This window comes from Juglans microcarpa x Juglans regia, chromosome 1D (assembly GCF_004785595.1).
Source record: "Juglans microcarpa x Juglans regia isolate MS1-56 chromosome 1D, Jm3101_v1.0, whole genome shotgun sequence".
NCBI classification, from domain to species: domain Eukaryota; kingdom Viridiplantae; phylum Streptophyta; class Magnoliopsida; order Fagales; family Juglandaceae; genus Juglans; species Juglans microcarpa x Juglans regia.
Window position 1 is genome coordinate 10008946 of NC_054594.1, and position 71552 is coordinate 10080497.

General features: G+C 38.2%; 5 protein-coding genes across 7 annotated transcripts; 2 read left to right on the plus strand and 3 right to left on the minus strand.

Moving 5' to 3' along the window:
* Positions 1-13477: 13477 nt before the first annotated feature.
* On the plus strand, positions 13478-19410 carry LOC121235926 (mitochondrial carrier protein MTM1-like). The gene is made up of 10 exons (XM_041132369.1): positions 13478-13959; positions 15993-16067; positions 16215-16337; positions 16782-16841; positions 16979-17149; positions 17413-17512; positions 17766-17857; positions 17947-18096; positions 18686-18744; positions 18919-19410. Exons 1-10 carry the CDS (start codon positions 13723-13725, stop codon positions 19049-19051), a joined length of 1200 nt encoding a protein of 399 aa, XP_040988303.1. The 5' UTR covers positions 13478-13722; the 3' UTR covers positions 19052-19410.
* A 2622-nt stretch (positions 19411-22032) lies between these two features.
* LOC121243210 (arabinogalactan protein 20-like) lies at positions 22033-22809 on the minus strand. Its single transcript, XM_041141292.1, has 2 exons — positions 22467-22809; positions 22033-22308 (listed from the first exon to the last, which is right to left on the minus strand). The coding sequence occupies exons 1-2, from the start codon at positions 22600-22602 to the stop codon at positions 22202-22204; spliced, it is 243 nt and encodes an 80-aa protein (XP_040997226.1). The 5' UTR covers positions 22603-22809; the 3' UTR covers positions 22033-22201.
* A 1483-nt stretch (positions 22810-24292) lies between these two features.
* LOC121266764 (tubulin gamma-1 chain) lies at positions 24293-31171 on the minus strand. Of its 3 annotated transcripts, none has more exons than XM_041170586.1 (12): positions 30749-31171; positions 29482-29682; positions 28756-28867; positions 27972-28372; positions 27645-27698; positions 27467-27571; positions 26668-26742; positions 26514-26558; positions 26168-26296; positions 25633-25737; positions 25483-25560; positions 24293-24511 (listed from the first exon to the last, which is right to left on the minus strand). In XM_041170586.1, the coding sequence occupies exons 1-11, from the start codon at positions 30875-30877 to the stop codon at positions 25501-25503; spliced, it is 1416 nt and encodes a 471-aa protein (XP_041026520.1). In that variant the 5' UTR covers positions 30878-31171; the 3' UTR covers positions 24293-24511; positions 25483-25500. The 3 variants fall into 3 exon arrangements, with proteins under 3 accessions (XP_041026520.1, XP_041026526.1, XP_041026514.1); XM_041170592.1 differs by having other exon boundaries at positions 24293-24632; XM_041170580.1 differs by having other exon boundaries at positions 24293-24670.
* A 2170-nt stretch (positions 31172-33341) lies between these two features.
* LOC121236222 (60S acidic ribosomal protein P2-like) lies at positions 33342-33818 on the plus strand. Its single transcript, XM_041132764.1, has one exon. The coding sequence runs from the start codon at positions 33351-33353 to the stop codon at positions 33816-33818; it is 468 nt and encodes a 155-aa protein (XP_040988698.1). The 5' UTR covers positions 33342-33350.
* Positions 33819-35262: 1444 nt separating this feature from the next.
* LOC121262573 (protein FAR1-RELATED SEQUENCE 5-like) lies at positions 35263-38813 on the minus strand. Its single transcript, XM_041165131.1, has 8 exons — positions 37338-38813; positions 36676-37230; positions 36502-36579; positions 36318-36389; positions 36127-36198; positions 35977-36052; positions 35731-35800; positions 35263-35621 (listed from the first exon to the last, which is right to left on the minus strand). The coding sequence occupies exons 1-8, from the start codon at positions 38811-38813 to the stop codon at positions 35543-35545; spliced, it is 2478 nt and encodes an 825-aa protein (XP_041021065.1). The 3' UTR covers positions 35263-35542.
* Positions 38814-71552: the final 32739 nt, after the last annotated feature.

The following is a 71552-nucleotide window of genomic DNA, read 5'->3' on the forward strand; positions in this document are numbered from 1 at the left end:
CAACATTCAAATACTATTCAATCACGTCATATATTTTTTAATTTCAAATTTTTAAAATTTTAACTTTTTTATTTAATTATTACAATTTTCCAAAACTTTCAAACTAAACACAAAAAATAATATAATCTTTTCAAATTTCAAAATAAAAATAATATTCTAACAATATTTTAACTTTATAATATTTTTATTCAATTTTCTCTCTTCTTTTTTAAAATCTCATAAAATATTTTAACTCAATCTATATTATTATTATTCACAATCTACCTCCTTACTATTCCTCCATCTCATCTCATTAATATGTGTAACCAAACGAGAGATTGATCTTTAAGCTTTTTCCACAAATCAAGTTTTAATAGTCATTGGTTAAACTTGCATATAAATTTTTTTTTTCTTTAAATGGAGTAATCAGTCATAAAGTACGTAAACGCCGCACAATCATTTTAAAAAAGAGTGAGGTTCACAATGAAAAAATTAATTTTTTCTATATAAATCTTATATTTATTTTTTTAAAAAAAAAATTGCACACAACTCAACATTTCGTGACTACAAATCTCTTTTAAGAGTAATTATACTCTAAGACCACTAAAGTTTCCAACACCACATACCAACTGAGCTGGTTTTGTTTATTTTTTTTTCAAAACGCATTGTTAGGCTCCTCCCCACGTTTTCCTCATTCTCCACGTTTCATTCATTCGAAAATTTGCTTCTCCTCCATTTGGATTCGCACCCTCCCGTCGTGTTGCAGTACGTCCACCTCCAATCAACTAAAGAACGAAAAATTTGGGAGGCTATTATGAACCTCTTCTCTAGAAGTCCTCTCTTTTCAGTCCTCTCTCTATGGATAACTCTCTCTCTCTAAGAAATTGTAGTAAAATACAGAACTTTCGCTATTGCTCTGTTATTGCTGGGTTAGAAGCTTTCGGCATACCACCTGGGAGGGGACAAAAGTTGGTCTTGGGTGGAAAGATGCAGTAATTTTTGGATTAGGTTGATGCAAACACCATTGGTTGGACTAAAAAAAAAAGAACCAATTTCTTAAACCCAGAAATTCTTACTCTTATTCCTGGTTTGTTGAAACACCCTTCCTTATTCCTTCAATAAAGACAACATTTTATTATATTATTTCTTCAAACAAGAAATAAATATATTTCTTCTATTAAGAATAATTATTAGAATGGTTTATTCTACCATTAGAATGATTAAGAATAATTTAGACATGCCCATTCTTTCTATGATAGTTTTATAGAAAAAAGTGCAAGAAAAAAAAAATTATATGATAGTTTTATAAAAAAATATTTTAAAAACTGAGGAATGCTTTTTTTCCTAGAATGTCGTTCTATGAATGAAAGATGAAAGGCCACCCATGCCTTCTACATCAAATTCACTGACTCAGGTTTGATACACATTGGTCATTTATAATTGTCATTGTATTGATATTACCAATTAGTTAATGTATTTTTATTTGTGTATTATAGGGGTATTATGGTCCAGAAAATATATATTATCCGCCATTTATGATGCATCCAAATGCATATCCAAATTCATATACATACACATGGGATAGCCAGGTAAATTCCTTACTAATTTTTTAAATATTTTCTTATGGGCATTTGAATTGTTCTAACTATGCCTAATTACAGCCCTCACCAATGCCACTTTTACGACCAATGTGCGTCTACCCTTCATCGAGTATTGCGGAGAGTTGAGCCGTGTTCAACATTCACCTTCTATATAACTCTTCAATTTAAACCGTTCATTTGAACCGTTCTAACACCGTGTCTAATTACAACCTCCATCAATGTCATACCATCCATCCAATATTTCAGAGGAGTTGAGAAGTTTTGAAAAGATGACAAGTAATGCGGAGACTACGCCATTTATATCTGAAAGTGAAAAGAATTTTGGAGGTACATCACTTTTAACCCGATGAGTACACATCCTTTTGAGTTGCATATAATATAAATGTTTATCCAAACTATACATTTATATTTTCAGAAACTTCATTGGACGTAGAGGCAGAGATTGAGGAGATAAATGAAGTATCATTTGCTAATGATCGAGTTGAGGAGGAGCCCAAACCCGGCATGGAATTTGCCACTGATCATGAGCTTATGGCCTATTACAAACGATATGCCAAGCAACAAGATTTCGGTGTTATAATACAAAGGATGAATAGAGAGGCAAATGGGAGTGTAAAGTATTTGACAATTGGGTATGCGAAAGGCGGCAAGTACCATCCTAGCTGTAGTAATATCTCAAGGCCATGACCAATTATTAAGACAGATTGTAAGGCAATGATAAATACTCACTTGGTGAATGGTACTTGGGTGGTGACCACTATTGAGATTGCCCATAATCATAGAACTTTCAGCCCACAAAAATCTCTTTTTTATATCGCACAATTGTTTACACGAATATAGTCAGAGGATGCTTGACTTGAATGACAGAGCAAGTATTAGAATGAACAAGAATTTCGACGCACTTGTTGTTGATGCGGGAGGGGGGTTCGAGAATCTTGATTTTCAAGAAAAAGACTGTCGTAATTTTATTGACAAAGTCCAACACTTAAGGTTGGGTAAAGGAGGTGGTGAAGCACTTACTAATTATTTTAAGAGGATGATGTTGATGAATGATGGTTTTGTCTATGTGGTTGATGTGGATGGAGAGTTAAGAATTAGAAATGTGTTTTGGGCTGACGTAAGTAGTAGAGTAGCCTATGAGTATTTCGGAGATGTTATCACCTTCGATATGATATATCTAACAAATAGATATGGTATGTCGTTTGCTCCTTTTGTTGGTGTAAATCATCTTGGGTAGTCTATACTGTTAGGCGCTAGCTTGATTTCAAGCGAGAATACAAGTACTTTTGTGTGGCTGTTTCAAGTATGGTTGGGGTGCATGGATGGTCGTGCTCCAAAAGCGATCATAACAGACCAAGACCAAGCAATGAAAAATGCTATTGCGTTAGTATTCCCAGACACTCGCCATAGATATTATCTATGGCATATAATGTAAAAACTACCAAAGAAATTGGGATCTCATGCCCAATTCAAAGTAGGGTTGAAGACTTCTATCCAGAGTGCACTATATGATTCACAGACATGTGTAGAATTTAAGGAGAAGTGGGGGCAACTTATTCAGAAGTATGACCTTGGTGATAATACATGGTTGCAAGGATTGTACAACAAGAGGTCGTTTTGGGTACTGACTTATCTTAAGGGAGTATTTTGGGCAGGTATGAGCACTACACACCGGTCTGAAAGCATGAATGCTTTATTTGATGGATTTGTGCATTCTGGTACGAGTATGAAAGAATTCGTTGATCAATTTGACAATGCACTGAGAAAGAAGGTGGAGGTTGAGATGATAGCTAATTTCAATTCCTTTAACCAAACCATCCAATGTTCATCTCCATTCTGCATATAGAAGCAGTTTCAAGCAGTGTATATGAATGCGAAATTTAAAGAAGTCTAAAGAGAGGTGTGGGAGATGATTTTATGTAACTGTATACTTATTAGCAATGAGGGTTGCATTTCCACCTTCGATGTTTTGGATGAAATCACGACTAATGATGACCACTTCAAAAGAGTCAAGTACTCAGTTTACTTTAACGAGGAGGAGTGTGATGTGAAATGCACACGTGTTGTTTGAGATGAGAGGGATTCTCTGTAGACATGCATTGAACGTTTCCCAGATGAAGAAGATTCATGCATTACCGGATAAGTACGTCTTGGATCAATGCAGGAAGGACTCAAAGAGGAGATATACAGTGGTAAAAAGTAGCTATCATGACTTGAGGCACAATGTGGACTCGCGGAGGTATGAACTTGTTGTGAAACGATGTCTAAAATTAGCAACTCGTGTATCCCCAAGTGATGACCATGTTAATGCATTCATGCGCCATTTGGATGAGTTTGAGAATCAATTTAAAAAATTAACACTTGAGTCCGGTTCAACCAAGATAAAAAAAAATGTGGTCACGGATAAGGATAAGAAAATATTAAGCCCACACGTTGTCTGCGGGAAGGGAAGGTTGCCAAGGAAAATGAAGGTTTCGCTAGTGGAGAAGATTGCGACTAAAAGAAATAAGAAATAAGTAATAAATTTTTATGTGTATTAATTCTCTATTGTTTCTCATTGCATACATATTACTTTCTAATGGACGTGTATTTTTTGGTTTGAAAATTATTTAAACTTGCAGAAAATATTTGAGGACGAATCACAACATGGTGAAGAATCGGAAGCTCAAGTTGGTGCTAAAGTTGATAGAGTTGGTGCTAGTATTGATGATTTTGTTATTCTAACACAGTATAGTAGTGCCTTACAACCAACACCATTGGGCAATGAGAAGGTGTGAGGTCGTAGTTGTAATTTGGTATTTTGTTGTATTAGAGGACACAAAACTAGTTGAACTGTCTCTCTAATTTTGAAATTTTGGGACATATGAGAAATTTTGAAATTTTGAGCCGTCTCTAATCTATATCTTTTTCTGTGGGAGGTTTTGGAATTTTGGGACATCTTTTTCTGTACGAGTTGGTACATCAAAGTACTAAGATTTAATGTGATTGGTTGAAAGTTAAATTAATTATTGAAGCTGATTACTTGCACACAGTCTTAATCTTTGCTTAACAGATTTTAGGAATCTCAATTTCTTGGTGTGAAAATCCGTGAAACAGGAATGCAATAGAATAAATATGTGAAACAGGAATGCAATAGAACAAATCTGTGAAATAGGAATGCAATAGAACAAAAGTCAAATGTTGTGTTTGCATGTTCTAGCCTTCTACTAGATTACATCATACTGGAATGGATTACATCATACTAGCCTTCTACTTTTCCCAAGATTACATAAAAAAAATTATTACAATTGATAACACCCAGTATATACACAGAAAAATATATACATATCTATTCTCTCTTGTCCAAATTTTCTCCTTTATCAGTTGAAGTATATCTACTCATATGAAGAATTGACATCTTGCTTCAATTTGCATGCAATTTGAGAATTTCAAAAGTTAAAGATGACAAAGGTGATCTAAATGAAACAGTTTTACAAATCTTACTTATATAAATCCAAACTCCAAATTGTTCTCTTAATTGCCGTGCAAGCCTAGCCTAGCTTTTGTTCACTCATCTTCCCAGGCCAAGAACATGGTCATGTGGAGATAAATTGCATGCATTAAAAGTCAAGTAGCTACTATATGTATGCAAGGTCATTTATGGTAGGACGCAAATGGAATGCATCAAATTATTGGAAATGCATGAAGTTATGAGGTGTTGAAGCAGTAACAACCTAATGGTATAATAAATTGCAATGGTGACTACAACTCTTAGTGTACGGATTAGCTTCTAACTCCAGGCCTAATTACTTGCTCAATAAAATTTTATTTTACCTATAGAAAAAAAAGCTTCTATCTCCAATGTAAGGATTGAAAAGAATCTTGGAATTTCTCTATATAAAAAGGTGAAGATGAGAGGTGAATCCAGAAACTCCTTCTATTATGTAATATGAAATGCTTAAAATCGATCATGTAGCATAAATAATCTCCTCATCAAGCATAAAAACACCAAGCTCAGAAATCCTAAATCAATTATACCTACAGATCCCAATGCAGAAATCACAAAAATCACAACGCAAAAATCACAAGTAGAGTAGAATTTCTCAATTATATTATAGTCAACGCAGAAATCACAAAAATATGAGCAATAATAAAGATCTAGGGTTCGGTTGGGGAGGATACCTCTCAGATCTTAATGGATCAGACGAACGTCATGGAGGAGAAGGATCTTGTGGTGCGGGAGGGATTTCCGTGGGGCATTCTTGAGGGCACGTGTCACAGTCCATGAATAGAATAACATGGGCCATGGGCCTAGGACCAGTTTATCTTCATTTACTTTGATGCTATCTGTTATTTGGACTACAATAGAGTTAGTGGGCCTTGGGCCTTAGTTTTATTTTCTTGTATATTTTTTAGTTTGTTAGCCTGGGCCCATGTGAGGGGTTCTCTCCTTTATGTATGAGCCAAGGGCTCTAGGGTTTGAGATTCAGAAAAGTTAATGCAAATATTACTTCTCTTTTTCTTATCATCTTTCTTTTCTTCAATGGAAGTACTCCCCTCAAAGTGAGTAATTTTCTTGTATTTTCTCATACATTTTCTAGTCAGCCAAACACCTACTATCAGGTGTGTTACAAATGGTATCCAGAGCCAATCTTTCCTTGGCATCGACTTTATCAATGAGAATGGAAAACATCATCTCATCCTTACTAAATATCAAAGAGTTAATAGAAGATAATCTTCACGCTTCGATGTTGTTCAACAACATCTGAAGGATTTGTGGGAGAGTCACAACAAAATGCACCAAGTATTTCAACAGTCCTTTGACAATTTTGCTAGCAACATTCAGGAAAACTTCAACCAATTCGAAGAAAAAGATGAAATCAAGCCCGCTCAATCTTTTCTTTCTTATATTTCCAAAAATCTCGAACCATTTCTACCATTCTTTGATCATTCCCTAAAATCTCGTGCCTGTCTCTTCATCTCAAAAATTATTATTATTATTATTATTTTTTCAGTCATATCTAGCATCATCTACTCACTAATGGTCAGATGGGAGTTTGATCCCAGTGGAATGGCTTTTCAGATTCTTAACGCCTCACCCTCAACCAAAAAGCCAAACAATATTTCCAAATCGACCGATCTGCACCCTCCCTCTCCATGCAAACCAATATTCATTTTGGCAGAAGTTTTTGGACCCAAGACACTCTAGATTTCCTTATCTTTCGACGTTTTTTGGTCCTGCAATGGCCACCGAAGAGCAATCCACTGGCAAGAGTTCGTACAAGCTCCCATCTCCGAAGCCAACTGTAATGGCAGTCGAGAAGAAGAAACCAGCGATGGCTGTGAAACTGAAGCTGAAAGCTAGGGAGGTAGGCGCAAATGGAGCTCTGGTTGCTGCTATAACTGAAGTTTTAGAGTTTCAGCAGAAACTTGGGAGGAACAAGCAAGTTGGTAATAGCAAGACAAAAGATGTTATGAGGTGGCTTGAATTCAGATTGAAAAGTGCATGTGTCGTAGGTTCGCTCGAGCGGAGGTTCACTCAGCTCGAGCGAAGTTCAAACAGAGAGCTTCGCTCAATATTCGCTCGACACTCAGCTCGAGCGAATTCAGACAGAGAGCTTCGCTCAAGTATCGCTCGACATTCAGCTCGAGCAATATCCAAGTCAGAGAGCTTCGCTCGACCCTCGCTCTACACCCAGCTCGAGCGAGTTCAGGCAGAGAGCTTCGCTCGACTCTCGCACAACTGTTGGCTTAAGCGAAGTGCAGAATATCTACATTCGCTCGACACTCGCTCGACGTTCGCTCGAGCCAATGTTCACAAAAGTGAATTCTCACTTTTCCTATAAATATCAAACGGCGCCCACTTCTTGCCTAAGGACTTCAGAATACATTTTGGTCTTGTTTTTAGTGTTTTCTTGAGAGAGAAGTCTAGAGTGAGTTTTGAGAGATAACTTCCTTGTGAAGTTTTGTTGTATTCATTTGTACTCCATCTCTGTTGATAGTGAAATCTTCGATACCGACCCCACCAGTGGACGTAGGCTCATTTTGAGTCGAACCATTTAATTCTTGGTGTTCTTTCTGTGTGATTGTCATCAATTTCTTTCGTTTAGTTCCGCTACTATACTTCGAGTTAGTCTTAGCTACAGTTATTCCCAACAAACTGGTATCAGAGCTTGGTTCAGGGTGATCTGGAGGGATGGCTATGGCTAAGTTCGAAGTGGAGAAATTTGACGGTCAGAACAGTTTCAGTCTATGGCGCATCAAGATGAAGGCTTTACTGCGACAACAAGGCTTGTCAAAAGTATTAGAAGTGTCGATATCTGACGATTCTCCGGCTCCTTCAAAAGAAGAAGAAGAAAAGGTACACAGTACTATTCTTTTGTCACTATCTGATGGAATTTTAAGAGAGGTTGCTGACGAGGAGACTGCAACTGGTCTCTGGTCGGCACTTGAGAATCTGTACATGAAGAGATCTCTCACCAACCGGTTGTATTTGAAACAACGGTTATACACTCTCAAAATGAAGGAAGGTACTCTTATTTCTGAACACCTAGATGAATTTAATAAAATCATTATGGATCTGAGGAACATAGATATTAAGCTTGAAGAAGAAGATCAAGCGTTAATTATTTTATGTTCATTACCCACATCTTTTGAGAACTTTGTGAATTCCATGTTGTATGGTAGAAATACAATTTTTTTGGTAGATATAAAGTCTGCTTTGAATTCTAAGGAGTTGAGGAATAAATTGAGTGTGAAGAACACTAATGAACAAGCTAGTGGCTTGTTTGTTAAAGGGTCCTCAAGCAGGGGTAGATCAAATGACAGGGGTTCAGAGAAGAATAAGGGGAAATCCAAGGGCAGTTCACAAACAACGGTTAGTAAGAAAAACGTCAAATGTCATTACTGCCATAAGTTTGGTCACTACAAGAACGAGTGTCCAAAACTGAAAAACAAAGAGGATGGCACTAGTTCATCTAATGCTGTTAGTGTTGCTGATGATAGGTCTAACGACCTAGATCTTGTTCTAGCAATTAGCGACTCCAATAGTCGCTTTAGTGACAAGTGGGTCATGGACTCAGCTTGCACTTTCCATATGTGTCCCAAGAGGGACTGGTTCACTAACTATGAATCGGTCAACGGAGGTTCCGTTTTGTTAGGGAATGATATGGGTTGCAAAATTGCTGGAATTGGTTCAGTCAGAATTAAGATGTTTGATGGAATTGTCCGGACATTGTCTAATGTTCGACACATTCCAGATTTGAAAAAGAATCTTATTTCTTTGGGTACTCTTGATTCTCTGGATTACAAGTACACTGGTGAAGGTGGAGCTATCAGAGTCAGTAAGGGCTCTATGGTTGTGATGAAAGGAGATAAGACAAATGGTCTTTATTTCCTTCAGGGCTCTACAGTGACAGGTGCAGCTGCAGTGTTAGTTTCAGATGATCCAGATACAGATGTCACTCATTTGTGGCATATGCGTTTGGGTCATATGAGTGAAAAGGGAATGTCAATTTTGAGTAAGCAGGGTTTGTTATGTAATCAGAAGATAGGGAAACTGGATTTCTGTGAACACTGTGTGTTTGGCAAACAGTGCAAGGTTCAGTTCTCTACAGGGGTTCACAGAACCAAAAGTTCTGTGGACTATATTCATTCTGATCTTTGGGGCCCATCTTCCGTCCCGTCAAAAGGTGGAGCTCAATATTTGCTTACGTTCATTGATGATTTCTCACGGAAGGTTTAGGTTTACTTTTTGAAGCAGAAAAGTGATGTATTTGTTAACTTCAAACAGTGGAAAGCTTTGATTGAAAATCAGAAGGGCAAGAAAATCAAGCGACTTCGCACTGACAATGGTATGGAGTTTTGCGGAGGTGAGTTTGATGAATTCTATAGAAATGAGGGTATTGCCAGACATCGTACAGTTAAACATACTCCACAGCAAAATGGGATAGCTGAACGGATGAATAGGACTCTCTTGGAGAGAGCTCGCAGCATGCTTTCTAACGCAGGTTTGGCTAAGGATTTCTGGGCTGAAGCAATCAACACGGCCTGTTACTTGGTCAATCATTCTCCAGCCACATCGATTGGTTTGAAGACTCCGAATGAGGTATGGTCTGATACTCTTGCTGATTATCCAAATTTGAAAGTTTTTGGTTGTCCTGCATATTTCCATGTTAATGATGGAAAATTTGAGCTAAGGGCAAAGAAGGGCATATTCATTGGGTATGCCAGTGGGGTGAAGGGATTCAGGTTGTGGTGTACTGATCCTAAATCACCCAAGTTTGTGATTAGTAGGGATGTCACTTTTGATGAAAAATCCATGCTTAGTCCGAGGAAGGAGAATTCTGAGTCTACAGGACAAAAACAGGATGTTAGAAAGCAGGTGGAGTTTCAGGTGGAAGCATCACAAGGGCTGCCCAGTGGCGCCTAAGATCATGCTATTGTAGATGAGCATGATTTTGATTCGAGTAGCGGCGCACAAGGTGAGCAAGACTACAGTATAGCGACTGGTAGACAGAGGAGGCAGATTAGACCACCTCAGAGATATGCTCATGCAGATATGGTGATGTATGCTCTTACTACGGCAGAGAATATTGTTGGTCAGGAACCTTCCAGTTATTCAGAAGCTGTCAAGAGCGCAGAATCTGCACAGTGGTGCGCAGCTATGACTGAAGAGATTGAGTCTCTTCACAAAAACCAAACATGGGATTTGGTTTTGTTGCCAAAGAAGGTGAAGACTGTTGGCTGCAAATGGGTTTTCAAAAGAAAAGAGGGAATCCAGGGTGATACAGATGCACGATACAAGGCACGCTTAGTTGCTAAGGGCTTTAGTCAGAGAGAAGGCATCGACTTCACTGAAGTCTTCTCTCCAGTGGTGAAACACAGTTCGATCAGATTACTACTTGCTTTAGTAGCATTGTATGACTTAGAGCTACAACAACTTGATGTTAAAACAGCGTTCCTACATAGTGAACTTGAAGAGACCATTTACATGCATCAGCCAGAGGGATTCATTGTTGAAAACAAAGAAGATCATGTGTGCAGATTGAAGAAGTCTTTATATGGTTTGAAGCATTCGCCAAGGCAATGGTATAAGCAGTTTGATTCCTTCATGATTGATCATGGTTATTTGAGAAGTAACTATGATAGTTGTGTTTATCATAAGGAATTATTTGATAAGTCTTTCATTTATTTGCTATTATATGTTGATGATATGCTTATTGCTGCTAGAAGCATATCTGACATAGGTTTGTTAAAAACCCAACTCAGAAATGAGTTTGAAATGAAAACTTAGGTGCTGCGAAGAAGATTTTGGGAATGGAAATCTTCAGAGATAGGAAAGTTGGAAAGTTGTACTTGTCCCAGGGAAAGTACATTGAGAAAGTGCTTCAGAGATTTGGGATGTTTGATTCCAAACCAGTAAGTACACCACTTGCTACGCACTTTAAGCTTTCAGCTTGCCTATCTCCTCAGATAGATGAAGAGGAACAGTTCATGGCTAGTGGTCCTTATTCAAGTGCAGTTGGCAGCATCATGTATACAATGGTTTGCACCCACCCAAACATTTCACAGGCCGTGAGTGTAGTTAGCAGATATATGGCTAATCCGGGTAAGACTCATTGGCAGGCTGTGAAATGGATACTCAGGTATCTGAGGGGAACCCTGAACTTTGGGTTAATATTTGATAGAGATGTCGATCTCAGTTCCAAAGTTACTGGTTTTGTTGATTCTGATTATGCTGGAGACTTAGATAAAAGAAGATCATTGACAGGTTATGTTTTCACTCTGTGTGGGTCAGCTATCAGTTGGAAAGCAACATTACAATCCACTGTTGCTTTATCAACTACCGAGGCAGAGTAAATGGCAGCAGCAGAGGCTGTTAAGGAGGCCATTTGGTTGAAAGGCTTGGTCAATGATTTGGGTTTACAACAAGATGGGATCTCAGTATTCTGTGACAGTCAGAGTGCAATACATTTGACCAAAAATCAAATGTATCATGAAAGAACGAAGCACATTGATGTCAGGTACCATTTTCTCAGATAGATTGTTATAGAGGGTGCTATACAGATTCTTAAGATTGCTACTACAGAGAATCCAGCAGATATGATGACTAAGCCAGTTGCAGTATACAAGTCCAAACTTTGTTTGGACTTAATTGGTGTTCGCATTTTGTTATTCCCGTAAGGGAGTTGGTGGTGGGGATTGGTTTTGTGGTCAGAGGTTTTTTGTGTTTTAGCAGAGTTCAAGCCAAGGTGGAGATTTGTTATGAGGTGGCTTGAATTCAGATTGAACAGTGCATGTGTCGTAGGTTCGCTCGAGCGGAGGTTCACTCAGCTCAAGCGAATTCAGACAGAGAGCTTCGCTCAACATTCGCTCGATACTCAGCTCGAGCGAATTCAGACAGAGAGCTTCGCTCAAGTATCGCTCGACATTCAGCTCAAGCAATATCCAAGTCAGAGAGCTTCGCTCGACCCTCGCTCGACACCCAGCTCGAGTGAGTTCAGGCAGAGAGCTTCGCTCGACTCTCGCACAACTGTTGGCTTGAGCGAAGTGCAGAATATCTACGTTCGCTCGACACTCGCTCGACGTTCGCTCGAGCCAATGTTCACAAAAGTGAATTCTCACTTTTCCTATAAATATCAAACGGCGCCAACTTCTTGCCTAAGGACTTCAGAATACATTTTGGTCTTGTTTTTAGTGTTTTCTTGAGAGAGAAGTCTAGAGTGAGTTTTGAGAGATAACTTCCTTGTGAAGTTTTGTTGTATTCATTTGTACTCCATCTCTGTTGATAGTGAAATCTTCGATACCGACCCCACCAGTGGACGTAGGCTCATTTTGAGTCGAACCACTTAATTCTTGGTGTTCTTTCTGTGTGATTATCATCAATTTCTTTCGTTTAGTTCCGCTACTATACTTCGAGTTAGTCTTAGCTACAGTTATTCCCAACAAACTGGTATCAGAGCTTGGTTCAGGGTGATCTGGAGGGATGGCTATGGCTAAGTTCGAAGTGGAGAAATTTGACGGTCAGAACAGTTTCAGTCTATGGCGCATCAAGATGAAGGTTTTACTGCGACAACAGAGCTTGTCAAAAGTATTAGAAGTGTCGGTATCTGACGATTTTCCGGCTCCTTCGAAAGAAGAAGAAGAAAAGGTACACAGTACTATTCTTTTGTCACTATCTGATGGAGTTTTAAGAGAGGTTGCTGACGAGGAGACTGCAACTGGTCTCTGGTCGGCACTTGAGAATCTGTACATGAAGAGATCTCTCACCAACCAGTTGTATTTGAAACAACGGTTATACACTCTCAAAATGAAGGAAGGTACTCTTATTTCTGAACACCTATATGAATTTAATAAAATCATTATGAATCTGAGGATCATAGATATTAAGCTTGAAGAAGAAGATCAAGCGTTAATTATTTTATGTTCATTATTCACATCTTTTGAGAACTTTGTGAATTCCATATTGTATGGTAGAAATATAATTTTTTTGATAGATATAAAGTCTACTTTGAATTCTAAAGAGTTGAGAGATAGGTCACATAAGGAGAGGGATTTGCATAGAGCAAAAGAATGAGGGATCTTATAATTGAAGCTCCAGACCGTTTTGAAAATAAACTCGATTTGTCACATCATTAACGAATGGTGTTGGAAAATAAACCGACTTAGGATAGAATTTCTCATCATTTAAACTGTTATCCTATTAAAAAACGAAGGAGAGGAGAGGTGACACGACAGAGCTGACGCGAGTGTTTTGTTCGCCGGCTGCGCAGTTGTACGCCAGGAATAACGATCTGTCCTAATGTGGCACGTCAGGGAACTTGGGAGTGTTTTGTTGGGCGAATGCGTAGTTGTACGCCACGAATCAATATCGGTCCTAACGACTCCTATTTTGCCACGCAATCCCGTGAAATGAGAAAGTCCTGGAAAAAGCACCCACCCCCGCGGCCATCCTTACATTTCTCTCGTCTCCGAGTCTTCCTCCTCCAATAACCGTCTCTGGCCTTTTCCTTTCCACGACTATCAAATCAGTCACAGTTCTCTTCCTGCTTGCTTTCCAAATTTATTCCTTCCCCTCGCGACATCAAAGCTGACAGACAACGCAAATCAATCCCGAATTCATACAAATAAATCTAGTTTTTTTTTTTTTTTTTTTGTAGGAATGGTGGCCTCAAAGCCGGGTCTGCCTTCCTGGATTAGTGCGGCAGCAGTGACAAAGCTTGATTTTGAAGGAAAGGAAGATTTGCTCAAGGAGGTTGCTTCTTCTTCTTCTTCTTCTTCTTCTTATTCTTCAAGAGAACTTGCGGATGTGGATTTGGGCTTTGGAGAGAGAGCATTCGCTGCCGCCGGTGCCGCTGCCCTCTCCGCTGTCATCGTTAACCCTCTTGATGTCGCCAAGGTTTTCAATTTCTTTTAATACCCATTTTATTAATTTCATTGTACTTCAAATGCTCACATATACTGCTGTTTTTTTTACCGAAAAAAATTATTTCTTCCCTCAATTGGCAACTTATTGTTTGAGACACCCATCATAGATTCATTGTGGATGATAATTACAGAAATTAACTGATTGGGTAGATTTGTGGGTTTTATTTGGACACCTAGTTCTCAGGGATGGAGCCAACTTATGACGTAATTTCTTAGGCCAGTGCATCTACAGTCCAGAGCTGGTGTAAACCAGTCTTTAACACCACCCAATGGGAGGCTGAAACGTGAGCATTATATTTCAAATAAACCGAATAACATAGAATCATTTTCCTCGTTTGAAAAGAAAATTGATACTCCGCGATAAATTACATAGCATAATATAACCCGCAACTTCTAACATTACAGAAACCAGAAAAACCACCTGATCAACCACAAGCTTAAAATTCAATTACGAAAGAAAAGCAAATTATAATTTTGGCAGCTGAACCCACTTTCTCGTGTATTGGTGTATATAAAGAATTCATCTGTGTAATTGGATTTACATGTGAAAAAAAAAAAAAAAAACAAAAAAAAAACTTCTAAGAATATAAAGCAAAGCAGTTAAGAATGATATAATGTACCTGATAAATTTGATAAGAAACTCAATTATTCAAGCCTATATGCTCAGCCTTGTCAGTTGTCAAGAAGCAATCCCCCGTTATCAGATCATTCTTCTTCAACTTTGAACGGTGCTATATGCTCAGCTTTGCCATGACTTAATTGTTTTTATCCTTATCAAGTCTCTGTAGTTTCTGCTGTGGTATGAGATATGTGAACAACACATTTTTAACAAACTAGTCCTATTATTTATGAATTTCACAAGAAAAGCCGATCCATGACCAACAATTTCAAGACTCAGAAAACCCATCTAAAAAATAAAATGTCTCTGATTTTCAACTATAAGCTAAACAATCACAAAAAAAAATGAGCTTTGTAACAAATACATGAAATAATTTGGAGCTTATCACTGAAACCGAAGAACTTATACTAGGGACGGATCAAAAAATCACAGGAGGTCAAATACACACCGTTTTTCATTCCTTCAAAGAGAGCATAAAAGAGAGATGCAAAGAAGAATACGGCTGGAATTGCGTCATATAGAGCTTCAGAGCGTGAGTGTATAATCAGATCTACAAGGACATGGAGGCCAATGAGATTGGGCAAAATAGCAGAGAAGATAGATAAAGAGAGAGAAGGTGAGGATACAAATGAAGGGTGGGGGTGGATCTATGGATAGCTGTTTATTGTGAGAGGGAATGGAGTGGCAGAGGGGCACTAGTAAGATTGGGCAGCGAAACAACAAAATAGATTGGTTTGGGAGATAGAGAGAGTAACAGAATAATGAAAGAAAACTTCTTTTACATTTGTGGTAGTGTTTCTGTGGTAATCAGATGCCATGCGTGTATTTTCTTGATTAAAAAAAAATCTTATGTGGCGGCATATCCTTTTGGAAGGCGTAAAACCCTTCTTTATGCCAATGCCCAATTGAAGATAAACTCTTCTTAGGCACGTAGATGCATGTGGTCTCTATATTTGTATGTATGAACATTTATGTAAAACATAAACAGATAAGTCTTAAATTTATTTTCACAGCAAGTCGTTGCTTTACATCTATAAAATACTACACCAATAACAGTTATAAAAATATTTGGGGGGCATAATAATAGTTTGAAATGTCTGTATTTTTTTGTTCTTCTTAAGTTAAGGATTAGGATATTCATATCAAACCTTAATATAATGTTGCTCCTTCTGAAATATGATTTCGTATGAGAGTTGCCAAAATCATATTCTGTCATGTCAAAACTGGTTTTGAACTATAGTTTTCTCCCACATTTTCATATAACAATTTTTTTTGTGTTTACAGTTTGTAGCCTTTTTAAGCATTTCGTTCCTTGATTTTTCTCTTCTCTGGTAATATATTCTTGGAATTATGTATCTTAAACACCTTACAATCCTTAATTACAGACAAGGTTGCAAGCGCAAGCTGCCGGAGTTCCTTATCAGGGGCTGTGCCACATGACATGTTTTGACACAAACACGGTGAGCATACGAACAGTCTATGATTCTTAACTACCAGCAGTTTGTAGGTTAGCCCACTTAGGTAATAGTTTTGACTTATTTTTGGATTGCGTGTGGTTTCTTGAATACTTGAGCCATCTTTTATATTTTATGAACTGTTTCTTCTAGATGCTTCCGGATTTGAGATGTTCATCATCTTCGCGTGCAGTTCTTGGCTCTGAATCAGGATGCCCTCCAGATTGTAGCCGGTATAAAGGAACTTTTGATGTTTTATACAAAGTCACACGTCAGGTTAGCGAACATATGGACTATGAGTATATTGTGAATTTTCCCCACAAAATATATGTTTTAAAATATCCCTGATGCCTAACTGGCCTCTTCTGGCCTCCTTATCCCTTGTAGAATGATATAAAGAGATAAGTTTGTATTTCATTGTTTTTCTGAGTAGAAAATTCTGTACCACTACCCAAAAGAAAATTTAGTTTTTCCTGTCCAGTGGCGAACTGTTATTTAAAACAAGTTCATGAGAGTCATGGATGACACTCTTACTATAAGGTTTATTATAACATAATGCTGTTAAGATATTCTGTCTTATAAAAAAAGAAGATATTCTTTGTCTGGTAGATGCACCTGTTTTGTACAGATTAAAAAGTTATTTATTATTTATACTGTCCAGTTTCTGTTTGGTGTGGAAATCACTTATCACTGGGGGCTTCAAGGAGTGAATTTGTGCAGGAAGGTTTTGCTGGGCTGTGGAGAGGCACAAATGCAAGCTTGGCATTGGCTGTGCCAACAGTAAGTCTTCTTTAGCCAGGGGTTTTGCGTTTGTGGTTTCTTCTTAGGGTTGTTCCCATGCATTGCAGATTCATGTTATCTTTTGCCTCTTTCGCATGCTCTCTTGCTTAAGTTTTTATTTTTTAACTGACAACCAGGTGGGCATCTACTTGCCTTGTTATGACATTTTCCGCAATATAATGGAAGATTTTACAACTCGAAATGCACCGACCTTGACTCCATATGTGCCATTAGTGGCAGGGTCAGTTGCACGCACATTAGCTTGTGTTTCTTGTTACCCTATTGAACTGGCAAGGACCCGCATGCAGGTAAGCTGTGTTGTATTTTGTGAGTTGTCTAATACTGGACCTACCTTCCAGTCCTAAGAGCTTGCTTTTAAGTATGTCAAGAAAACGTCTTTCTTATTGGGGAATATTAAAAAGGGAAAGAAAATAAAAGGAACAAACCATTAGATTTAGTGCTCTTTACCACAAGTGGAGAGAATTGAGGGATAACTTTCTAGATTTATGTATCTCATTCTGGTCTTTCTAGATTTATGTATCTCATTCTGGTCTTTCCTTTTTTTACATAGGCTTTTAAAGAAACCCAAACTGGCGTTAAGCCTGCTGGAGTTAGGAAGACACTGCTTGGGCTTATCAACCCTGTGAAAAGCACAAACCTACTTCAAAATTGTAAGTGTACTTCTGAAATGATGTGTCTAGAATTTTCTGAGTTCTATCTCCACTCTGAAGCTGAATTTATACATCTAGATTTTGAAATGTGCCTCTGGAGTTATTTGGCTAGATTTTCTTGAGTTGTTCGTCTTTTGTGGTGGTCTGGTAATCCTTTGAATGAAAAAATGCAATGGATGCTCAAAAGTTTTATGGTCGTAGTTTGTTCTTTGGCTTTTATTATCAGATATGTGAACTGTATTCTCTTTAACAGTGCAAAACTATCGTATCTTGTGGACTGGCCTCGGAGCACAACTTGCTCGTGATATTCCTTTCTCTGCAATCTGCTGGTCAACTCTTGAGCCTGTGAGACATTATTTCTACACTGGTATCTTATTATGTATTGCTTCTAGCACATATTTCCAACTTGGGTCACTTTCTTCTGCTTTATGAAGATTCGGAGAAGAATGCTTGGAATGATGGGTGATGAAGCAAGTGCAGCCAGTGTGCTTGGGGCAAACTTTTGTGCCAGCTTTGTTGCAGGAAGCCTTGCAGCTGCTGCTACATGTCCACTGGATGTAGCAAGAACCCGACGGCAGATAGAGGTGTTATCTCCAATTCAAGCCTCTGCGACATGCATCCGTCTTTCCAGAGTTTTTTTTACTCTCTTTTTTCCCTCTTATGCTTTTTTCCTTCTCTGTTCTTTGACCACATGCATTTTTTACCCAACCACCACGGAAAGCAAAAAGGGAAATACAATTCAAGTCATGGGCAACGGCTTTTTACATAAATGAAATGTAACCATCAGTATGGTCTTGGCAGATAAAAAAAAAATGGTGCAATTTATGGTCATGAGCTTCTAGTAACATTTTTTTCCCATGTAGGTTTCTTGAGATTATGTTCCTTTCATATCCCATATATTGAATATTAGTAGGGTTCAGGTAATGGCATGTAATAAGGTTTTGCGAAGGTGTACTTTAGATTTCCATGCCTTCCCTAGGGATTCAGGATGAAGTTGAAGGCATTATTAGAATTAGACAGTAGTTGACCTCGTGACTGGGACCTGCAAAATTACTTTGCATGAATTTACAGTTAAATTTCTTTAATTCAAATACATGGAATTTTCTTTTTCCCCTTTTATGTTCTTTTGTACTTGCTTTGGTTGTTGACGTAGTTTTCTTTCCTGAATTTTAGAAGGACCCAGTAAAGGCATTAAGGATGACAACAACAAAAACATTGCTCGAAATTTGGAGGTATGTAGCACTCAGTTAGTAAATGATACAAACTGCACAGTTCCACCCCATTGCATCCTGAAGTTCCCTTAACATAAAGATAGTGTACTTCCATGTAGAACATTATTGTATGGTTCCTATGTCACTAATGATATGGACCTATCGAAACAATACTAATTATATTGATCGGATCAGGGATGGTGGAATGAAGGGACTATTTACAGGAATCAGTCCCCGTGTTGGTCGTGCTGGACCCTCTGTCGGCATAGTTGTCTCCTTTTATGAAGTTGTCAAGTATGCTTTGCATCACAGGCTTGGAACTCAATAATCAGGGGAGCATACTTACGAGATTATACTTAATAAATAATCCGGAAGACACTCCTGGTTTGTGGTCAGCCTTCGGGATTATGCTTTCCGATTTATAAAGCTAACAGCAGTTTGCATACTGACGACTAGCTCAATTCTTGAAAGGATATAATGTTCACACAGGATCCTGCTACCAAGATTGGCTTTCCGGTTTGAGAGCCAACAAATAATGCTTAGGCAACTATGATTTTTCTTTTTCCCCATTCTTCCTAAAGCCTGGAAATGCCAAGTTAGGATTGTCATTTTTTCGTTCATGCTTAAAAGTCTGCTTTCTGCAATCTAACAGAAAATTCTCTTCATTGTAAGAGAATATGAAAACCACCGATTTTTTTTTTTTTAATACAATACATCTTTTATTGCTTATAAAGAATTACAACATCTCATCAATAACAATATGAAAAATGCAACTTAATTTCTTCCAGTTCAACACAACTTAGAGCATTCTTAGCTAAAACATGAGCTGCTTTATTGGTCTCTCCTTGTGTGAGTGACAGACCACTCAGCAAATGAATTCAGCAACTTCCTTCTTCAATCAATAGATCTCCATAGCTCCGGTCATGCTGCTTAGGTTCCTTCAACATGTTAACCACTTGCAATGCATCAAGCATGAACTTGTTTATGCCCATTTCCTTGCCGAAGAGAACTCCCAACAGGCAAAGCATAACCTTCTCCATTGAAAGGGCTAACTCTCAGATGTCTTCTAGCTCGGAGAGTGCCGATAACTTGGCCTGAACCTCATAATTGCACCAACTCCAATTAAGCCATCTACCCCATTAATAGCAGCATCCCAATTTAGTTTGTAGGTCCCTTCAATAGGCTTCAACCAGCAACTAGGATGTGGATCACTTCTGCAGCTCGAAGTTGGTGGTTGTATATTCTGTAGGCAACTAAAAAGTTCCAAATCTCTTCTTGAATTGTTGTTGTTTTTTTTTTTTTTTTTTTTTTTTTTTTTTTTTTTTTTTTTTTAAATTTATGTAAATAGACTTTATTTCATTCAATAAACTGAAGTTACAACTGTGACTTATCAATACAGAAAAATTCAAACTATAAGCCAACTAATGCATCTGCCCTGGGGCATCCTCGCACACATTATGGCAGATATTGTCTTAACTTCTCAATAAATCTCTCTTAAAAGAGAAAGCGCTTTGTAAAACAAAGCTGGAAAGTCCCCTCCATCCTCCCAAGGAGTATGGGACACTGCTGCTACGGACACTAGGCCCAATAGCCTACAAGACAACACAACTAAACCAACAGAATCACAAGCACTGGCATGAACCTAGACGGCACGCTCACTGTAAGCATTGACTTCACGAACCGAGAGGACACAAGCACTTAGCTCTCACACGGACCACACAGTCCGGCCATGACATCGCCCGCCATGCTCGACTAGCTCTTGCCCTAGATTACGTCCAATCTAGCAACTCAAACACCTCACTTGGGTCAAAATGAAGAAAAAAAAAAAAAACTAAAACACTAAAATAACGGATTGACAGAGCCCTAAACACATGGCTTGAAGAAACACATGGCCCATCCCAAACAAAAAAACTAAGCCTTTTTTCAAATGGTGGGATGATAACTAGGGTTTCATCTCTTTGCTTTCAGCAGCCGCACCCACCATTTTTCTTGTTTTCCTTTTATTCTCCCATGTTTACCTTCCTTCTTCACCTCCTTCACCCGCGCACCTTCCACATGAAGCAATGGCCTCTGCGACCGCCGCCCACCTCGTGCAGCGGAACCCACCATCGCTTACAGCTTCTCCCTTCATCTACCACCACCGTCCCTCTCACATGAGTTTCGCCCAGAGGAGCATCGCCCAGCTTCCCTCTCACCCAGCTTTCCATCATCGGCCCTCTTCTTGCATTGTTGATAAGTGTAAGTTAGGATGTAGAAATCCTTTACCATGAACAAAGTCATTCTTTCAAGACCAAAGTTGTAGAGTGATCATGGCCACCTCCATGAGCTCTGCCTGCTCTAGGTTATCAATAAGAAAAGTCCAAATATCTTGGAAAACAAGCATCCCATACTCATCTTTTGAATATTCCTACACCCTAGGGCCCAAACATCCTTAGCTGCACCACAAGTCCATAAAATAGGGCCATTGTGGGCAATGCCTCGCAGCTCTCCATACAAACATCCTTAGGACCTTGCAATTTCCCAATTGAATTCCAAATCTTGGCTAGCAATCTGTCATGAGATGGGCCGATCTTTAATTGTTCATTTCGTAACTTTTGCTTGGTATTAACATTTCACAAAGTTGCAGAGTGTAAAATGTGAGAGTTTATAAGATTTGCTTCGCACCTTGAAGATTATTATTTCAGATGTGAATAATCATGAGTGACTTTGAGTTCTAATGGCTTGAAGGTTCAACCTAATTCTTGTTGAAGTCCCAGCCCCAGCAATGACTGCTTGTTGCTTAACCTCCAGTGCCCAGCACACAACTGTCCATTGAATGCAAATAAATACATTCATACGTGAAGCGAGGCATCTATAAATTGAAGCTTTATACGAGAGCTTCAGATACACCCAAGACGAAGAGAAAAGAGAGAGAGCGCGGAGAGCTCTGAAATAAAAGAAGAGAGTTGAGTTGAGTGGAATGTGATTCTCCTCCTCTGTAATATTTTATTATATATCACTATTTAAATAGTGAAGCTCTTTTTTGTAGATGTAAGCAGTTGTCGAACCACGTTAAATTTTTAGTGTCACTGAGTGCATGAATGTACTCTTTTATTACCGTTTTTATCCCTTCCGCTGTGTTGATTTCTCTAACAATTGTGAGCTGCTATTTCATGCACCCCTTTGATGCGACAAAGTTCATATGCGAGTGGGGCCAACATGGATGATCACCAACGGGCACTGCATGTTGAGATTCTATATAGTTCTTTGACCTAATTCTTGATAGGGATATGAAGCGTGGAGCACCAAGAGAGAGCAGAGAAAGTAAAATTCATTCAACAAATCGATAAAACCACTCATTCAATTTGCGAATACAAATGAACCCCACCAAAGAAAAAAACAATTCCTCCTCACCCATGGTAACAAATATGAACAAAGCAATTCCATTCCAAAACCCTGGCCTCTGCTCTAACGCATCTAAAGTCCTAAAATTGGAAAACTAGAAGAGGTTGCAGTAGGATGAGGCGTCGAGAGGGTGGATGAGGTATGTGAGCACCAGCGCCACCAACATCAGCAAATATGCAATCCCTTGGTCAATTGAAGTCCCTAAAATACCAACAGGTAAAAGATTCCATCAACATTAAGATTCCACAACCCAACAAAAAAATAAAGAAAAAGAAAAAGAAAAGGAAAAGAAAGGTGAAATGAATACAATGCCCGATGTTTCAGATCTGACTAATAAAAGCAAATGTTGTCAAGTTTACCATCGCTGGTAGGGGCAGGGGCAGGAGCCGGAGACTGGGCTTCCACCACCACAGCCGGGGAAACAATGGCGAACAATAGAGCAAAGATCGCCACCATTCCAAGGACAGCCATTGAAGAAAAAGAAAAACCTACCATTATTTTCTCTCCCTGAAAGAAAATGAACCCAGAAAAGAGAAAATCGCAGCACTCAAAAGAAAGAAACGCCCAAGGAATCGAGAAAGAGAGAGAGCGAGAATGGTTATGAGATGGTGTGAAGGAGACGAAAGTTATCCTTTTTATATAGATAGAGGAGGGTAAAACAGAGGGGAAAGCCACCGGCTGGCCACTCTACCTACCATACATAAACATACATATATATACATACATACCATGCATGCATAAGGAAATACCCCATTAGCTTAAAATAACAGTAGGTCAGTAACATTTATAAGGAAATTCATACATACATAATTATGGAATGACAGAACCTTTTTCATAACTTTTTAAAGTTTTTACTCGATCTAGGATTTAACATTTTCCGAGACCACATGCACATGCTGGTTGGTTTTTATTTTAATTTACTTTGTTTTCTTCTGCATTTCGGGACGGACAGTCTGGACACCACTCTGAGGCTCTCCGCTAACGTTTGGCCGAGACATTCGGTTCCAAATGCAACGCAACTTCGGATTGAATGATTGAAGTGGGACCTCTACTTCAACGGATCAAAACGGCTAATATTCGAATCGATTTTATTCTTTCTACTGTTACTCTTGGTAAATATACCAGTCAAAATATAACACTTTTAAAAGTGATGTTCCAGATAATACAGTTAATGAATAAAATTTGTTTACTAATCAAAACAATATTAGAGATAAGAGTTATTCTATTATGTAAATCATACAATTCATATCAATTAAATGTAATATTTGAGTTGTAAAATTCATAATTTTAAATTTTTCTTTCAAATCAAATTACGTTACTAAATTATATTATACAAAATTCAAAATAAGCCCCTATTTGAATTGAAAATTCGTATCAACTCATATTATCTTATTATTACAACTTTATTAAATTTCTACACAAAATATAATAAACAATTTAACTTTTTCAGATTCTAAAATAATAATAATAATATTAAAAAATAATATTCTAAAAATATTTTATTCAATTCATCTCTGAATTTAAACGTAAATATTTAGAGATCATTTGAAAAAAGAAAATATTAGAGATAAAAAGGGTTTTACTGTATAAATTATATCAATTATATGTACCATAGTATATTAATTATATGTTATCTTATAATAATATCCTTCATTTTAAATATGATTGTGAAATATATTATGAAATTATTGAATATTTATTATTTTATTTTTTTTGTACTATTTTCATCTACAAGGTTTTAAACTTTTGTAGCTGTGGGGCCTATCTTTCCTGTCCGTACCAATTACTTGCTTTTAGTTCATCTTTTACACCAATGCATGAGGTAAATAAAAACGGTGGAATTCAAAATTCAAATTCAAAAAAGGAAAAAAAGGAAAAGGCGGAAACAACAAAAAAACACAAAGATTGGTGTCATCAAATTAACATCTTGTTTTTGTTTTTCTTTTTAAAAGGCCTTCATTTTTCTGATGTAGCACACAGTAAGTCCAATGACAACAACACAAACTCTGTATTGTGCTTGAGACATGACCATTGACCACCACAAAGCCGTCATGGTTAAGATATTGTTATCCACACACGTTATGGCAGATTAATTACATATTTTTATTAGAGTTTCAATAATGTAGTATTAATCCAATGATGGGCGCAAACCACACAACACACCATGACTAAGCACATGCTGTGGTGAAGAAACAAGTATTGCGTTTTTGCCGCCACATGGGCCGGTCGCGTTACAATACTCTTTCTATATTCTTTCTACCCAATGAAAATAAAGCATCATCTACCTAACGCCTAGAAGAAGACTTCGAGGACAGAAATCCGGTAATTTGGCATCAAGTGCATCACCTGGATTTCCTAAGATTTCAAGGTCATCGAGATTCGACCAACATAATTAGTCTGCAAACTTAAAAAATCAAAGCCTTACAAACAACCAAATGGCACACAAAGCAGGAAGAACTTTCATGTACAAGAATTCAACTTAAGAAAGTCATTCTTCACGTTCTTTTGGCACACAGCACTATAACCTGCATTAAGTAGAAGTAAAGGCCAAATCACCTTCCGACTGCAAGAAGAAGAAAAGGCTATCTAGTTAAACTAGATTTAGCGGCACGGACAACCATGGGGCAAGCTGAACGGTGCTGACACCACAGACTCAACGCCTTGACAACGGAAGTTCAGAGAGGAGCACTTCCAACATTTAAAATTTGTTCATACATCCTAGAGAAACATGTTACTCTAGGAAATGGTGTAGAGTTACAGCCTTGAAGAATATACAATTCCAGCCCCTTAAAGCAGAATGCTACCCAACATGTCTTAGTATAATATAATGTAATGGACGATAATAAAACAATAAAAATAGGTACTCTTAACACAACAAAGACCTCACACAACACAATTACAAGTGTTGCTTCATCATTTAAAAATCTTATTGCATAGAATAAGGTGGAATCGTCTTAAAGGCAAAAAGGTAATTATGATAATTATATCTGCAAGGCAACAATGTCTGTTCCAGCTTTTACTTGTTTCTATCAAATTATTGACAGTTTCCACTAGAAAGAGCATGCTAATTGAATTATTTGGATAGCTGACCATATTGAATAGAGCTTCAATATTAAACAAAAAAAAAAAAAAAATTGAATACACAATGGCAGGGTCCCAAAGAGCAAAAAACACAACCACTTGGAATGATCATGAAGAGATCTCCAATAAAGCTCATTTAAGTGGGAACTAGCAATTTCAAAAAATGCACTAGTGTATGGATTCTCTACATAGGGGTCAAACCATATATGGTTGTAGATTCAACAATGTGATTAAATGGTTTGAAAATGTACTGACAATGATGCAGAAATTTATTAGAAACTGATAATATCTTACTTGATGTGTTCAAACAGCTTACTTTGGATCCACGGTTCCAGTGGCATTGCCTTCTCCTGTTAGGACGTGGTCTGGGTCCTGCACATATATAATACACTCATCAGAAAAACACAATGAACAAAATGAGGAGTTAAGCTAGCAGGCATCTACCTCCATTCCCCATTTGATGTAATCTGGGGACTCACAGGCCTTGTATTCGTCAACTAAACTCTCGATTATGTCTCTCGATTCGTCAAATTCTGAAAGGTCATTGTCCTGTACAGATTTTAAGATTATTTTAAAATAAGACCCTAACCTAATCCCAGAACTCATCAATGCTGGCATGGACTCAAAATGGAATCTAATCCATCGTCAGTATCACTTACCAGGTATCATGGAAAAAAGTAACTGGCATATTGCTTGACTATCTCTAAAAGCAGTGCAATTTTTTTTAATAAATTCTGTCCAATCCTTCCAATTTGCAACCAATAGAACTTCTTTTTTCTTTTTGATATGTAATAATTCATCCTTTATTAATAAGCGCAAAAGGCGCAAGTCAGGTACACTGGATCTATACAAAAGAAACGCCTAGCTAGAAGAAGATAAAGATACAAGAGAATAATGTAAATTAAGAGTTTGCAATGTCCATCATCAGACGAATTAGATCTCAAATGAGATTATTATATTTATAATGATGGCAACTTACAGCGAACATTGGGAATTTCCGGTAGTTGTCAAGAAATGCTTGCTTCTTTCTCAACTTCTCATACTGACTCAAGCACTTGCTGAAAAGGTGCCGGATACTAGTATGGCTAGCTAGCATAAGTCCGCTGACCTAACAGATGCAAAACACACCAGATTTATTGACCATTTTCTCTATTATTTTTCTTTTCCCCAACTAAAAAGCACATTACTTCATAAGAAAAACAGGGAAGCCCATGTCCATAACCATTACACTAATATAATTTCAAGTTTAAGAAATTGTATGATCCTGAAAAATCTTTGAAGGAGAGAACATGAACACAAGAAGGAAAAAAAAGGAGGAATCTTACCCTATGAGCAGTTTGAACATATGGAGACTTTCTGGACAGAGCAACCTAATAAGAGAGAGAGAGAGAGAGAGAGAGAGAGACAGAGGATCCTATAATAAAGTTCAAAAGAATGGACTAAGCGTCAGAAGCAATTGCTTTTACTCAGAAAAGAGACCTGAATGCTTGCAGGGCCCCACTCAATAAAGTTAACAAGCTTTCTTTCACGTATCCTCTGCAAACTCTCATGAACCTGATCAGAGAGAAGGTGAATAATTAGACCCAGCATCAACGAAAAAATCCCCCAAAAAATTTCCATTAGAACCCTGATAGCTTAGCATTCATTTCCAAGATCACCACCAACAATTTGAAAGAATAATAATCACTTTAACAAGCAATGATTTTTAGATTAGAAAGACATGACAAGCACATGCAGTTCTCTTTGCCTTCCCCCCCCCCCCCCCCCCCCCCCCCCCCCCCCCCCCCCCCCCCCCCCAAAAAAAAAAAAAAAAGCAGTATGTGTGTGTGCATATTTATATTCTCAGCCCCTAAAAAGTAGATGTAAAAGGTTTTCCATATTGTAAAACCATGACTTTTTTTTTTTTTTTTTTTTTTTACTTTTTTCCTCTGAAATGAAATTGAAACATTGAAGAACATAATTTTTCGGCATGAACGGGTAGGATCTAAATCTAAAACAAATTTTAAAATAGGAGGAAAAGCATTAGGCTGCAGGATGTTGATGTAAGTGATCGTGGGGTGCATGAGAGTTTATTAGAAGCCCCATAAAAGTTATCTGCCCTTGTTGACACATTAAATATAATATCAATAATAAAAAATTAATTATTTATCACAAGAGGTCAGAATGAAAAGGAGTTCCAACTATATTCTGTCATAAACACAAATGCCCAGCTTCTCCATACAATTATTTGCAGAAAATATTATAATCTCAAAGATTTTCTAAGTTTCTGTTAACATACCTGAGTAGGGTCCACTTCCCCTTGTATGATATTCAATATTGATATATACTTGGCTTGACTGGCCTCTTTTGTCCGAGCATATGAGGAAACCATAATATTCTTAGTCTGTGAAAAAGATCTATATCAAAGGAATGCCAAAACCACATACGGATTAAAAACCATAAGCAAATATTCTTGCCTGAAGAAGTCTTCTCATAACATCAAGTACAGTGGTTTTACGAATCACACTAGCCTGCCAAGAAAAGATAGATTCGGATGAGACTTAGCTGAAACAATGTTCTAGAAGCATAATATGCCTGATTCAAAAGTTTGTAGCAATATAAGACATCAATTCAATCAAATAAAGAAAAAAAGAACAGGATGAAAACCAAACTAGATTGCTTGCTACCTCTATTTAATGCAGTCAAATTTTTTTTATAAAATATTCTAAGTAATCATAATTTTTTATAGAAACGCTAATAACCCATAACAATGAACAAAAAATAAATGCATATCTAAAACTTACTTGGCGCTCCACAGTGAGTGGTGTATATCCTGTCATCAGAAAATGGCATCTTGGGGTTGGAATTAAGGAGGCAAGAAGGCCAACCAAGTCATTGTTCATGTAGCCTGGATATCGCAGAGTGGTTGTGCTGGCAGACATCACAGTGGAAACCAAAGAATTTGTTTCTGCAAAGGTGGGGTTTGATAGATGAAGGCGTTCCACACAAATTCTATTCAATGCAGTGTTATCAAGGACAACAACACAATCAGCATTTAATGTTAGTCGCTTGAGCGTCAAAAGCGAGTTGTAGGGCTGGACCACCACATCACTTGTCTCCATCTGGTTAGGAAATACACTATATGTCTGAACCAGTTTTTTGCTGTAGCGATCATTAAGGGTCTCCAACAGATATGAACCCATACCTACATTGTTTAAGGTGAGCATAGTCAACAAGTGAACAGGCAAGGGAGCACTTGCAGTCATGTAGATGTCATCATGCAAATACTAAAAATGAGAAGTAAGCAAAAGATCCCCTGATATTGAGGCAAAATTCTGAGCTAATGAGCATAATGATGCTCAAGGTTGTATGTATATGTTTTATTCATCTTTACGATGCTATCAGTAATCCAAATTTTGTTCAACTTCAGTAAAAACAAAAGGCAGTTAAGTTCATTCTCAAAATTTGAAATTATGAATTAGTTTTAATCACCAATGAAACCAATGCCAATGTTAGAATTACTTTATCACTCAGTAATGCCATAAAAAGAATGTGCTATACAATGCAAAAGACAGAGAAGTAAAGAACCTGATCCTGTTCCTCCAGCAATAGAGTGGCATAAAACAAAACCCTCAAGACTATCACTACCATCCGCTTCTCTATCAATCATGTCCATTATATCCTCTTCAACACCCTTCCCCTGATCATAAATTAGAAACCATATGAAAAATATGAAAAGCAGACCATCACATGCAAGTGAAATCCGAAAATTTTTAAGCTTATAGAAGGAATTTCAGATAACAATGTTTCTTACAAACTGGTGCAAATAATGATTCTCCGAATGGTTGAAGCATGTGTGATTCAAAAGAAATTCTGACTATAAAACTCAACTTAGAAGTATGGACATGTGGAATAATAAATTCAACAAACAAAGAATTTTAGTGTAATAGAAATATTTGACTGGTCATCCAATGCCAAAAATCATAGATCTGTGTTGTTATTAGTCAGGATCTTCGTAAGATTACAAATATATTTTATCTTTGAATGCATTCCCTACTTTTGTCACTTTGACAACATCCAGAAAAGCAGCTTGTCTTTCTTCAACACCACACAAGAAATTCACTCCATTGGCATGCAGCCATCTTAGTTCTGAATTTAAAGCATAAATGTTACACAGTAAAGAATAAATTAAATTACATGCAAATACACCAACCACCTAAGAGTAAATCTTATGCACAGAGAGCCCTCAAAGCATTGGCTTAGAATCGACAAAGACCGTCATAAAACCTACTATATGGAAACAAAGCAACAAACCTGGTGATAACCACTGGCCCAATTATTTCCCGCACCTCCTCCATGATCTGAAACAAAGACATTCTCGTGATTGTAAAGATTTCTATATTCACCATTTTGGATGCCGTTAATTACCCTGGGCTCCAGGTCAATCAGCAAAGCCCGTGGGACGTAGTGCTGATCATCAGCTTGGTAGAAAAAAACATCTTTCCTGTCACCTCCCTGCAGCATCTCAAAGTCAAATTACTACAAATTATATGTCAATTATAGAAAGAATAATACCTACTGACAACCCCAACAACAAATTCAGCATTACTTTGATGATAAAAGGCCAGAAAAAATATGGAAGCTCTGGATAAAAATTGCATTAATCATCATCCAAGTAAGCCAAATTACCTCATATCTGAACCTAAAACACATACTCCGCTTATTTTTTTTTTTTTGATAAGTAAAACAATAATTTATTAAATCACCAAATGTCAAAATACAGAGAAAATGCCCTAATTATGTGGGCACATTAGAAACTAGGAAATCATGAAGGCCCATGCCATTAAAGTCTACGGCAATGGCCCAAGTACAAAGAGTCCTAAAGAAAAACAGTTTTAGCTCCTCCAGAGATCTCTCTTTATCTTCAAAAGTTCTCTCATTGCGCTCCTGCCATAGACATCACATACTCTGCTTATTTTGAACAGGAGTCTAAATAAAACTCCTCTGATATTCGTCAATTTTAATTTGTAAACAAAACACAGGAGATGTGCCCAAATACACATTAACCCATGCAAGCAAGCAATCATCCCTAATCATGTTCCAAAATGAAAAATGTACGAAAAATAAAGAAGAGAAAATCAAACTAAGCTTCTCTTTGATTACGAAACAAAACAGAATTACCATTCAGCTAACCCTGACAAACCTATTGAGCTTAATTAGGCCATTTCAATTCCATTTGCTCAATAGTTTTTGGGTGGGTCTCTCCTTCACAATAAATACATACTCATACACATAATCTCTGACTTAACACATTAATAGACAAATTATGCATAATTTGAGCGAGTTTATTAGAACTTCAGTAATTATAAGTGCCTTAAAAAAAGTAAAAATCAGGGCTCAAATAAGCCGAACAAACCTACAAGAAAAAAGTTTGGGCTACTTTTTAAAATTCAATATATTTTCTTCCTGCACAAATTTCTCAGTAGCCAGCAATTGAAATACGTTTGTAGGCGAATTCAGTAGCTATACGCATGCCCACAGATACAAACACGAGTACAGGAGGGAGGAGGAAGGCAAGGACCTGAGTAGCGAAATCTTCGAGAATGCCCTCCTTACTAATCCCGTGCTCGAGGCAGAGCTGCTTCCAGAACTCCATGCCGATCTGGTTCCCGCATTGTCCGACTTGGAGCGTGATGATCTCCCTCGGCATTTCTTCTCTTCTTTCCTCTTCCTCTTCTCGGGGAAACTAAATAGCTAGGGTTCTGAACCGGAAAGGGAAAGGGAAAAGAAGAAGAGGAAGAAGAAGATAGATGGGATTCCCTCTGCTCTTCCTTCCCTCTTGCTGTGGCGCGGGGAGATTTTTGAAAAGGGAAAGGAAATGACGGGGAAATTAGGAGGAAATATAGAGGAAAGTGACTGTCGTCATCGGAGTCTGTTTCGAGCGGCACTGTAAACGCAGTAATCTGACCCCGACAAAATCGCCCTAGCGTGTGCGCAATGCGTAGATTATGATGTGTTATAAAATGTAAACATGTAATTTGCTGGGCATAACTCGGGTAAGTAATTCATATATATTTAATTAAATTCGACTCAATTCGTTTAGTCTCGTTAATGTTATTTTATGTCCAATTCGATTCGTTAACAACTCGATTAAAGCTAGTGCATAAATAGTTATATATATACTTCTGTAAATTAAATTTAATAATATAAGTATTGTGACTATAATTAAACATATAATATGTAACTCATTACTTATGCCTAATCCTTTATGCCTATATATTGAATATAGTCCTTAATTATAAGTTAGTTAATTAAGTACTTAAGTTATTTATATAGTCAAGGACTTGATGGCTTGATGGCATACCGCTCTATTTTCTAAATGATTTCAAGATCCCCTTCCTCCAATGTATGAAAAATAATAATAATAGTTAGTACTTAGGACTTGGTAGTTTCATATACTAAGTTGGGACCATATAAAAAATATATACATGAAAATGCTATAATATTATAATTGAATATAAGGTTTATATATTAATTGTACAAGTTTCATTAAAAACGACGGCATTTTGCTTGAACGTGGGTTGGGTTAGAAACTTACAAATCCTAGTCAAAATAGTGCCCTTTTTCCTTTACAAATGACGGCGTTTTGCTTGAATGTGGGTTGGGTTAGGCGTCTTGGACTGAGCTGTTGCAGTTTTGGGCTTCTAAACCCAAAATTTCCCTCAAAACCCTGTTTTGGACTTTTTGTTTTTCCCTAAACCCTAAACTAAACCCTGTTTTTATAAAACCTAAATTTAATTTTAATGTTTGTTTTAACCATAAATTTTTTTATTTATAGTTTTTACAATTGTGAGTATTGATTATTAATAAATACTAATTCATTAGTGTCTAGTTTATGTATTATTAACTTATTACACTAGCCCTCTAAGGTTGGAAGGAATATTATGAGAAAACCATTGCTGAGTTCAACCTCCCGCTCCCAATCATTCTAAATAATTTGTCAAGGCATTTCCTTTTCGATATATATGCATGACTTGTACGTATAAGCCTTTCAATTGCTCCATTATTTCATTCCGGTGGTCTTCTATGTACCACACTCCACAACCTTCCTCCTTCAGCCATTTGACCACCAACACGAAATCTAACTCCAAATCAATATGCACCACTCCCATACTTTTAACAAAGCGAAGGCCATGTAACAAACCCATAAGCTCTGCAAAGTTGTTCGTACCTGTACCAAGTGAGACTGAGTAGGCCATGATCAGATCACCATTTGCATCCCTAAGCACTCCTCCAGCCCCTGCAGTGCCAAGATTACCTTGTGAGCTTCCATCGACATTCTTTTTGTTGGACAACTAGAAATGAAAATGCAGGAAATATTGTCCTTGTGAACTAGTCTGTTGGGATTTGGGAATGACTTTGACCCCTTTTTCTAATAAATAAATAAATAATATGAGGACGAGTAAAGTGAGATTCTGGACTAAAAGCAAGTGACGATCTTAAGGGGGAATCCACGGCTGGCGTGCTGGAACCAAGCTTGCTTTATGCTCTTTCATGTTTGTCATTTAAGGGTGATTGTGCAGATTATGAGACTGACACTTGAACTCGATCACGAGTTCATCATTTTACTATTTTAGGTCCCTAAGACCATTGGTATCGGACTCATCAAATGAGTGCCATATTTAAAATTGATAAATTGGTATTTAAAATCATTGCATTGGATTATTCAGCATATACTAAAATCTTCAACTTTGAGCTATAGTACATATAAGTTTATCTTCAAATTTAAAGACTAACTGTTCACACATTATAATTATTATTTTATTTACTTAAATTATTATTTTTTAATTTTAAACCATAATATATTTAAGTTGTGAAACAATAATTTAAGTATCAAATTAAATTATTAATTAACATAGAGTTAATGTAATTATAAAATATGAAAAAAATAAATTAAAAATATTATATTATTATTTTCACTAAACCAATAGTTAATCCAATGTGGTAGTCAGCCCTGGCCCGCTCAGTAGCCATTGAGTTCTTTCCAACTTGGGATTTGTCAATCCTACCCAAAAATGACTTCTTTCCAACTTGGGATTATTAGCGTTCTCCTAGTCCAACTCCGAAACGTCTCCAGTTCTGTGACTATATATGTAGTTAAACGGACGAGACTCCTATATATAATGCTACAAGATCCCATCTTTTCACGTATAACTTGTGTACGCCCAGTACTACTATGCTCTGATCTCGCTCTATTGCTTTTGTTTGATCTCTCGCTCTTTTCCCCGTTTTCTCTAGAAAACATGAAGGTGATTGCTGCGTATTTGCTGGCTCTTTTGGGAGGGAACACAAGCCCTTCCGCTGAAGATATCAAGAACATCCTTGGCTCGGTTGGAGCCGAAGCTGATGATGATAAGATAGAGCTTCTTCTGTCACTGGTCAAGGGCAAAGACATTACAGAACTTATTGCTACTGGGCGGGAGAAGTTGGCCGTTATGTCTTCTGCTCATGGTTTTGCAGTTGCAGCCACCGTTGCAGATGGTGGTGCTGTTGCTGCTGCTGCCGCCGCTGCGGAGCCAAAGAAAGAGCTGGAAAGGGTGGAGGAGAAAGAGGAATCTGATGAAGAAATGTGCTTCAGTCTCTTTGATTAAGGAGTGTTTGGTTCATTTGTCAGTCTATGAAACCTTGGATATTCGAGCTTGTCATTGGATCTAGTTTATACAAGCTCCAATATCCAATATCCAATATCCAATATCCAATTTCCAATTTACGGCGCCGGCATGAGAATGAATTAGTAGTTTATAGCTTATAATTTTGTAGTTTATAGCTTAGTTTTAGGCAGAAAAAAGGCTGGATCAGTACTAATTACCACTCTAATGTCATATTTGAATTTGGTCTATTATTTTATCCTAGGATTTGATTTATTATATATCTTACTTATATCTTGCCCCAAAAACGGGGAAAAAAAAAATCCAATGTGGAGTTATGACTATGGAGGTTTTTGATTCATGAAAATTATGTACTTTTTATCAAATTTTAGAGATAATTTAATAAAATCAATGTCAATGCTCTAAATCCAAATGCATGTCCAAGAGCTATCCAACCCGCAACAGTTTTTAATCATCCATGAAAGAACACTAAGGTCCTATTTACATATGGAGCTGAGTTGAAATAAGTTGAGTTTTTTTTTTTTTTTTTTTCCTGAATAACAATGAATTAAAATGGCGGTGTGAGTTTTGTAGAGTCCACTTAAGATGAACTTAGGTGTATTTACATGTTAAAATGAGTTTAAATATATTTATAAAAAGTTAAAAAAAATTGTAAATTCCACCTATAAAGAGGAGATCAACCAAACAGTATGGTACATGACACCAAAAAGGACAAAACCGACCGGCCAATTAAGTTCTGCATTTTTTTTTAGAATAACTTCAAATAGGATGGAATGTGAAGAGGAGAAAGGATCTTGTGATACATATTACATCACCATTCTAAAAAGTGAAATAATAGAACCAGCCCAAATCGCATAGAATCCCCCGTCTCTCTCTCATATAATCTCTGTACTGCACGCATCATAGATGATATATTCTTTAAATTTGATATGGCAACCCCAAGTATGTTCAGATCCGACTTCTCTAGGCCTTTCTAAACCACGACATCTATCTGCCTTCGACGCCAACTGGTTCTTGCTGTCACCGCCCACTAGTTCTTACCATCGTCGTCCACTGGTTCTTGCCATTGCAGCCTCCAATCGTTCTTATCGACGCCCCAGTTTCTGTCCACACCCTCCTCATCTTCGTCATATTTAGTCATTTTAATTTCTCGTTTTTTATTTTTTCAGCTAAGAACAACAGATATTATGCGAGAGTATTGCCATTAATTATGATTTTGTAATTTTTAGTGTGACTTGCCTTAGTTAAGAACAACATAGGCCAGTTCTATTCTTTTTGAAACGGTGATGTGTCACAAGTTCATTAGAGTGTATAAATCCTCTCTCCACACCGGATCTCCCTCTTTCTTTTTAGTAGTGATAATCGACGTTATCACGATGGTATCAATGAAATCAAATTTTGAGAACAAACATACACAATGGCTTATTTTCAGAAAATACACACTTTTTCATGCCAAGATCCATGTCTTATCTTCAGAATGACGCTAAATTCTGGACCCGAGCAACAAACATAAATAAACTTGGACCCAAGTCTCAACAAACTCAAGACATATTCCAAAGTCATTCCATGCTTATCAGCAATAGCACACACTTTTGTCACAATTATTTTCAACCCATGTTCACTTATCGTACAAAGTCCTCAACCCATGTTCTAAGAAGTAGGATGAGATTTTTCAGAATGACGCTTTTGGTTCCACTGCTCCGGGGTCAAAGCTTTCTTAATTGATAAAGCATGAATTTCTTTAATTTCTTCTTCCAGGGCATCACGAATTTCTGGGCACCACCTCCGAAAATCAGGTGGCTTTATTTGAGTAAAAGGAGGTTGAGAAACAAAACAAAAAATCAAAGGAAATTTCTGAAATTCAAAGTGCATCCTTTTGCAAGAGATAACTTACCCTCCAGATGTATCAATGACCTCCTGAAACAAGAAAATGGCAGATTGTGTATTTAGGGGGAAAAATTTACCTATTCACAAGTATCCATGTGGAATTTGAAAAGGAAATCTAAATAGAAAAAGATCATGAAAAAAAGCAAATACAAGTCTATCTGTAACCCATATGATTTTTATTAGAATCGTTATATAAACAAAAAGTGTACATTTAAGTCAATATTTGAAAACAATTCTTAGTGTCAATGCATACCATCATTAAGGTCTCTAAGCTGATTATCATGACTGCCTCCATCCGGGTCTGAGAGATGCAATCGAGAAGGTTGCATCTAAATGAACAAAACATAGTAAGAACCAACAAAAAATTAAAGCCATATTGAACACCATATCAGGTCAACACTACCTGCAATGGAGCAATAGCCAAAGGAGTACAAAAATAATCTGGAGCATGAGTCCAAACTTGACTTTGTTGATCCTGTAACCATTTAATTAAATTATTAGCTTTTTGCACGTATTTTATACATATACAAAAACGTAGTAAGAACCAACAAGATGATAAACGCATATTCTCTACCATAATCATGTCAACATTACCTGTAATGGAGGAGCAGTCGAAGAAGTACAAAAATAATTTGGCACATGAGTCCAAACTTGACTTTGTTGATCCTGTACCCATTTAATCCGAACAACGGTTTCATCATTTCGCATGTATTTTATGCATATATATATAAAAAAAAAAACAGCAATTAACAAGCACTAATGGATTTTTTAAGTGTACTTGGGTTTGAGGAGCCTCATGTTGTGGGCCACTCTCATGGTATTCATTTGCTCTATCTTCTCTTGATAATTGACTACTCTGCAGTACATGGAACGAAAAAATGCAAGATACGTAAATTAGACATATTCTCCAAAAGAACTGATTTAGTAATTAAAAAACAACACAATGAACAACCTCAGTTTCACAGCAACGCAATCTCTTTGTAGTTGATTTCCTATGATCCTTCTCAGCGGGATGCATTTTTCTCTTATTAGATGGTGGCCTTCTTTTACTTTGAACTACCAAGGGACTAAAAGCTTTACTTGTACTTGTTGTCATGCCATCCATGGATGTAGCTGGCTTATCTGTATTGCTACCACACCTTGAATTGTCTTCAAGGTACTCTATTTTCAACTGCTCTAGTTGACCGATCAATTTCACACAACTTTTCTCGGTCTTTGATGCATTCGAGGCCAGTTCATAAAAGCAATTTAGGATCCTATCATACCTTTGTCTCTCAGAGTTGCAGTTTGCCTCATAACTACTTTTGATAAAGGTGTATTTCCTCTTTATATCTTTCCTCCACCGATCCAAGATGTATTTTGATGGTAGTTTACTCTTACCTAACAAAGCCAGGACACGAAGAGCGTGTCTGCATAATATGCCCCTAAACTCAAACAACTTGCAACTGCATTTAACTTCAAGTGGATCTTCATCTAGCGCGACAATGAAGTTTGCATGTTTATATATTCATCACTCACTTTAATCTCGTCGGCAACTGCGTACGTATATTTTGCACCCTCGCATCCCAGTAGTGAGGTAGATAAATATAAAAATCCTCTAAATTCATCTTGTACTTCTTTGAATTTTGCAATTGTGTATGCTTTTTGAAATTGCTTCTCATGAGGATAGTGACTGATGCACGGAATCTCAGTGTTAAATGAATTAAAGTCGGCAACAGCTTCATTCTCTACCTTCCTTCTAAGGGCTGAATTGTACTGATCTAAAAATTGTTTCAATGTGGTCTTTGAGTTAACGTAGTTATCGAAGAATGCATTTATGCTTTCACTCCGTTGTGAAATTGACATTCCAGCCCAAAATGTCTCTTTAAGGTACATCGGCACCCAAAAACGCCTATCACTATGTAACGATCCCAGCCATGCATTTTCATGAAGATGATAGGTATCAAGCAAATTGAACCAACGTTCTTCGAACTCTTGCTCACTTGAAGAGTCATATACGCATTTTTGTAGAGTGCTCTTGATCTCCTCATATTGAGAATGTGATCCTAATTTCTCAGGAAATTTTTTCATAATGTGCGACAAGCAGAAGCGATGTCTAGAATTTGGAAACACCCTCGCAATTGCAGATTGCATTGCCTTGTTTTGATCTGTAATAATTGCATTTGGTGCTTGGTCGTTCATACACTTCAACCATGACTCAAAAAACCACTCAAAAGTTTGTGTGTCCTCACTAGATATTAATCCACACCCTAATAGGATTGACTGACCATGATGATTTACACCTACAAACGATACAAAAGGCATCTCATATGCATTTGTCAAGTATGTTGTGTCAAACGTAATTACATCCCCGAATGATTGATACACAGCTCTACTTCGGGCATCAGCCCAAAACACATTCCTTAACCTCATATCATCATCCACGTCCATCTCATAGTAAAATTCTGAATTTTTTTTATGCATTTCTCTGAAGTAATTACGAAGAGCTTCAGCACCTCCAACCCCAAGACGAAGTTGTGCATTGTCAATATAGTTTCGACACTCCTTTTCTCCAAATGGCACATTCTCGTACCCCCCAGCTTCAACAACTGGAGATTTGAAGTTCTTTCCCATACGTATTCCTGCCGCATTATTTATTTCAAGGCCCTTAGCCACACGAGCATCTACCTTCTTAAAACATCTGAAATGTCTTGCCTTTTCCGGACTACAAACATGTGTGTGTTCCAATATTACACTAGACAAGGTATATCCATCTTCATCATTTAAAATCGCATTAATCCTAGCCTTACACCCTATCCTCTCTGTTTGTCTTGGCCTGAGAAAACTGGTAGCCTGACTCTTTGGTGTGCCTTGTCGCGCACATACCAAGGTAAACCATCTAACCTTCCCATCATCTCCCTGTCTGGAATTTCTTCTACGCACCCCAAATCCCTTATGCTTAGCATACTTCATGTAGTAAGACCGAACTTCTTCTTCAGTTGAAAATGACATTCCAATCTTAGGTTCTTCAATAGTTTCATTGTTATCTTGCCCATTATCAACGCTTACCTCATCATGCTTGTTATCAGAGAGCTCTATGTCGGAATCCATAGCAAGCGCAGCCTTGGAGTTTTCTAGGAAGATCCAACCATTAAAAAAAATTGGAAATTTTAACAATTCGAAGTAAATGGGAATAGGGATTTTCAATAAATTTAGTAATTATGCATAAGTCGCATATATTAAATTGATGTCACAACCAGATTTGCATTATTGAATTTATATAACTATTTAAAGTAGCAAATTTCCACAAAAGAAGGAAAATTTCATTGGATACATATCAGAGGACCCAAAAAACAATAAGAATAGCGCAAGAAAGCCATAATAACAAGTCATGTTATCGACTCAACCACATTGAAATAATTTATGTATTGGTTGTAGTCTTTGAAGTAATTTCTGATTCAAGCTTAGGAAACGCATAAGTTAAACCTATATTCTTGATTCTAAGAACCCCATTTATTCTTTCAAGCTGCTTGTGACACAGTTCTTTGAATAATTAAAGAACATTCTCATGCCTCTCAGAAACTAGCCTTTTCTGTTTATAATAATAGCTGCATTGAGCTGTTGGGTCTAATATTGAATGAAAATAATACTTTATACTTTCAACTAGCCTCTCAGAAACTAGCCTTTTTTGGATTGGTTATATTATTTCCCCACTTATATGATTTAGTAAAATTATCACACAAACTATAATGGAAATATGTATTAAATGATAAAGGTACTCTCATTCACCACTGAAATGTTTAGTTTTGCTCTTAAGAATATCCTCATGTAACCCCTAGGGGTTGGCTCAAGTGGGAAAGACTTTGGGTTTGAGGTATGCTCCCCTCAGGTCTAACGTTCAGATCCTCTTGGGTGCAAACAATTTCTATGGGCTATCGGACGGGGATCTTCTCATTGAATTACCCGATGTGCACTTGTGGAAAACTCCTTGATCAGGGGCTGTGCACCGCCGGGATTAGTACCCAGTGCCAATAAAAAAAAATATCCTCATGTTTTTACACACATATCAATTCAAATTGATGCTATTTTCACAGAAGGTATAAATTGATACTGTAAACGCTTTTTATTTAAACCAATTAACTTTGACTCCATATAACTCTACCTCAATTTCCAAATTTAATGTTGTACGTAAAATTCGAAGTACATATAGCACTACAAATTTAAATAATATCAGCGTATAATTTAATGCCTAAACAAAAAATTACAGACACTGCGAGAAACCCAAATCTTTCTGCTGCACATATCATCATCATCTCCAAAGTTCATAACCCACAAAAATTCAAACAGAAGTCTCTTTGGTCCAACACAAGAACCCAAAAACTAGCATCAACCATGAAAGCCTACCACCAAATATTTCCCAAGCAGACTCAGGAAGCTTGAAATAAAAAGCAGAATGAAACAGACAACACATAAACAGCAACGTCGGAACTAACCAGCCGGTGGGAACGAGGAATTGCTCCTTGGACGGAATGAGAGGTTGCTGGCTAGGGTTTCAAAATTTAGTCTCCACCGCTTGATTTGGTTTGAAATGTTAGGGGACGAGGGCTTCTCACGTAGCTGCTACGGTTGAGGCGTGGGAAAGAGGTCTCACAGCTGGTGGGTTCAGGCAGCTCGGTAGCGGACGGAATCTTCATGGTGGGTTCTGGGTTTCAACCACTATTCTCTTTGCTGAATTTGGTTCGTGCGGGACAGGGAGCCGCTCTCGCATTTACTTTGGGGGGCCATTTTGTTTTTTAAAAGAAAAATGATATTGTATGCCCTGGATTTATTTATTTAATTTCATTGTTCATATATTTAATTTTTTTAATATTTTTTTATTTAATGATTAAAAAAATATTATTAATGTATTGATTTTTTACAATTTTTTTAACATTTTTAAATATGTTTAAAAAATATTTTAAACAGAATACAATTTAGACTAAGAGGACGTCCAGTAAACCTGGGCTGCATAAAAAGTTAAAAACACTACTCTTTTTGACATTAATATAGCCAAATGCAAGTGAATTGCAAAATTAGGTTAAAAGTCGTGCGTCAAACTAGCTAAAACAAAAAAGTGGAAGTTTGAAATACGTAAATGTATTGCAAAAGTCATATTAGGCGTTTTACTGTTTGGAGTTAAAAGGAATATTTTATTCAATTAAAATAATTAATTGTCCTCTGGTAGGCCCGCGTAATTTTTTGGTTCCGATCCGTATCTCACTTTCTCTCGCTTTCTCACCCTCTCTCTCTTCTCGAGTCGCGTTTGGTTCCATTTTCTGCAGGTACATTCTCTGATATGAAACTTATTTTCTCTCACTTTCTCTACCTTCCTTTCTTTCCATTTTCTCTCTCGAATCGCCATTGTCTCTCTATTTGAGTGAAGAAACTTTTTTTCTTTGTTTCTTGGAGCGTTTCTATCTCTTAAGCTACATTTGGGTGTCCAACTACTCTGAGATACTCTTGATAGTTCTTTTATACGGATGAGAAGTATTTTACATCCAAATGCTCTTCGCATACTATTCTCGTACGGCCCAGAGACTTCTCTCTCCCTCCCTCTCTCTTCGCACCCTTTGCTCTCCCTTCCTTTCTCTTCGCACGCACCATTCTCCCTCCCTCCCTCCCTCTCTCTCTCTTCGCACCCTTCTCTCTCTCCCTTTCTCTTCGCACCCTTTCGCACACATTCTTCCTCAAAAATAGTTATAGGTGGTCGACGGAGAAGTTGAGGGGAGAGGGTAGTTTGCGTGTGTGCGACGGAGAGGGAGATAGAAATGGGACCCATTTCGATTGGGTTATCGCAGGAGACGTAACGTTGCGCGTGAGGGAGATCGATGGTGGCTAGGGGAGTCGCCTGTGTGAGGGGGAGTCGTCGGTGGCGGCGGCGGTGAGAAGGGACGGCGCACGGCGGCGCCGGGCTGAGCTCAAAACCCATTTCAGGCATGGGATGAATCGGGCAAGAGGAGAGAGAGAAAATGAGGAAATAAAAAAAAATTCACTATAATATCTATCACTAATATATATAAAAAAATTCACTATAATATTTATCACTATTATATATAAAAATAAAATTATTATAATATTTATCACTATTATATATAAATTAAAAATAAAATCATTAAAATGTTTATCACTATTAAAATCACTATAATATTTATTACTATTATAAAATCACTATAATAAAATTCCTATAATATTTATTATTAAAAATAAAATCACTATAATATTTATTACTAAAAATAAAATCACTATAATATTTATGGGACCTACATCTTTTTCAATTACCTATCCAAAAGTTAACAACTCAACATACTTCATACATCCAAACGACTCAAAATATTTTCAATGGGACCTACAAACCCATTTTAATCTTTACTTATAACTATTCATAAATATTCTCAACACTTTTAAGATATTCTCAGTACCCAAACGTAGCCTAGTCACCCTTCTCTCCACTTTCTTGCTTTGTTGAGATATTTTCCTCCTACCCATTTCTCTCCGCAAGTGGGTGTATCGGTGAGTTCGAAACTTGTCACACATTATTATACGAATGCATGATGTCTTTGGGTTCTCTTTGCTTCCTTGTTGCAGCTTTCTGGAAATAGCAAGTTTCAACTCTAGAGTCATATATCTCCGCTTTCTAGGCCTTGTTCTCGGTTCTGATAATCCATGCGCGGTGAAACCCAGTGGCTTCACTGTCAAAAGTGAGAGACTGCCTTAAAAGCAATCAGATTTACTCCCTTATTGACTGTAGCTTTGTGGCAAAACCACTAGTCTTACCTCTTGTGGGTTTTGCGTTTATTAATTAAATCTGTTGAATGTAATGTTTGATATAGGGTATATGCCATAATGCGAAGGCACAAGGTTGTGTAAATTTGTAAAATTTAGTTATAGGAAGTACAATTGTAGTGCTTGTAATGGTTTGATTTGGAAGAAGAGATTATGGTATGCTCTTGATTAGGTATTGTTTTGATGGCAATTTTTTTAGATTTAGGAGAGAAAGGAAAATATATTCAGAATGTTCCATCGCAAAAAGATATTAATCTTAAGATTTTGATTTGTATATGCAGGGATAGGCAGTGTCATGGCCTTTTTGTTCACCTTCAATTTTTTAGGATGTGGTAACTGATTTATTAGTGGTGTGCATTTGGCCGATAACCATTCTGAGTGGGGTACATGCATCCTTTCTGTTATGCTTCCCTTTTTTTTTTCAATTTTTGGCAAGTTGAGATGAAGTTTCCTGCGGTAAAATGTCAATGCTCTTGATACAGTATGTTACTTGTGTGCTTATATGGCACCCCTCTGTGCTTTCTGTTTTAATGTTTACTTTACTCTTAAAAATTTTGTAAAATATCGGGAACGCAAGAAGATTTTTTTAAGATTGCTGTATATGACTATGTGATCCAGATTAGTCTCTGATATGAAACAACAGTCATGCATTTTTTTGTTCAATGTTCTGTGCAGATTCTTTCTATAAAGTCCTTTCACTGTTCTAGCTGGAATGGGTAGCATAATGGACCACAAGACATGACTTTGGAGTAAGAAATCTTCAGAGAAGACCATCATCTCAGCTGACACAATACACAACTCTTCAAAAGGAAATGAAGAAGAGGTAATTCATTAATGTGTTGCCTAGTCAGTTCTTTCTTTGCCAGTTTGAAATGAGATTATTATCAGTGTTGTTTGGGATTATTTAACCCATTCTACTGAAAGAAGTTTTCACTTTATTAAGGAGGTGAATTTCAGCTATCAGATGATTGACTTTATGAATTACAATTAAAAAAAGTATGTAGATGTAAGAAAGGAAATTTAACATGGATAATAATTGGCTATGCATCGTTTCAAGCCAGGGGACCAAGCAAAGTGAATCTTTTTAGTCATTATTCTTGATGGAATCAGGTTTTGAATCTACTAGCTCAATCTACTAGTTCAACAATTATATCTTCATTTGACAGTATAGTAATCCCTTTGTTTACTATTTTTTGAAGGCTAGGAGAAGGCAGAAGCAGAAGTAGCATCCCTAAAGCGAGAATTAGATGAAGCTTTGCAACAGAGAGTAGCTGGTGAATAAAGGTCAGTGCAATTGGAAGTGGCACTCAGGGAATGTATGCCAGAGGAAAAGACAAAGACAGACATTCCTCACATGAATTGTAGATGTCGTCTATGTTGAAAAAAAAAATAGTTGAGAATCAGTAAGTTAATTAAAAGTTAAATTATTAATTAACATATTATTAATATAATTGCAAAATATGAAAAAGAAAATAAAAAAATTGCAAAATATGAAAAAGAAAATAAAAAATATTATTATTAAGAAAATAATATTACATTATTATTTTGACTTATAGTTACATTGTCTAATGTGGGGTTATACTTGAATGGTTTTGACTTTTAGGCAAAACATCTAGTTTTAGGCTGCATTTAGATGTTGAGCTGAGCTGAGCTAAGTTGAGTTCTTTATGAATAATAGTAAGTTGAGTAGTGGAGTGACTTATGTGGCGCTATCTAAACTGAGTTTAAAGTGTGTTTGAATGTTAAGATGAGTTTAGTACTTTTTATCAAAAATTGAAAAAGGTTGTGGGTCCTATGTATAAGAAGGTTTTGAGTTGGGATGAGTTTAATAATTTGAGAGTTGAGTATTTAAATATTAGATTCAGCTTAAAATTAGACTAAACTCAGCTGAGCTGAGCTTGGAACCAAATGCAGCCTTAGTCAAATTTTGGCTTTGGCTTTGTTTAGACCAATGCTAATGCTCTTAACCATGTGGCAGGCTAAGGGACAAGATTGAGCTGTATAATAAGTTCGAAATTAGGCATTGTTTGGTTCCACAAATGGTCTCAAACTCACAAAGAGAGTTTCATGATTAAATTGGATTCTCTCTCTCTCTCTCTCTCTCTCTCTCTCTAATGGGAATGCTCTGAGAGAAATGAATTCTTGAATTCGTCTATACTCACTCTCACAATCTAGTGTTCCATTGATTACTAAGCCGTATGACGAAAACCCTAGCCTTAATGGTTTTGGGTCTCTGTCTATGCTTGTCTGGGGTTTCTACAACTGAGATTTTGTTTGTAATTTGGAAAGATTTGTGTTCAATTAGTTTAGTTGCCATTTGATTCTATATCTTGTCTGATTTGTGCTTTGTGTAATTTGTGTGATTTGAGATTTCTTTTGTAGAAGTGTTTGTGTTATGTTCTCTATCTTGGCTTTTCTGTGATTACTAGCTTTGCTTGATTCATGTGACAATTTTGTCAATCATGTTGTTTGATAAGTTTTTGTAAACTTAAGAAATTTGGGCAAGCTTAGCATGTTTTTTTGCTTTGTTATTGTTGTGATATTTGGCTTCCACAGTTGTGATATTTTGCTTCCACAGTTGTGATTTGTGATATGTTGATTTCTCCTTTGTGTTGTTGGGTCTCTGATTCTTTGAATAACTAATTACTTTCTTTGTTCTCGAGTTATAGCTTTGTCCTTTACACTTTTGGTGTTGATATGCACGAGTTGTCGTTGGGGCTGTATTTGTAATGTAATGAGGTTGTGATGATGGTTGAATTGAAATATAGGGAGTGTAAAATTAGTAGGTATTGTTAACTAGGCCCGATCACTATGGCAGAGTAACTCGGATGATCATTTTTATTGTGAAAGTTTCACAAAGGCAACCTGGGTTAAATGTTTTGCAGCCATTTGAGCTTGTGCTCCTTTCCTACATTTGAAATTGGGCCATTCTGAGCCCCCTGTTCTCAATTATAATACTTGGCTATGGTATTTGATTTTATTTATTGCTTTGAGGTCCTTGAGAATATGTGGCTGTTGTATTTGACTTTGCTAATTGCTAAGAACATCTGGTATTTGGTTGTTGTATTTGGCATAGTTTATTCATTGAATCATTGGTGGTTGTATTTGGCTTTGTTAATTGTTAAGAACATATGGTAAACTTTTGGCAGCCCCTTGTGGTCGAGCATTGATCCACTAAGCATGCTATTTTTTATGTTGGATTTGTTGGTTGGCTTTCCTCTTGTGTTGTGATATATCCATGCTTAACATCCTTCCATCGTGATTAAAAATGCCAACCCCTTGTGCTCAATATCATGGCCTATTATGTGCCTAGAATGCTTTATTCATTGAATCATTGACTATTGTATTTGATTTTGTTAATTGCTAAAAACATATGGTAAAATTTTGTCAGCCCCTTGCAGTCAAACACTAATCCACTAAGCATGTTGTTTTTTTTAGATTTGTTGGTTGGCTTTCCTTTTGTATTGTAATATATCCATGCTAAACATCTTTTCTCCTTGATTAAAATTGTTAGCTGCTTGTGCTCAATATCATAACCTGTTATGTGCTTATATTGCTTTATTAATTGAATCATTGGCTGATGTATTTGCCTTTGATAATTGCTAAGAATATATGATAAACTTTTGACAGCCCCTCGTGGTCGAACATTGATCCACTAGGCATCCCTTTTTTTTTGACTTGTTGGTTGGCTTTCCTATTGTGATGTGATATATCCATGCTTAACATCCTTTCTTCTTGATTAAAAATTTGAGCCCCATGTGCTCAATATCATAACCTCTTATGTGCTTAGAATCATTAGTTGTTGTATTTGGCTTTGTTAATTGCTAAGAATATATGGTAAACTTTTGACAGCCCCTTGTGGTCGAACACTAATCCACAAAGCATGATGGTTTTTTTTTTTTTTTGGATTTGTTGGTTGGCTTTCCTTTTGTGTTGTGATATATCCATGCTTAACATCTTTTCTTCTTGATTAAAAATGCCAGCCCCTTGTGCTCAATATCATGACCTGTTATGTGCTCATAATGCTTTATTCATTAAATTATTGGTTGTTGCTTGTTTGTTTGTTGGGTTCTTTTTCTCCTTTGCCTGCGATGATGTCCAACTTCATTGAGGATAAGGAAAATTTGGCACATACTCAATGGCAGGGTAACCTAGATGACCAATATCTGTGTGAAGTCTCAGAATATTGGCAACCGATTGTCACAACCATTGAGGACATTACCACTTCCTCTATGTCACCATTCTTTTCCTGAGCCAGTTTCCAAAATATCACCATTGATTTTGAGTTCTAACATGTCTAAATTCCTTCATTGTCTATGATTTTATGGAGATGGACTCACAAATGCGTGAAAATATTTTTTTCACGAACCTCCTTAATGAGGACCCTAACACTGAATACACTTTCTTAAGTCAAACTCAATACAATCCAGTGTTGGTGGAAAACTCCTCACCCCCACCTCAAGTAGAGGTTCTTACCACAAAAAAAATGATAAAGGGGTGCCAACTTTACTCAAGAGGAATACAAACTACTTGTCTCCGAATGGTTAAATACTAGTTATATGCAATCCAAGGGATCAATAAAAAACACTCCTAACTTTGTGAGATTTTTTTTTTTTTTTTTTGTAGTTCAATCAGTATAAGCAAAGTATAATGGACTAGACCTTTGGGTCCTTAATGCATCGATGGTTGATGATTCAAAAAGTGACCAATAAATTATCTACGAAGCTAGCCCAAATCGAAGGGTTAAAATCAAAGTGGCATGATCAAACAAGATAAGGTATATCCATCCACTACTTTCAAGCTTTTGTACACATTGTTATATTATATTTTTGGATAAATACACACTAATTATTATTTTTTTATTTGTCATTTGCAAGTTTGACAAAGCGAAGCTTATATACAATCATTAGAGAAAAGCTAATTTCCATTCAAGTATTATTGGCACCTTTTGAAGGACCAACCAAAATAGATTTAACGTTGCTCCAAAGATGGTCCTAAGCAACGATCCATGATGTCACTGACCCCAACTTGTTCCTCTGTTGCTATAGATTCAATAAATGATGCAGATGAGGAGCATGGTCTCGTAAATAATGATGTTGAATTAGATAGGCTAATGAGAAAGAAAGCTGAGAAAGCAAAACGGAAGGCTCCAACCAGGTCAACTGAGGACATTTTCGTGGTCCCTAGGATGAAGTATACTATTCTTGAGGAGTCAAGTACCCAAGAGAAAGAGTTTTTCTGTCTTAACAAGCTGAAAATGTATTATGATTGAGAAAGGGAGGAGCATAAAATATGGTAGGAGGATGAGAGGCTAATGTTGGAAGCGTATAGGTTTAAACTTTCCCAATTTAAAGCGGAGGAGAAAGTGGAGAGGGAGTTTAGAAAGGGAGAAACAAATCATGTTGATGGATGTTACTGCCTTGAAATACAATGCACACCAGTAACATCAAATGATAATTGTGGCAAAACGTAATGCAAATAAGCAGTAATAGTTGTTTTGTGAGAATTGTGTGTAATTGATTCTGGACAATTTTCACCAATGGCAAACATTGGTTAATTTGTATCTCATTTATTTATTTCACAAGTGTTAGATTTGAGGACATTGTCCATGATTTTGGACCACATTTGTTTTAATGAAAATATGGTAAACTTGGTTTAAGAAGGAAACATGGTAAACAAATATTACAGATATTCATTTAGCCCAAATTATATTGTGATAACTTTTATTAGGGAATTGAAATTGTACATAGGAATCTTGAGTCCAAATTGACAACCGATATTAAACTAGCTAGTTAATTTTCTAAATTTAGGAATATAATTGTCATTGATGTTCAATTAAGTCCGATTGGAGCTGATGATGAGTTGAAGTGTCTCTAATTTGATGATAAAGTTGAATGAACTCTATAAGTTCACATATAGGAATGTGCGACAGCTCAGGAGGATTATCATCAACTTGTTCGTACTCAAAGTTGAGAATCCCATTATCATCTCGTCATCTTCGATAATCATGTTATTTAGAATTATGCACACTTTCATTATATTTTTTAGATCACTGATTTTGAACATTCGAGCTGGTCTACGAACAATTGCAAAGCATTGTTGAAGGACGCCAAATGCACTTTTTACATTCTTTCTTGCTGATTCCTGTGCACAATCTACACCTCTCTTTTGGAGCTTATGTGTATAAAAGAATTTTGGCGAAAAATGATTGGTTCTATCACCTTGGATATAATCTCCTTTGATTTGTGTGATATAATCAACATTATCTTCATACAATGTTGTTGGGCTATATTTGATTATGGATAAACCACATTGATCTCACTGATCCTAACCAAATACATTCCCGACATACTTCATGAATTCAAATAATCTCTGAGTAGTTGGAAGAAGTAGCAATTAATGTTTGCTTGACAGATCTTCATGAAATAATTGTACCTCGACAAGTGAACAAATATCCTGTTTGTGATTTTCCTTTATGTGGATCAGAGAGGTAACCCAAGTCTACATAACTAACTAATTGAGGATTTGATATTTTTGGATAAAACAATACCATGTCAACCGTTTCACGAAGGTAATGTAGAATATGTTTGACCCTATTCCAGTGCCTTCGAGTTGGTGCATAACTATATCTTGTAGTAAGTTAACTGAAAATGCAATATATGATCGTGGGCAATTTGCAATATACATTAAATCACCAATTGTACTTAGATGTGGTACTTTAGAATTAAGAATTTCTTCGTCATCTTCTTGAGGGTGAAATGGATCTTTTTTCACATCAAATGATCGGATAACCATTGGAGTACTCAAAGGATGAGCTTTGTCTATGTAAAAGTATTTTAGGACTTTTTTTTGTATATGTTGACTGATGGACAAGAACTCCATTTGAAAAGTAATTTGTAGACTAAGACAAAATTTTGTTTTTCTAAGGCCTTTCATTTAAAACTCATTATTTAAATAATTTGCATATTTCATAAGCTATTCTAGAGTGCCAACAAGATTTAAATTATATACATATACCACGATAATAGCAAATTTGGAATTTGAATTTTTTTATTAAAACACATGAAAAAATTGGATTATTCTCAAATCTTTCTTTTATTAAACATTCACTGAAATGATAGTACCACATGTATCCAAATTGCTTTAATCAATATAAAGATATTTGTAGCTTGATAGAATAAATACTTCAGAATTTTGAATTAAATGCTTTAGACATTTTATATTCTTTAGGGATTCTCATATAACTATTATTATCTAGTGATCTATATAAATATGCAGTAACAATATCAATTAAATGCATATCCAAACTTTTTATGACTACCAAACTAATAAAAAATCTGAATGTAATTGCATCCACTACATGAAAATACATTTCTTCATGATCAATACTAGATTTTTACAAGAAATCAAAATCGAGAAACCTTGTGCAACAAGTCATGCTTTGTATCTCACAATTTTATTTTTCTCATTATATTTACGTACAAATATCCACTTATATCCAACAGATATCACACCTTCAGGTGTTTGGACTACAAGTCTAAATACTACATGCTTTACGAGCGACATCAGTTTTGCATGAATTGCTTCTTTCCATTTTGGTCAATCATTTCTACGTCGACGTTCTTTGACGAATTTTGGTTCATTTTCATCATCACTTCTAGTAATATCAAGAGCAACTTTAAATAAAAATATGTTGTCGACAACAATTTTATTTCTATCAAATAATTCTCCTGTATTTACATAATGTATCGAGATTGTGTTATTTTCAAGTACATTATCTTTTTCAGGAGATAACTCTTTAAGAGATTTCTCTTCAGGGGATTCTATTATGGGAGAATTTTGTATAGAAAGTTTAGATGAATTTATAGCTTTTGTTGCCTACTTTGTGGGTACGGCCTATTCAGAAGCACCGATTTCTTTTATTTGCGTTTTTCTCTTCTGCGAAGTCTTATTTTTTGCACCAATAGGTCTTCCACGCTTCAAGCGTGTTTTAGACTCATTAGCTATTACATTATTTGATTGTCCTAGTAAGACATCGATCTTTGCTGGATTAATAGCAATTGAAATGTAAGACGTCACTATTTTCTTATTATTAGTAAAGGCATCCCATAATTAATTCTTGCACATAATCAGCTTGGCTAAGATGCTATGTTTGGTTTCCAGTTTTTATCAAACCTGATAAAAAAAGTTGTCAAACATTTTAAAAAAATCAACTTCAATTCAAACCTTTGGCTAAATCTTTTTTTTTTTTTTGAAAATAAACTATTTCATTCATCATAGTAGTTGCTTGATACAAGGGGGACAGTCCTCAATCATTATGCAATCCTCTTGGCAATTAAGAGCAAATTTTGCCAAGTAATGTGCAATTACATTAACTTCCTTATGGACATGTAAGACAGACCAAGAGAGGAACTTAGAAAGCAAAATCTTAATATCTCTAACGACAAGGCCAGAATCACTCCAACTATCTTCCTTGATTTGGATTGCCTTCACCACCAGCAAGGAGTCACCTTCGAGTATGACATGCTGAAAACCCAGATCTGCACAGAAGGAAGAGGCTCTTCGAGTTGCTATGGCCTCACCAAGAAGTGGATCCGGGAACAGGTCCATCGAAGAACATAAGGATGCCATAACAGCTCCTTCTGAGTTCCTAACAATTACACCAATCCCCACCCTTGAATTGATTTTATCAATGGCAGCATCCCAGTTGGCTTTGAACATATCTAATGGTGGAACAATCCATCTGTTAACTCTAGCAGCTTGGGTTACTTTCTGTTGAGTACCATTCTCAATCCACAATTTAATAGAACTCAGTTCTGATTGGATAAGATTTGATAACTGATAAGGGGATTGGAATTGCTGTTCAAAGAGCCAATTATTCCTCCTACTCCAAATGATTTTTGCAGTAACATCAAATTCTATGAATTCCAATGGAGAAAAGTGATCCAATAAAAATGATAGAATATCTTTAAAAGATCCTTCATGCAGGCTTGATTTCTGAATTCTTTTTGAACTCATAGACCATATATCCATTGAAGCACCACAAGACCAAATAGCATGAGAGACTGATTCTGGGTTTAAAGAGCAGATTGGACAGAGGGGTGAATCTACTATCTTTCTTTTATGCAAATTCAGCTTAGTGGGAAGGGACTCACAAGCAGCTCTCCAGAGGAAAGATTTTATTGCTTGAGGTGCTTGGATACCCCAAACTTTGTTCCAAAATCTCGAGCTTGAACTTTGAGCTGAAGATTGCCCCACTTTGTCTTCTATCAAAGAGCCTTGAAGGTGATAAACACTCCTTACAGAAAATTTCCATTGCTCGAGCACCTCCATGTCAGCATATCTTGACTCCTGCAAGGGCTAATAGGGATCTGGCTAATTAATTTTGCTTCATAGACAGAGAATATGTTATAAATGAGAGATAGATCCCACTGCATGGTAACTGGGTTAATGAGCTCAGCAACTTGGGCTTCAGCCTCTAGAATATGGATAGGAGATTGCACTTTAAAAGTAGATGGGCATGGCAGCCATTGATCCTGCCAAATTTTGATTTTTCTTCCATTACCAACTTTCCAAATCAAACCTGCCTTAATTACTGGTCTGGCTAGAAGGAAACTCTTCCACACATAGGAATCTTGAGGTCTTGATTTGGTTGATAGAAAATCCGAGGTAGGGAAGTATTTAGCTTTGAGAACCTGAGCTGCAAGGGAATGAGGGTTCTGTATGATCCTCCAACCTTGTTTTGCTAGTAAAGCTAAATTAAAATGTTCAAAGTCCCTAAATCCCAAACCTCCTTTCTGCTTGGATTTCCTTAGTTTCTGCCAGCTCAGCCAATGTATTTTGGACCTGTGGTTGCTTTGACCCCACCAGAAGGATTGTAGGAGCTGATTGAGTTTTCTAAGAATTGCTTTAGGGAGTTTGAATATCCCCATACTATAAGTTGGGATTGATTGCAGAACAGATTTAAGGAGGGTCTCCTTCCCAGCTTGGGACAGCAGGTTGCTCTTCCAATTAGTAATCTTGGCTTTGACCCTATCAAGTATTGAATGAAAGGCCTTTATTCTGTTCCTTCCCACATATGATGGTAACCCCAAATATTTATCAAAGGATCCTAAAGCTTTGATTCCTGACTGTTGAAGGATTGCTTGTTGGACCTCAACTTTGGTGTTCCTGCTGAAGAAGATGGAGGTTTTTTCAAGGTTAAGTCTCTGACCCGAAACTTTTTCATAACTGCTTAATACCTGTTGTAGTCTACACCATTCATCTGGATTAGATCTGCAAAATACCAAGCTGTCATCTGCGAAGAAAAGGTGGTTCACATGAAAGGATCCTCGAGCAGCTGGAATCCCAGAGATAATTCCCTGCATCTTAGCTTGATTTAAGCTATGGCTGAGGAATTCAGAACAGATGATGAATAGGTAGGGAGATAAAGGATCTCCCTGCCTAATGCCTCTGGAAGGAGTAAATTCTGCTTGGGGTACACCATTAACAAGGATAGAGTAGTTGACAGTGGTAACACACTGCATCACCAAGTCTACCCATTCACTTTCAAAGCCCATTTTCCTCATAATTTTACTCAAAAAATCCCATTCCACTCGATCATATGCTTTGCTCATGTTGAGCTTAAGGGCCATATAGCCATTATGCTTCCCTTTTAGCCTTGATTGCATGGAATGCAGCAACTCATATGCAACAATTACATTATCTGAGATCAATCTTTCTGACACAAAAGCACTTTGGGTGAGTGAAATGAGATTAGGTAAAATCAGTTTGAGTCTGTTTGCAATTACATTAGAGATGATTTTGTAGAAGACATTGCAGAGACTGATTGGTCTGTAATCTAAAGCAGATTGTGGGCACTTCTTCTTGGGGATCAAGGATATAAAAGTTTGATTAATATCTTTAAAGCCCTGTCTGGTTTGTAACACTTCTAAGACTGTATCTGTCACTTCCTTGCCTATTGATGACTAGTGTTGATGGTAAAAAGCAGCTGGAAATCCATCTGGACCAGGAGATCCGAGGGGATTCATGTTTTTAATTGCAAATTCCACTTCCTGTTCAGAGAAAGGACTAGCAAGGGAGCAATTCATTTCTGTAGTGACTGAGGGAGGGAAATTATTCAAGGCTGCCTCGATGTTGCTTGGTTTAGAGGAAGAGAAAAGGCTTTGGTAATATTCTTGGAAGGTCCTTGCAATCTCATCCTTATTGAAGGTCACAATTCCATTACCATTTTTTATATGTTTGATTCTGTTCATCTGTTTCCTTTGAGATGCACACTTATGGAAGTATTTAGTGTTCCTGTCTCCATCCTTAAGCCACCGTTATTTAGCTCTTTGCCTCCATTTCAGATCTTCTTCTTCGAGATACCCATCTATCTCATTTTGAAGAACATTGATTTGACTATTAAACTGGCCAGCATTGGATTCTTGTAAAATTCTCAATTGTTCTCTCTTGTAGTTTAGAAGCCTCTTCTGTTGTCTAAATGCCTCCTTACTCCAAATCTTGAGTTTATCCCTGCATGCCTTCAATCCACCTCGAGTATCATCAAGTTTGGAAGCCTGATGTCGTTTCTGTATCCATGTAGCTTTAATAAGTTTAGTGCACCATTCTCTTTTACCCCAAGCCACTTCATATCTGAATATTCTGTGAATAGAGGATTCATCTTGAGCAGAATTTGAGCAATGAATAGACAAGGGGTTGTGGTCAGAGCATTGTACTGGAAGAACTAGGACCTGATTAGAGTCAAAGAGGTTAAGCCATTCAACATTGGATAGGGCTCTATCCAATCGACATTTAGTGAATTCAATCCCCTCCCTTTTATTGCACCAAGTAAATTTTGATCATTCGAAACCAATATCCATAAGTCCACAGTCTGATAAGGCCAGTCTAAAATCTTCCATTTGCTTAAAGGGGCGTATGTTGGAGCCAAAGTACTCCTCTTGGAATATAACCTCGTTAAAGTCCCCCATGCATAACCAGGGGTTATGAATTCTGGAAAGGATCAGCCTGAGAAGATCCCAACTAATACTTCTTTTAGTAGTAGAAGGCTATCCATAAAAGCCTGTTACAGTCCACTTCTTGCTTGGAATGTTAGAAGATGAAGAGATAGAGATATGATGATGAGAATATGTATCTAGTTCAGCTTCAATATCTCCTTTCCAAAAGATGGCAATACCCCCACTCCTTCCAATACTGTCAACAGAAAAGCAATGGTCGAAGCTAAGTCTGTCTCGGATAAGTTCTATTTTTTTTCTTCTACATTTTGTTTCACATAGGAATACAACATCCGGGCACTTTTTCTTCACCATGAGGTGGAGCTCACGAACAGTCCGAGGGTTCCCAAGCCCTTGGCAGTTCCATGCTAAGTGTTTCATGGGGCTTGGCAGGGCTGGAAACCAGCCACTGCCAACTGAGCTTGTTTAGCTCTCTTTCTTGTCATGATAATCCCCTGAGTTTCTGCAGCAAGCCTTTTCCTTACTATAGGGTCACTAGATTCATCCATAACCGAATCAATTGGCCTTTGGTTACCTCTAGGTCTCATCTCTCTAGCCCTCATTTTCCACTTTCTTTTAATACCAATAGCAGTAGCAGTTTTAACAGTAGAGTTCTGAGAATGTGAGCTACCCTGAGTCAAGTCTCGAGTAGGGAACGATGCATCTAGATCAGTGTGATACAGAGAGGGATCCAGGATGGGTTTGACACCTTTTAAGACCAAAGTGTCCTTAGGAAGCCTACTAGCCAAGTGGGAGTTCTCAAGGCTATCAGAGTTTACCTGGATAGAAGGGACAAGATGGACTTTTGTATTGTCCCAATTGCCCTTTACGTGAAGAGGTCCTAAAGGTTGGTGGTTGTCAGAGCTCCCAAGATCAGCTTGGTCAGCGCCTACTATGGGACTGCTGGTGACGTTTTGACCCATCCCATCATCTTCATACCTGCTGCCTTCACTCTTGTTTTGGCGCCAACTCCCTATATTTTCACATTCACCATCTCTCTTACTGAAAATAGGAGAGTTCCTCAACTGTGTGCTAGCTCGCAAACAAGAGCCAAACTGAGGTATTGAGCCTTCACAAGCAAAATCTCCCCTAGAAGGATTAGGAGAAGACGAGCCCGTATGTTTAATGGCTCCACATTGAAAGCAGAATAATGGGAGTCTCTCATACTTAAATGGAATCCAAAAACGTTTTCCTCCCATGTTAATGAACTTGCCCCTAGTGAGAGGCTTACAAATATCGAGTAAGACTCTAACTCTAAGAAAATGGCCCCAGGCCATACCACTAGCATCCAATTCAATTGATAAAACAGTACCAGCCGCTGCACCAACCTTTTCACCCATGGTTTTGTTCATTCTTGCAAAAGGCAGGTCATGAAGCTGAATCCAGAATGGTTCCTCCTTAAACTTTATGTCCTTCGGAGCCACACAGCCTTCACAATCAAACAAGCAAACCAAGGCCCTGTCAAAAGATCAGGGTCTTCCCGAAAGTATACGTTCCTTTTCCATGTGGTTCTGGACCTCGATCAAAAACTTGTTGGTTCCAAGGTGTTTGAAGGAAACCTAACCTTCTACTTTCCAAGCTTTACTAATGGTATTTCGAAACGCTCCTCTATTCATTTCCTTCTCTGCAACGATGAGAGCAGCCAGATAATTCCTACTTTTTGCTATAGAGTTAAGAACTTCATCATTTGGAATGATGACTTCCTCCTTCTCTTCTTCAGTAAGTCTCAAACCTTCATAAAGGTTAGACAAATCTTCAGCCATACCGTAACACTATGCTTTACTTCATGGGATCTCACAACCGAAACTCTCTTCAGACAAAGTCCAAGAGGGGGCCTCTATGTTCAGAGAACAGTAGAGAGAAAACTCCACCTTTCCACGAAAGATGAGGGCCAACCTTTGGTTAAATCTTTGTATAGAAAACCATATAAACTAAAATAACTTTTGGAAAATCTCACAAACAAATATAAGAAGTCTTTTACTCAAAAAACTTTTCAAGTTTACACATTCACTTTTACAAACCTTAATAAAAAACACAGCTAAAACATGTGTACCAAACACCTTATTTTTTTCTACTCACAAAGCTTAATACAAAATAAAACTCAAGTATTTTTTCCAAAAATCTCAAAATTTTCACTAGCCAAACATGATAGTTTTTTTTTTAGTTCTTTGCCTTTACCACTGCTGCTTTGTTTGAAAAAAAATGTTAAATTAAAGGATATTACGTACAAACAATGGGGGACATGAATTTCATCAGCTACCATAAACAAGTTAATACAAAGTAGGAAATAAAAAACAACAATGGTGAAATGGGTACGGAAAGCTTGGGCCATTTTCCTTGGTATGAAGCCAAAAAGGTGTCACCAATAAGGTGGATTTCAGCACAATCTAGTGATCAATTGCTTTCAAGTGTGCTTTATACAATTTTAGTTGAGACAAAGTTGTAGAACACTAAACTCATGTTGTTGAAAGGAAGAGCATGAAGCTCCTTCAGAAGAAGGATGTGAAAGGCAAGAAAGTTGAAAAGGAGCTCAGTGGCAACTAGGAACTATATGGTTGTCAAAATGAGACTCTACTATAACGCCCTAAACCCGGGTGGCTTGGAGAATTACTACCTGTCACTTATAAACATGTTTCCTAACAAAATTAAAATAAATCTCTAAAAAAAAAAAACTTTATTAGTAAAACTCAATCTCATGTCGTCTAAATAAACATCTTGAAAACTTCACAAAGTCATTACCGCAACAGAACAAAAATAAACTAAGGAGTCCAAAATCTCCTGGTAGTCATAACAAATCAAACTGATAATTTCATAAGTCTTACTAAACCCAAGATATAATTAAATCTAAGAGACATTAAATCTAAAGGACATAATAATTCCTTCTTTTAACATCCTCTCCTTAGCTTAATCATACTCACCAATCTAATCCAGGTTCTCAGTTGGACTCTCCACATCATCTGAAAATATTATGAAGATAAAGGGTGAGTTATCAACAACTCAGTAAGCAGAGGACATATGCTATCGTGCAAACATGAGCATTTACAAATTACAGTATGCAGAACAAAATATTTTACAGAGTTATCATGCAGAACAAAACATGTTTTCAAAAGTAACAGAGCGATGGTTTTAAGACAAGTAAAACCCGTAGTACTTTGGCATAACATAAACTGAGTATCATCATCTCATCAAAACAAAGCATCACACAGAGCAGAGACCATGTTTCACCCCATAGTAGGGTTGTGCTAACCTCGGTGGCCAAACCAGACAGAGACATAGGTGAAATCTTTCATTTATTCTTCTCGGAGCCTCGAGTGTGCACACAGGAAAGACCACAATAAAACCACTTTGTTTCCAAAGTGGGTACACTTAGAGACAGAGAAGTTGGTACCAACCCAAACAGAGCAGAGCGGAGTAAAGCAGAGACAGAGTCAGATACAAAAATCAGTACACCATGCTAAAGGTTTTCAGATGTTATATAAAATAAAATAGAGTACCAAAACATAATCAGATCATTTTCACATATTGAAAACAAAAGTCAGAGCATCTTTCTAAATAAATGCACAAATTTTCAGATTCCCAATATCGCTCTTTTTCAGATTTCAGAGACCACATGACGGAATTTAGCTCATGTCTACACATTGCATGTTAGAAAATATTTTTTCTTTTTCCACACAGATTTCATGAGTAATGCAAATAAGCGACCAATGTTGGTTTTGTTTTCCCAAGTTCTCATTTTATCACAAAATATGCAAAGTTTTCAGAAAATCAACTTCAGTCTTAATAACTCGTATAAAACCTAGCATAGGAACCCTACTTACCTAACTCTTGCAGCGTATTATCTATGCCTTGAATTTGACCTCTAAAAATCTCGTCACCTATTGATAGAAAATAAATATACACTGAGTGTTAAAAGACAATTGACACAACTTCTATCTAAATAATTTAAACCCATAATCCCAAACCATATTATAGCAAAAACAACTCACTAAAACAACCATATAATAATCTGAGCAACCCGCACTTTAACTCAAAATACCATATGCTAATTTTTGATATTGACCTATACACCCACCAAAGTCAATGTCAAATACAAATAATCAAAATATCAACCCCACTTCAATGGCCCCTAACTCCAAGCAACCACCAACAACTCAACCAAAACAACAATAATGTAATACCAAATAATTTAACCTCCACTCCAACGGTCGTATAAAAATCCGAATAGTACAAAAATAGCCACTACTCAACCCCGAGTATCCATTTGGTTTACTGCACATCCAACCCAAATAATGCAAAACTCTAAGACCATTCCAACACAAGGTGTTTGCTTACACACAAAAATGCTCAAGAACTCACGGACTACATATTTCAGATATTTCATTGGAGTGAAATAAACTGACTTGAAGTGAAAGTGTGTGCATGTGTAAGAAATCGAGAACGAGAATGGCCTACTGGCGAATGCTAGCTTCTCCAGTGATGGGCTTCAACGATTACACAGAAAAAAATTTCAGGAACCCACGAAAACGCAATACCAAAAATCACAAAGCAAAAAGAATCTGCAAGTGATGGAGAAAGAGAGGGTCAGCTGAGAGGGTTGTAGTTCATAGTCTTAAATGTAGAATAAAAGAGAGGGAGAGAGAGATACCTGTAGGCAAAAGATCACCAAGTGGGAGAGGAAGAGCTAAGTCTGAAGAGAGAACACCAATTGCAGAAATAGAGGTACGCGAGAGAGAGAAGCACACTAATCTGTAGAAATGGAGGGATGCGACAGAGTGAGAAATCGATTTTGAGGCAAAACTGAAAGTGAGGAAAAAAGAAAATGGAGAAAATGCTAGGGCATTACATTCGGACTCACGAACAGACCCAACGAAAAGAAAGAGATGAAATCGGGAAGGGAAGTGGGTAACGTGTGAGAGAGACGTCTGGAAGTGGGGAAGCAAGAGAAAACCGAAAGAGAAAGAAAGGGAGAAAGAATCAGGGGAGGTTGAGGAAGAGGGCAACACTTACCCAAAATGATGCCGTTTCAATGCTCTCCAAGAAAAGGCTAGGCCTTGCTCATGGTCTAGGCCTCACATACACTGGGCCTTACATCTACCCAGAGTACTAGGTGGGAGAGCATTGTGGTGGCAGTCTTCTCATGGTCTCATTCACTCGATCAAGAGTGTCACTTGAATTCAAATTATGACCTAGTAAATCTTGGAGTTTGAAGATCTTTGTGAAACATGAAGTTTAAGAAATTTGAATTAGTTTTCCAACACCATCAAGTTTGCCTTAACCCGATGTTGAATTCTAGTGCTATGACTATTTTACTTTGACTAGAACTATCCACTAATTAAAACCAACTTGATACTTTTGTGATTTTTGCCCTAATTTTAATTTAGACACTGCCCATAGATTTACAACCCAATTGGACTAAACTTTGACATTAGAATATGCCAACACATTATGTTTGTTAATGTTGTGTTTCGCACACATTTGCACCAAACTCCAACAACTCAGGTCTTCGAAAAGGGGCCCTGCAAAAAGGTAGAAAAGATTGCGGTTTGAGAGGGAGGTCCCGGGGCCGGGTAACCTCCGATGTCAAAGTTACTAATATTATTGGAGTGTAGAAAATAAATAAGAGATTCTAAGGATCAGAGAGAGTATTCTTGTACCTGGGATATACTATTTATACTACCAGTTTGAGGAGTAGATCGTGCCTGCTTTCTCGAAGTCAGTGTTCCTCGTTACTGTTCTTTTTGTTAGAGTCTTTACATGCGGTGCAATTCTGCGACGACGTCATTAATATGGTGTGTTTTCTAGGTGGTGGAACCATTAATGCGGCGTGGTTCTCTAGCCTTCTCCTCCCAGTCTGCCTTCCCTCTGGTCCGTTTATACCTTCTCTATCAGTAGATCAATGGTTCCCTATATATCATGTCTGTTGTGCATATGAACACTTGAGGATTGGACACTATCCGAGGGGTCCTTAGATCAATGAGTCTCATCCTCTGCAGCACCATCCCTCCTACAGGTCATGTACAGATGAGCCGGGCTGAGCTTTCTACTCCGGGTTGAGCTTAATTGGGCCCTTGGGCCTTGAGGGAAAAATCCTCTTATAGTTACCCCACTAATTCTCATCAGACAAGTACGGTGGGAATTTATCATGATTTGATCCAGCCTTCTTACCAAGGCCGGGAACCTTACTTAGGTTTTTTTGAGGTCCAGGAGGCTTTTGAGGATTGACATTTCTGACGGCGTTCCTATCTTCCAAGTTGGGCTCACATTTTCATAACATCTTTTCAACCTCATTAATCAATGGGTGTCAAGCAGCTATTTGCGTCGCTTCGTAAACCACATTCCCCGAATCTGAAACAACGAGTATCCTTGTTGCCACAATGCATGAGAGTCTAATCGTCACTTTCTTTTTATAATGCGTGGGAGTGGGACCTGGTTTCTGCCCACTATGTTGTGATTGTCTCGATATTCTAGTTCCCTTGATTGGCCTCCTTAGCCCTCACCTACCAAGTACTAGAGTCCATTTCCTTTGAAGTTCCTGGCCTTGATGAACACGCTGTTGATGCAGAGGGCCATTCCACCAAGGTGACCCTGTATCCTTCCATGTTTTCATGCAGCTTGAGATTGCAGTTCCCTCACCCTCTTCGTGACCTCCTGAACCACTTCGGCTTGGCCTCTTCCCAGCTACATGTGAATGCCTAGAGATTATTGATGTGCTGCAACATTATCTGGTGGTGGGCTTTATTGGAATCCTTCCCAGACGATGTAGACCTTACTAGCCGCGAGTTTCTTCTTGCTCATAGGATTCTTCTTCGTATCTGGCCGTGGATGGTAGTTTCCGGTGGGCTAGGTGAACCGTCGGGAGTTCTCCATATGGACAGACTGGGGACAATTTTAGAAGACACGACTGTGGGTCCGAAAGCCACTCTTTATGAAGCAAAGCGCCTTGCGATCATGCAAGAACGGGTGCAGAATCACCTTGACATCATTTTTTTCTGAGGTCCTCCTTTCTAATGATAGGCCAGTTGTTATCGAGCCCCAAGTTGCTCTTCTTCAGAAGCATTCCTTGGACCTTCCTTTGCTGGATAAGGGGAAGAATGCTCATCGGGAGAGTGTTTGGGCTGAGGATAGGCCTCTTCCCTGGGTACATGACCCCTTAATGCAGGGATCGACTACTTTGGAGACCAGCCATCCCATTACAGTGGCGGTCCCAATGCAGGTTACGACAGGAGAGCTGGAGAGTAGTTTTCCCACTTCGCCTTTTCCACTAGTGACGGTTGAGGCGTCTTGGGGCGAGGTTGAGATGGATGCCCTCCTTTGGAGTATTTTTTTGTCTACCACTCCTAATGAGGGACAACACTATTCTTCACGGATCTCTCCTCCTACTTCGTCTTGTTCGGCCTTCGAGAGTCATTCTCTTGAGGCTGCTAATGAGGGGGTGGAAGCTTCTTCCAGCAACCGTGCGGAGGTAGGAGGTAAATCTCCTCCAAACATTGTAGTCCTCAAGGGTTCGAAGAGTCCTGCTGTGGATTCTTTTGTCTGAGCCGCATTCCCTAATAGGGGGAGCCCTTTTCTGCACATTCCAGCTGGCAATGGTCCAAGGAGTCCAGTCGTTGACACACTTGTTCAGGTGGAGTTCCTTGAAGGTGGCGGCTCCGTAAGGTGATGCAGCTGATGAGGGTCTGAATGAGGAACCACTTACCCTGGTTGAGTATCCAGAGGGGGATGACTCTCTTCCGGATGCTACGATCAGCCCCCGTCTGTAGGGTTTGAGCGGAGACACACTTGCTCCTGTTGAAGTATCTGCGGGATTGCCTGAGTTTGCATGCCTTACGGAGGCCCTTCCTTCTTTATCCCGGCTGGCCATGGAGGGGAGCCGAGAGGAAGCCATTAGTCAGATTATTGAGGAAGCCGAGAGGAAAAAGGAAAAGAATAAAAGGCTGGAGGAAATAATCAAACCTCATGGGTACTTCTCAACTCGCGACTTTTATCATGGGTGATTAGGAGGCAGCCGTTTAGGAGAGCTTGGAGGAGAGGAAATAGTTGAAGTGTGAACTCGAGAGGACAAGACTCGACCTATCGAGGTTAGAGGAAAAACAAGCAAAAGTGGGGAGAGGAGAAAACCCAATTGGGTGGCTTAACCAAAGTCTTTAGGACGATTTATCTCGAACACGAGAGGAGAAGGACCGGTTGGAGCTATTGAACCAAAATCTTCAGGACGCTGCCCTATCCTTACAAGGGTAGCTAAGGTGGTTCCTGAAGCTTCGCGATGAGGCGAGGGGACACGAGGTCGTTGAAGGCCGTAAATCAATGTGGTCATTCCATCTGGAGAGTCCGAGCTGCGCTTGAGATCTTTCGCCAAGTACCTTTAACAGCTTGTTTTTGACACTATTCCCACCATTGTGGCATCCTTTCAAACCAACCACGATCGGGGAAGGAGAGAGATACCGAATGCTTTACCTCGTCTAGTTGCACCTGCATCGGCATTAGTGGAGCCGGCTGACCTTACTCCTGTTGTTGCTGAGACCAATGCTCCTAGCACTGAGACTTAAAATATTTTATTTGTTTCGTTATATTGTTTTTTAACACATGTATCCACATTTTGCCACTCAGCTGCTTGTATATATATATATATATATATATATATATATTTACACAAACACACATACTGACTAATGCACATATCTTGCTTGTCATGTCTCGCCTTTGCCTCTTTTTCCTTTTCTTTTGTGGGGTGGCCGGCCTGGGGGACCATGGTGAAGGGGTTCGTAGGGCTTCCACCTACCCCACTAGCTGGTCATACTGGGCTTGCTTATCCTTTATGGATAATTGTTCTCAGAATTCGGCCATTGTTTTAATTGTTATTTGGGCGGCCATTTCTGGTTGTGCCTTTGAATTTTCTCGACCCACCCCGCTAGTTTCCAGTTTGACCTTCCTGACCTCGCTAGCTACTTAGCCTTCTGTTCGTGTCTTTGATACTAGCTTCCTTCATTTTTTGGGGTTCTGAAAGAGGCCACAGATTGCCAGGATGACCTGCCTCATTGTAGTTCAGTGCCTTGAGCCGAGTAATGGCTAGAGGCCCAACGGGGCTTCAAGTTGTGGGAATAAATCCCTTAATAATTACCCTACTAATTCTTTTCGGACAAGTCCAGGAAGAATTCTTCTTATTTTCTCTGACCTTACGCCTTGTAAAGTTCCCAGTTCCTTCGTTGACTGTTCAAGTTGTGACTCTTGCTTTACTGCTTGAGTTCCTAGTTCCTTTGTTTTCCTTTGCTTTTCTTTCAAAGTCTCTTTGCATTTTCTTCTACCCTTCATGGCTTCAACAAAGTCCTTACGTCCTAGTGAGTGACGGGTCCTTAGGTGGCACTCATTCCATTGCTAGTCGTGGCGTCTTATGCGACAGAGGGTTGAACCGCCAATCCTTCGTTGTTGGGGGTCCTGGACCCCTTGTTCTAGTTCTTGCCCTTTTGCTTAAGAGGCTCGACTTTGAAGCCATTCTTCGCATTCGCTGCCTGCTTGATTGCAGTGGTGAATACCTTGGTTGCTGTGGTGACTGGCCTTCATTGCTGTGGTGCAATGGTGACCGTTGCTATATAAAACACACACAGTTGCAGTCCCCAAACTCATTTCTTTCATCCAAAAATGTGAACCAAAATCATAGCCTTTTGGTTTCCTTGGGTCCAAGAATAGTGAGGTCTTCTGGATCTTTTAGATTACCCCTGGCCATCTTACAGTCTTGGTCTAGGGTTTGGCACTGGAGCTTGTTTTGTTGAAAATATAAGCTTCACATTGTAACTTGCTCTTTGTAGTCCTGTGGCTTTATGATGTAATTTGTTTCTTGTAGCTTTACGACTTTATGATGTAACTTGTTCCTTGTAACTTTGTGACTTTATGATATAATTTGGTCCTTATAGTCATGCATAATTAATAAAATGATTTTGTGTATCAACTGTACGGTTTCCACATTTTTCTTGCTGTATTTCTTTTTTGGTTTTTTGTTTGGTTTTTTGCATTGTGTTTTTGCATTTTTTTGCGCTTACCAACTTCCGTTGTGTACCGTTGTTGTTCTTGCTTGTATATTTTGCCTCGGTATTTGGAGAGTTTATAACCTAGATCTGTTTCTTGCTTGCTGATGCTTGTGCGACCTTTTTGCTGTATTTTGCTTCCCTTTTGTAGATTCTTCTTACTTCAAGCAGTCGTAAGACGAAAACCCACACTCCATTGGGGAGAGGTCAGGCTACCTCAAATTGGCCAGCCCCTTTTGGTTCCCTAAGGAGGTAACTTCTTCATGCTACTATTGGGGCAGTCCGCTCTCTCGTCGTGATAGGAGTCAGGGTAAGTTCTTTGGGATGCCTCGAGGGCAGGACCCTCTTTCCTCTGCGGGAGGGATAAGGCCGCCTTTAGGCCGGCCTTTTCCTGTTGAGTTTCATACGGAGGTAAGTTGTTCGGGCAGTTTGTTACTGAACCCGCTCCCGCTCATTGACATCACAAGGAAAGGTAACATTCTGGGCCCGGCTGGTGCTAGACCCACTTTTTGCTTATAGTGGAAGTCGGGGTAAGCTTTTGAGTTGCTGAAAGGAGCAAACTCACTCTCTTCTGCGGGGGGGACAAGGTAACCTTTTAGGCCTACCTTTCCTTGGGGAGGTAAGTTATTCGAGTAGATTGTCACTATACTCACTCCCGTATGTTGACACTTATGAGGAATGTATATTTTCTGATTTCGGGTAGCTGAGGACTAACCCACACTCTGTCACGAGAGAGACAAGGTAACCTTAAGGCCAACTTTTCCCTGTGGTATCCTGCAGGGAGGTAAGTTCTAATAACAATTTAGCTGACCGCTCTTTGTCGTGATAGGAGCTGGGGTAAGTTCTTCAAGTTGCCTTAAAGGCAGGACCTGCTCTCCTCTGCGGGAGGGATAAGGTCGCCTTAAGCTGGCCTTTCCCTGTTGAGTCTCGCAGGGAGGTAAGTTGTTTGGACAGTCTGTCACTGGACCCGCTCCTGCTCGTTGATATCACAGGAAATGTAAGTGTTGGGTCAGGCTGGTGCTGATCCCACTTTTTGTTGTGGCGGAGGTCGAGGTAATTTATTAGGGAGGGTCGTAAGGCCGATCCCACTTTCCTCTATGGGAGGCATAAGCCACCCTTGGACCGACCTTTCCCTATAGTATCCCGTATGGAGGTAATTTCGGGTAGTTTGTGATTAGACCCGCACCGCCTGTTGACGTTCGCAAGGAAGCTAAATTTTTATCTTTGGACCACCAAAGGCTGACCCGCACTCCGCCGTGGGAGGGATAAGACAATTTTTAGGCTGTCTTTCCCTATGGTGCCTCATGGCGAGGTAATCTGTTAATGGTCTTGTTGCCATAGGTTTTGTCGACTGTGTTTTTTTTTTTTTGGCACTTTACTTGGTAAAATGAAAGCATGGAGCAGATGTTTTGCACTGTCTTGAAAAAGTCATATCTTATTAAATGAGAAGGAATGTACAAACTAGATGAAGAGGTGTTACAAAATTCAGGGACACAAATTCCCGGTCTGGGGAGGTCATCATCCATCCTTCTCTCCGAAGCCGTGCATCATTCCTCCCCCCTTAAAATTGGCAAGCGAGGTGTGGATGGAGGCCTTCGGTCGTTTTTTCGATGGAGCTCGGCCTATCTTGTTTCGTTGTTGCTGTCCAAGGCCAGCCCTTCATCTTTCTACTTCAGCTTTTGGACTTAGCATTCCCTCGTCGATAGCTACTCTCCTCGGACTTTAACAAGTATTATGATCACTAGGGCATCCTTGTGAGGGTACAGAACCCCTTTTTCATCAGCCTTCAATAACGAGATTATCGGAGTAGGGTCACCCCTTCGTTGTTTGGCAAGATGATACTTAGCCAAGTATGCCCTTCTTGCATGTGCTTTCCTACTAGACGAGGTGATGTCCTCGCCTGTGAACCCTCTGGCTATGGTTCAAATTTCCCTAAGGGGGCTACTGCCTTGGTGGTGAATGGGGGCGACCTGGCGGTGGCTCTTTTATCACCAGTTGTTGAGGGCTGTTTGCTCGTCTGTGCCGGTCACCTCGGTCCTGACTTCTGGTCACCTTGGTCCTGACTTTTTTCCCTCAATCTTCCCCTTCTTTCTTGCTCTTGTCTTTTGGCCGGGGAGCGGTGGCACCTCTGGTGTTCTACATATTCCTTCATTCCTCCTGCAGAGAAGTAGTTTTTGGTGTTATGTTAGGTGGACCGATGGTACGTGCAGTAGCGATACATTGTTCCTTGGTCATCTTCCTTTTGAATGGTGAATGTGGGCTGATTGTACAGCTGTCCAGGTCCCTTTGTCGGGACTTCCTCTTGCCGCTTCTCTTGGGAGCCCTTCTCCTCTTTCTCATAGAGCTTAGCCTTGGTTGGGGACGACTCCTTCCTCTATGCGCGCTCCACTTCCTTTCTTCGTGGTTCTGTCAATGGCCAAAGAGTGTCTTCCTCATTGATGAAGTTGTCGGCCTGGTCCATGAATTCACGCAATGTCATGAGAGTCCATCTGGCTAGCTCTGCCATAAACTGGGAGTGTGGCCAGACCCCTCCCAGGAGTGCCGCCAAGGTTATCTTCTCGTCTTGGTCATGCTAGTGACCTAAACCATAAACTGGGAGTGTGGCCAGACCCCTCCAGGGCTAAGTAGGACTTTAGGCTTTCGTCCTCTATTTGTTTGATAGTGAGGAGGTACACAGCCGAACGCCACCTCTTTCGACTGGACATGAACTGGGTTAGGAACAGCCTGGCTAGCTCACTGAAGTTGTCCACCGATTTAGGTGCTAGTGACCCAAACCATACACGTGCTAACCCTTTTAGGGTCAGCTGAAATGCCCTGCAAGCTATTTTGCTGGGGAAGCCATGCAGCGTCATATGAGCCCTGAAAGTTTCCAGGTGCTCATGGGGGTCCCTTCCTCAGTCATACATCTCCATAGTGGGGACTGTAAACTTTTGTGGCAAAGGAACCGCCATCACTTCTTCAGTATAGGGTAGACCTGTGCTCGTGAGCAACTGGTACACCGTTGTCGACATACCCACTTTTTGTGCTATATCCTCGTACTTCCCTTTAAGGTGCAGAGTTCGTCCTGCATGTGTTTCTACTCCTCTTTCTTGTTAGGTCCCGCTCGCGTGTTTTGGGATCCCATGTGCTCAGTGTCGCTGGATCCCGCTCCACCACCTTGCTCACTTTGGGGTCTTTTGAGTTCTGCATTCTCTTTGCGGAGTGTCTCCACTTTGCTAGTTAGTTTCGTCACCCACTCCTCCATGGTTTTCAACCTTGCTTTCATGGCGTCTCCCATATTTCTCCTGAGTTGTTCGGAATGGGTTGTCGCAGGCATGAGAAGGACACGCAAGATCTACTACGATCCCACAGATGGGGTCACTGTTAACGTTGTGTTTTGCACACTTTTGGGCCAAGGTCCAACAATTCAAGTCTTCGAAAATGGGTACTGCACAAGGTAGAAAAGACTGCAGCTTAAGAGGGTGGCCTCAGGGCCAGGTAACCCCCGATGCCAATGTTAGTAATAATCTTGGAGTGTATCAAATAAATAAGAGAGTCTAAGGATTAGAGAGAGTCTAAGGATTAGAGAGAGTATTCTTGTACTTGAGATCTGCTATTTATACTACTGGTGTGAGAAGTAGATCGTGCCTACTTTCCTAAAGTCTGTGTTCCCCGTTACTGTTCCTTTTGTCATGGTCTTTAAATGCAGCATGGCTCTGTGACAGTGTCATTAATGTGGCGTGTTGTTCGGGTGGCATAACCATTAATGCGGCGTGGTTCTCCACCTTCTCCTGCTGGTCTGCTTTCCCTCTGGTCCATTCATGTCTCCTCTGCTAGTAGATCAACGATTCCCCGTATATCATGCCTGTTGTGCGAGCGGACACTCGAGGTCTGGACACTATCCAAGGGGTCCTCAGATAGACGAGTCTCATCCTCTGCAGCACCATCTATCCTACAGGTCATGTACAAAGGAGCCTCTTAATGGGTCGAGTTAATGGCATTTTGCTTTGGGCCTGGCTTAATTGGGCCTCTTGGGCCTTGAAGGGAAAATCCCGTTACAGTGTTTGAATTATTAGATCATATATTCCACTCTAATGCTCAAAACAAAAATGAGAATACCCACAACTTGGGTACTTGCTGATAGCCAAAAAACCCCATAAAGAAATATATCAAGAAATTGTGATGGTGCAAGAAGAATAGAAGGTTTTGACAATTACGGCTAATAACTCAATCCTCTAACGACATTGCAATTGAATAGTTGCGAAAGAAGATGAAAAATAGACGACAAGCTCGTCAAGTTCTTACATATGCAATATTATGCTAAATGTAATCAATGGTTCAAACGTTATCCATGCGGAGGAATGTAGTGAGATATTTGAGGTTTTTATTGGAAATTCTTGATGAATTTAAGACTTGTCTATAAGGAAAAAGCTGAGTTTAAAAAATATCTTGTGCCTTGAATTTTAGACATGATGGAAGTGTACATACCTAATGTTGGAAAGGGCCAAATTCTTAAAAGAATAATGCTACATGTACTTACAATTTATTTACCAAAAATCTTACAAAGACTCATTTTGTCAATTTCCTTTTGAAATTCAAATAATTCAAATTTTATAACTTTCAGCACATCAATAGTTGACACGTGGATTATGTTCTTTGTAAGTTTTTCTCTGAGTACAGCTATCATTTTTCTTTTTGGAAATACCTTTTATTTAATGGGAGACAAGGAAAACAATATGTGCATCATTTTAATGACAAGATGTGAGTGGGACATCACGGTCACTCATATTTGATGATTTGGAAAATGTTTACATATTTGTCTCATTCTTGAAGTTTTTTCGATATCACATAAGACATCTCCGGTTCTTTGTGTATGATATCAAATGAATTATTCCAACTTTGCCTCATGAAATATCTGTTGGATGAGATGAGTAAGCAGGTTGATCATACTTTGAGTCTTATTGTGACGCCTCTAGATTTCGCTTGGGATTGGATGAACTTTAAAACTTCAGGACATGCAACACAAGATTACTTGCCTCCTTCATGACAGTTGAAGATGCAATGCACTTAGCATGCATCTAACAATATGCAATATACGCAGTGGATAATTTTTTTTCTTGAATAAATAACATTGTACCAGAAACTACACCCCAAAACATAACATGCTTCATAACTTCATAACAGACTGATAATTGTAATGTTACAAAACTTGTTCATCATGATGGTAACATAAATAAGTACAGGAGACGATGCTCCATGAGTATAGTACTGAATAACGTAATTATTGCGCTAACTCGCTGAGTCGTTTGCATAACTTGGCTAAGATAGACAAAATCCAATCTACAAACTAGAGAATTGAAGCAATAATCTCATTTTCATTGCGTTGGGGCCTAATCAACTCCATCCAGCTTTTCCTCACTTGGCTCTCAAGACTCTAACACATAGTCCACCATTTTGGGAGAATGGTAATTGTGACAACCAAGTAAGATTTGATTACAAATATCAGGAAGTCAACTACTAACTTACTAGTAGTATACATATGTATGTATGACAGTAAAATGCATGAATGTGTCGTGACATGAACATGAATATGTATGACATGACTTGACAAATAGCATGACATGACCTAACATGGACTGAAACTTGACATGAATTGAACATGAACTTGGAATCTTGTTCAACATATACATGGTTAATTAAACATGAATATGTGGATGCTACACCAATCCTCTTAGAGTCATGTGCTTCTGTCGGTACCACATCATATCACAGGCATCTGCGCTAGCTGTGAATACGTCATGATAATTGAATCATAACTAATAAACATGTTGTTGGCACCACCAGTGTTCGGTGGCTAACTTTGCTTTGGCAACCAGTTGCTTAGGTCTCATTCGAAGCTTGATGACAGTATTTTGTTAACCCAGGAATTCCACATCAGTTCAAACACTTCAGCGTAGACAATGGAGTTTCATTGATATAATACCTATCCTAGCACTTGGGGTTGTGATTAAAAAAAAAAAATCATCGACTTAAAAATAGTTATCGTGACATACTCTATACAAGATGACATGACATGTAACAATGAACGTGTAACAGATCGCATGTCATAACATGACATGTGACAGTTAAGAATGTACTTGTAATAATTAACATGGCATGACATAATAAAACATTTAAAATAATCATAAGTGACAAGAATATGATATTTATGACTTACCACTGTATATACAAAAATATACTGGAAAGTAAGTTAGAAGCTCACTTACATTGATTATACCGTAACAAATGCTATAAGACGTGAATTAAAATGAGATATTTCTAAGAGTTAGAAACTCTTACTAAATACTTAGAAATATGATAATTTACTTACTTATGGCTAAATTGCATGGTTTGGCCAAAACACAATAAAGCTAAAATCTTGATTTTTGTTGTAATTCATCCAAACTTCAACTTTCATGCTTAAACTGATTTATGCAACACTTAAACATCATATCCTATGTTCTAAAATCATGACAAGACATCAAAATATACATTCCATAAAAATCATCAATTCATCATACTACCAAAAATGCCAAAACACCAAGTTTTGGTCAAATTAGGGTTGTTACCCTCATGGTGTGGGGCGGGGTACCCTTCCCCACACCCAGCCCCGCACCATGCGGGGGGTGGGGGAAAAAACCCCATCCGCCCTGCCCCTGCCTAGGCATACATTGGGTCTAAAAACATTTCTTTTGGTTTAAAAATATTTTTTTAGACCCAAATTATAATATAATTTAAATTTATAATTACAAAAAGAATTTAAACTCATTAGAGTTAAATTTTGGATTGCCTTGCCCTCCTAGGCCAACCTACTAAGTCTCACATTACTTAAGGATGACTATTGTATTGCCTTGGCCTCCTATATAAAGGTGGCCTAGGAGGCCAAGACAATCCAATGACTTGAATACAATTTCAAGTCTTTAAGAAATTATATATATCTATATACAATATATTTATTTGCCCCGCTGGGGTCATCCTGCCTCCTGTCCTCGCTAGGC

Excerpts from the sequence above, each read along its gene's own strand:
- LOC121235926 (XM_041132369.1), top strand. The coding sequence starts at position 13,723 with ATGGTGGCCTCAAAGCCGGGTCTGCCTTCCTGGATTAGTGCGGCAGCA. Across the intron at positions 13,960-15,992 it reads ACCCTCTTGATGTCGCCAAG|ACAAGGTTGCAAGCGCAAGC; the intron begins GTTTTCAATTTC and ends CCTTAATTACAG. Across the intron at positions 18,097-18,685 it reads GAACCCGACGGCAGATAGAG|AAGGACCCAGTAAAGGCATT; the intron begins GTGTTATCTCCA and ends CCTGAATTTTAG.
- LOC121243210 (XM_041141292.1), bottom strand. The coding sequence starts at position 22,602 with ATGGTAGGTTTTTCTTTTTCTTCAATGGCTGTCCTTGGAATGGTGGCG. Across the intron at positions 22,309-22,466 it reads CCCTGCCCCTACCAGCGATG|GGACTTCAATTGACCAAGGG; the intron begins GTAAACTTGACA and ends TTGGTATTTTAG.
- LOC121266764 (XM_041170586.1), bottom strand. The coding sequence starts at position 30,877 with ATGCCGAGGGAGATCATCACGCTCCAAGTCGGACAATGCGGGAACCAG. Across the intron at positions 26,297-26,513 it reads ATGTTCAAACTGCTCATAGG|GTCAGCGGACTTATGCTAGC; the intron begins GTAAGATTCCTC and ends TGCATCTGTTAG. Across the intron at positions 25,561-25,632 it reads ACATCAAATGGGGAATGGAG|GACCCAGACCACGTCCTAAC; the intron begins GTAGATGCCTGC and ends ATATATGTGCAG.
- LOC121236222 (XM_041132764.1), top strand. The coding sequence starts at position 33,351 with ATGCTACAAGATCCCATCTTTTCACGTATAACTTGTGTACGCCCAGTA.
- LOC121262573 (XM_041165131.1), bottom strand. The coding sequence starts at position 38,813 with ATGGATTCCGACATAGAGCTCTCTGATAACAAGCATGATGAGGTAAGC. Across the intron at positions 36,199-36,317 it reads CGACTGCTCCTCCATTACAG|GATCAACAAAGTCAAGTTTG; the intron begins GTAATGTTGACA and ends AAATGGTTACAG. Across the intron at positions 36,053-36,126 it reads TGGCTATTGCTCCATTGCAG|ATGCAACCTTCTCGATTGCA; the intron begins GTAGTGTTGACC and ends TTGTTCATTTAG.